At 36.2% G+C, this 72,089-nt stretch overlaps 1 protein-coding gene and 1 pseudogene across 6 annotated transcripts; one reads left to right on the top strand and one right to left on the bottom strand.

Annotated features, from left to right (window-relative positions):
- Positions 1-15,412: 15,412 nt before the first annotated feature.
- On the top strand, positions 15,413-52,093 carry LOC105053521 (dual specificity protein kinase YAK1 homolog). Of its 6 annotated transcripts, none has more exons than XR_012135256.1 (19): positions 15,413-16,015; positions 19,950-20,149; positions 34,711-34,864; positions 34,956-35,065; positions 35,188-35,257; positions 35,355-35,437; positions 35,533-35,611; positions 35,745-35,785; positions 36,134-36,256; positions 39,858-40,008; positions 40,101-40,212; positions 40,327-40,409; positions 40,513-40,587; positions 40,935-41,009; positions 41,187-42,010; positions 42,762-42,926; positions 48,424-48,695; positions 51,187-51,657; positions 51,813-52,093. XR_012135256.1 is itself a non-coding variant. In XM_010934723.4 (18 exons), the coding sequence occupies exons 1-18, from the start codon at positions 15,821-15,823 to the stop codon at positions 51,279-51,281; spliced, it is 2,889 nt and encodes a 962-aa protein (XP_010933025.2). In that variant the 5' UTR covers positions 15,413-15,820; the 3' UTR covers positions 51,282-52,093. The 6 variants fall into 6 exon arrangements, 1 of the variants encoding a protein (XP_010933025.2); XR_833467.4 differs by having other exon boundaries at positions 51,205-51,657; XR_012135257.1 differs by having other exon boundaries at positions 48,424-48,647.
- Positions 27,621-30,192, bottom strand: LOC140852353 (uncharacterized; annotated as a pseudogene).
- Positions 52,094-72,089: the final 19,996 nt, after the last annotated feature.

Raw genomic sequence — 72,089 nt, forward strand, 5'->3', positions numbered from 1 at the left:
AAAAAAAATTTTCAATTCAAAATATTCAAAGTGATCATGGAACCAAATTTAAAAATTAAGATTTTAAAAAATTTTGTGATGAAAAAGGTATTGATCATAACTTTTCAGTACCTAGGACATCCCAACAAAATGGGATAGTAGAAAGAAAAAATAGAACCCTTGAAAAAATGACCCATACCATGCTATGTGAAAGCAACTTTCCAAGATACTTTTAGGTGAAAGCAATTAACACGGTATGTTACATTTTAAACCGTGCTTTAATTAGATCAATTCTAAAGAAAACACCCTATGAGCTTTGAAAAGGAAGAAAACCAAACATTGCATTCTTTTATATTTTTGGTTGCCGATATTTTATTTTGAACAATGGTAAAAAGAGATTAAAAAAATTTGATACAAAATTCGATGAAGCTATTTTTTTTGGTTACTCCTCTTCTAGCAAAGCTTTTAGAATTTTCAACAAAAAAACTTTAGGAGTAAAGGAGTCAATATATATTATTTTTGATGAGACTAATGATCTTCCTTCAAGAAAGAGTGAAGGTATTGATGATGCAGATCCTCTTATAGAAGGGATGAAGAAGCTCACTCTAAAAGGCTCAACAATTCAAAATGAAGAAGAATATGAAAACAAACAAGAGGATGAAGATGAAGAACAATAAGAACAACCTCAAGATACAAATGATTTACCCAAAGAATGGAGGTATGATCACAATCACCTCAAAGAATTAATCATTGGTGATCCTACACATAGAGTAAGAACTCGTTCTTCACTTAGAGATGCATACAATCATTTTGCATTTATTTTTCATTTTGAACCTAAAATCATAGATGAAGCTGAAAAAAATTATAATTGGATAAATACAATGCAAGAGGAACTTAATTAATTCAAAAGAAATAATACATGGTCTTTAGTATCAAGACCTAAAAATTATCCAGTAATTGGCACAAAATGGATATATAGGAATAAATTGCATGAACATGGAAATGTAATTAGGAATAAAGTAAGATTGGTTGCAAAGGGTTATAATCAAGAAGAGAGAATTGATTTTGATGAGACCTTTGCATCTGTTGCTAGATTAGAAGTAATTAGACTTTTACTTGCATATGCATATTTTATAAATTTTAAGTTATTCCAAATGGATGTCAAAAGTATTTTTCTAAATAGTTATATTGCTGAAGAAGTATATGTAGAACAACCTTTCAATTTTGAAAATCATACTTTTTTTAATCATATTTTCAAATTAAACAAAGTATTATATGATTTAAAACAAGCACCTAGGGCTTGGTATGAAAGGTTAAGTAAATTCTTGCTTAATAATAATTTTTCAAGAGAAAATATAGATACAATCCTTTTTACTAAAAGAAATCATGATGATATCTTAATTATACAAATATACGTTGATGACATTATATTTGGGTCTACTAATGAAACTCTTTGTCAAAATTTTGCTAAGCTCATATAGGGAGAGTTCGAGATGAGCATGATGGGAGAACATACATTCTTCCTCGGATTTCATATTAAATAAACAAAGGAAGGGATCTCCATCACCCAAAGCAAGTACACAAGAGAACTACTCAAAAAATTTAGAATGGAGGGCTCCAAAGTAATTGGTATCCCCATGAGCCCATCATGTAAGTTTGACAAGAATGAAGGAGGTAAAAATATAGACTCAAAATTTTATAGAGGCATAATTGGTTCTTTATTATATTTAACTGCTAGTAGATCAAATATTATGTTTAGTATTTATCTATGTGCTCGCTTTCAATCAAATCCAAAAGAATCATATTTAAATACAGTTAAAAAAAATTTTAAATATTTAAAAAGCACACAAACTCTAAGATTATGTTATTCTAAGAACTTATCAATTGACTTAATAAGATATTCATATACCAATTTTGCTGGATGTAGATTGGATAGAAAAAGTACTAGTAAAACTTATCAATTTTTAGGAGTTGACTTAATCTCTTGGTTTAGCAAGAAGCAAAATTCGATAACACTGTTTACGATCGAGATCGAATATATTGCAGTCGGAAGTTGCTGTGCTCAAATCTTGTGGATTAAGCAATAACTTGAGGACTTTGGCATCAAACTTAATGAAACTCCCATAAGATGTGATAATACTAGTGCTATTAATCTAATTAAAAATTCAATTCAGTACTCTAGATCAAAGTATATTGAAATTAGACATCATTTCATAAGAGAACATATCCAAAATAATGATATAATTCTTGATTATGTATGTACTGAAAAATAATTGACTGACATCTTTATCAAGACCTTAAGTGAAGATAGATTTTATGAAATTAAAAGAGAACTAAAAATTCTTGATCCATCAGCTTAAGTATCTTTCTGATTCCAAGTTCTTTTTGCCAAAATTTTATTGAACCAAATTTTGAGCTTAATTCTCATCTCCCCTTTCTTAAAAGCTCAAAACTATCTTTTATATGATCAATCTCTTAAATAGACACCCTTTCCTTAAGTTTTATTTTTTTTGAAATTTTTTTATCATTTTTTTGAATTTTTTTAGCCATGAGTCGACCCCAAAGGTTGACCCTAGGATAAACTTATAATTTTCATTAAAATCTATCGGATGCTCTGTTTTATTGAAAAATCTCTATTTGTAAATGAGCCAACCCTTTGCCTTTCGTCTTTCTCATCCACCGAACAAAAATCTCCTCCCTCTCCACTCTCTCAACTGCAAAAATCTCTTAAAATTTCTCTTCCCACCGGATTTCCCCCTTCAAATCGCCCTTTTAGGAACTAAATCCCATTTCTTTTTCTTCTTCATTTGGGCAGATCAAGCTTACCTTAGCTTCAAACCCTCTTCTCCAAACCGACGGTCTATCTCCCCAAAAATCTTTATTTTTCTTCTAAAATCCTTTCCACTCTCCTCTCATTAGGTCTTCTAAGCTGTTTGTAAGTTTCTCTTGTCCGAAATGGCTCCCAAATTGAAGCTATCGCAGAGAAGAAAGTCTGTTCGTGGGTTAGAGGAAGATGTGCGCAGAAAAAGAATGACAGCCGAGCCCTCTCCTACTCCAATACCAATTCCAAGTCCTGCTCCAGCTTCTTCACAGTCCCCACTTAGTCCAAACAATGTACCTCTCTCCAATCAAAAAGTAGAACTCGGAAAGAACATAGATTTTAAATTTTTTAAAAAAGAGGGGTTCTCAATTGATTCAAAGATTAAAAGTCAAAGATGGAAGTTTTACTGTCTATTGAAGGAAAATATTTATGTTGATTTGGTTGGAGAATTTTATTTGAACTTAAGTTACTGCAATGGAACAGTAAAGTCTTTAGTAAAAGGTGTTAACATTGTTCTTGATCCATTGCATTTGGGACAAATCCTGCACTTACCTTGTGAAGATTATACTCATATGGAGCTCCCAATCAAAGAAGAGGGACTAAGTGTTATTTTAGGGAGAGCATTTACTAAAAATTTAAATAAATTAGAAGCAAGGATACTTTCAGTAAAGATGAGACTTTTGCATCACATGGTGACCAAATTTTTTGTCCCTAGAAGTGGCAGGCATGACCTCTTATCTTGTAGGGATATATGCAAGATGTACCATGTGATTACCAAAACCTCCTTGAACCTTCCTGCTCTGATATTTGAGGCCATGAGAGATATCCTAAATAGGTCTAAGGCTCACCTGCCTTATGGTATGGCACTCATCCTGATCTTTAGGAGGTTCAGAGTCTATTTTGAAGGGAAGGCAGTCACCAGATTATCACATTCTGATACCATCAACCGCCACACACTGCACCGCATGGATTTTTCAAAGACTGATGGCGGTTGGTCGAAGGGTGTTGAGGAGAGAATAGAGGAGAGAGCAAAGGAGGAGGGACCATCTTCACCTCCTCATGATCACAGAGTATCTCTTGATATTCAGTTCGTGTCTGATCACGAGGCTGGTCCTTCAGAGTCAGTGAGGAGGGATGCTTCTGTACCACAATCAGGGAGCAGAGTAGATCCTTCAGAGATCAGACTTGCAGACAATCAGATTGAGTTGATGTCCCAGCATGTTGTTTCCATTTTATCGCAGCAGTTTGCCACCTCAGATTTTGCTCAGAGGATGACATCTCAGGCTGTTTCAGACCAGACTATGATCTCTCATATGTTTGCTATCTTTCAGATGCTTACAGCTCAGTCCGCACGAATTGAGAAGCTTGAGGGATGTATTCTAAGACTGATGAGCAGAGTTTTTGATTTGCAAAGGTAGGTATTAGCCTTAGCCCATCCCCAACCAGAAGAGGACATCACGGAGGTCTCCAACCTGTCTGCAGAGGCGGCTAGGCTTCGAGGCATTTTGCAGAGTGGATTTGATTTTTTGAGGAGAGAGATTAGGGGCTCCAATGAGGCTGTCTTTACTCAGATTGGTATCCTGATATAGTCCATGTCAAGAGCTTTGGAATAATTGGACACCATTAGACTTGTTCTCTTAGTAGAGTCTATATCTCCCCAGGCTCCGGGACTTTCTCGCCCTTCTGCTCATGCCGGTACTTCTATCCATGGTCGAGGCAGATGTGGTCGAGGACGTGTTCGTGGCTTTGATCCTGAGACTCCTCATCATATCTCTGACTCTTCTGATTCTGACACCTCTAATCATGATATTTATTAGATCTAGCATAGTTAGTCTTTTATATCTAGGATCTAACTTATGTTCTTTATATTTGTTAGCTGATTGACTCATGGAGAGTTGTATTTTGACTTAACTCTTATGTATTATGGCACTTATATATCTGATAACTCTTCAGTCATATTTTGGATATATATATATATATATATGCTTTTAACTTCTATGAATGTCATTTGGATTGATTTTTATGAATGGCATCAATTGAAATGTCTTAATTATGTGATATGAAAAATACCTCATATATGTGCTATGAAATATTATGAATGGCAATATCTTCTATATGAGCAAATTGAAATGTCCTTTATGATTGTTATAGTGAGGGGGAGTCTTTTTTATTTTTTTTTAAAAAGGGAGAGTAGAAATCTTAATTGATGTTGTCAAAAAGGGAGAGTAGAGAAATAAAATCGGACAATAAGCAAATTTGTCAAAGAAAATAATCTTATAAGCAATTTTCAAACTAATCTTCAAACTACTCATGATGCATTTTATTCAAATAATTGGCTATAATATTTAAGTGATGCATCTTCATAAATTTAAAAATTTTTAATCAATACTTTATATATGTTATATTTTGTTTTTGCTCAAGTATTTTGTCATCATCAAAAAAAGAGAGATTGTTGCTCTATGAATTGATTTTGATGATTACAAAATATTTGAAGGGGTTACTAATGATTTGGGCTTGAAAAAAGATTTATTGTATTTCAGAGATAAAATCATAATTTTATTAAGTTCTGATTTGAAAGTCTCAAAAGTAAGAATAGAAGATTTATGATCTATTGGAGGTAATTTCATATTTTTTAAATATATATTTTGAGAGAAAATTAAGTTTAAAGAAAATGGTCGACTCCTAGGGTCGATCCCTTTCAAAAGGGATTGAACGGCATGTTATTTTTGGCTGGCACACCCAAAGGAGATGACCCTAGGGGTCGACCTCTGTTGTCTATGCAAGCCAAAGATACAGAATAGTGACTTTCTGTTCTGCGCCACAGAGGTCGACTCATAGGGTCGACCCCTGTGCGGGGGACGACCCTATGAGTCGACCCCTGCGATAAAAAATCTCCGTAATAGTTAGTTTTTCAACTCATTTTGGTCACATTTAATGCTCTCCAACGGCTCCAAACTTGTCCAGATTTCTGTACACCATCTATTGAAGATATAAAGGCACTTAAGGGAGGAAAAAAAGAAGAGATTGAAGCATTCATTTCAACCCTAAGCAAAAAGCCCTCTTCAAGCAAAGAAGCTTTCATTTCAAGTTCACCAACCCCTCAAGAGCTCATTCAAGTCTTCAACAACATTGAAAAAAATTAGAAAAGCTTTCTTTTTGTTGTGTAAAGTGTACTTAAAGTTTTATTTGCTCATTAAAGAAGCTAAACTTGTATTTCTTTGTCATTAACTCTTATATTCTATTTTTGTCTTGATTTTTAGTTTTAGAAGGATTCCAAAACTTGGAAAACTTGATCCAAACCTTGAATCAGATTGTAATGGATTGGTTTGTACCTGAAAAATAAGTGTTCTAGTTTGGGATAGCTAGAATTGGAGGTACCGACGTTGTATTCTTGTTGAATACATTTTAGTGGATTTAAATTCTCAAGTAGGAGCTTATGGAGTGGATGTAGGTGTAAGATTGACACCGAACCACTATAAACCTTGATTGTTTGTGGTGTGCTTACTTGTTCTCTATCTAAATTTTTTTATTTTCTTACATTCTTGCATCTCATTTCTACACTTTGCTTAAATCACTTACTACATAAAACTTGTCTATTATTACTTAATTCTTGTGGTTCTAAATTAACTTTAAAATTTCAAAAATTCAATTCACCCCCCTCCCTCTTGGGTTGCATAGCTGGGCAACAAATTAAATAAAGCTAACTAAGAGTTAAACAAATTTGGCAAGCAAAGCAACAACTAAAAGTATGTAAGATATGTAAAGCAATACAGAAGGAGGCACAACTCAAACACACAAAGATTTTATAGTGATTCAGTGCAACCTAGCATCTACATTCACTCTCCAAGTTTTCTTTGAAAATTTCACTATAATCTCTCTGATTATAGTACGTTTATTTTTTCAGACTCACAAACAAATCTAGTTGATTTTTCAAGATCACTGACTAAAATCTTACATCAATAGTTTTTCGGACTCACTATCAATCCAATTGGTTTTACGGGCTCACTAATTAAAATCTTACACTAATAGTTTTTATAAAAAATTTCATCCTTATGTACCAAAAAGAAAATCCATATAAAACGAAAGAAATCATCAATAATTACAAAGCCATATCATTTTCCACCTAAACTAGTAGTTCTAGTGGGTCCAAATAAATTCATATGTAATAATTCTAATGGCCTAGAAGTTGAACAATATTTTTAGATTCGAATGAGTCTTTTATTTGTTTACCTAGTTGGTATGCATCACAAATTCTATCTTTTTCAAAATTCAATTTAGGTATACCAGTAACCAATTCTTTTTTAATAAGTTTTGAAAGTGAATACATGCTAATATGTGCAAGCCTACGGTGCCAAAGCCAACTAGTGTCATTAATTTTGGCATTCAAGACTATCAGGCGTTGCATGTTTATCTTGGAAAGATCATTCAAATCTACCATATAAATATTACCATGTCTATGCCCAACAAATTTAATGCCTTCATCATTGGGACAGTTACTATGCATAATGAAGATTCAAAAATAACTTTGTACCCTTTGTCATAAAATTGACTAATACTTAATAGATTATGTTTCAAACCATCTACTAATAAAATATTTTTAATATACTTGGAGGAAGTGATACCAATGTTACCTATACTGATGATCTTTCCTTTGCTATTGTCTCCAAAGGTGACCATCTCTCCATCTTTTGCATCAAGTGTGATGAATTGAGATTCATCATTAGTTATGTGTCTTGAGCACCTACTATCAAGATATCATTTTCGATTTGTTCCTTGGGATGCAAGACACACCTATATACAAAAATCAAGTTTTGACTTTAGGTACCCAAATTTTCTTAGATTCTTTTTGGTTAGTCACAGTGATTCTTTTTGGAACCTATATTTTTTTTACATTAGAATTTTCAAATTTGCTAGAGAAATATGTATAGAATTTGTGTCTTATTTTACCATATTTAATGCAAGTAATATTTGAAAATTTATTGCTTGATGAGTTCACAAAGATGTTTTTCAAAAATTTTTGTTTCTTTGAAGGGTTGTATTCAAGATTGGTTTTATCATAAACGACTTTTTGATTATCAAGTATCATTTGAAGTATTTGAACTTAGAGTAAACTTTTCTATCATAGGTTTTAACTTAGTAATTTTATTTTTCAAGTTCAGATTTTCTGGTGTCAAGATCAATTTTTCATTTGAAATAATCTCATTTTCTTTTAGTAAAGATTGATTCTTTGATTTCAATTCTTTGTTCTTTACCCCTAACTTCTTTAGATCATCAACTAGATCATAAAATGCTTCTTGAAATTTTTTAAAAATAAAGTCATTAGGAGTTTCAGTATTTACCTCATTTTTATGTGCCATAAGATACAAGTTGGCTTGTTCATGTGAATCTTCTTCTTCGGAGTTTGACTCATCACTATTACTCCATGTAGCTACCATAACCTTTCTCTTGTACTTCTTGGGACCCTTCTTAAGTTGTGGACATTCGGACCAAAAGTATGTCGGCTTCTTACATTCATAACAAATAAGAGGCTGCTCCTTATCCTTCTCCTTGCTATGCTCTCCTTTTATAGGTGGCCTCTTCCTCATCTCTTATTTTTTTTTTCTTCAAAAATCTTTTAAACTTTCTAGTGATGAGGGCTATTTCTTCATTTTGCTCTTCATTTTCTATTTCATCGGATTCCTCATCGAGTTAAGCAGTAGATTTGAGAGCGATTGTTCTCTTCTTCTTGACATTTTCTTCTTGATGTTGTTTCATGCCTAGCTCATGTGTCATTAGCGATTCTAGAAGTTTCTCCAAGGATAAAACATTCAGATTTTTGGCTTCTTGGATTGCAGTCACTTTGACCTCCCAAGTCTTTGGTAAAGACTTAAGAATCTTTCTCACAAGATCACTGTTAGAATAAGACTTACCAAGACTTTTTAGACCATTAATAATATCCGTAAAATGAGTAAATATTTCAGTTCTTGATTCATCATGCTCCATTTTAAAGAGTTCATATTTGTGCACAAGCATATTAATTTTTGATTCCTTAACTTGATTAGTGCCTTCATGTGTTACTTCTAATCTATCCTATATTTTCAGCCGACATGCATGTTGAAATGTGATTAAATTCATTAGCATCTAAAGCACAATATAAAATATTCATGGCTTTAGTATTGAGTTAAGCCATTTTCTTGTCAATCTCATCCCATTCTCTTTCGAGTTTGGTTGATTATACACCATCAATTATCTTAGTGGACGTGTGTGGTCCATTAACTATGATACTCCACATATCATAGTCAAGTGCTTGAATAAAAATTTTCATTCGAGCTTTTCAATAGTGTAGTTTGATCCATTGAAAAGTGAAGGTCGGTTTGTGGACTGCCCCTCAGCTAGTGAAGCACCAACTTGAGTTGCCATAGATCTTTAGCTCTTTGATGGTTAAATCAAAGTAAGACTAGAGCATCGAGTTCTGATACCACTTGTTGTCCAACTATGCAACCTAAGAGGAGGGGTGAATTGGATTTTTAAAATTTTAAAGTTAATTTAGAACCACAAGGATTAAGTAATAATATGCAAGTTTTATATAGTAAGTGATTTAAGCAAAGTATAGAAATGAGATGCAAGAATGCAAGAAAATAAAAAAATTTAGATAGAGAGCAAGTAAGCACACCACAAACAATCAAAGTTTATAGTAGTTCGATGCCAACCTTGCATCTATATCTACTCCTCAAGCTTCTACTTGAGAATTTAAATCCACTAAAATGTATTCAACAAGAATACAACGTCGGTACCTCCGACTCTAGCTATTCCAAGCTAGAATACTTATTTTTCGGATACAAGCTAATCCAATACAATTCGATTCAAGATTCGGATCAACCTTTTCAATTTTTGAAATCCTTCCAAAACTAAAAATCAAGACAAAAACAGAGTATAAGAGTTAATGACAAAGAAATACAAGTTTAGCTCCTTTAATGAGCAAATAAAACTTTAAGTATACTTTACACAATAAGAAGGAAGCTTTTCTGATTTTTCTCAAGGTTGTTGAAGACTTGAATGAGCTCTTAAAGGGTTGGTGAACTTGAAATGAAAGTTTCTTTGCTTGAAGAGGGCTTTTTGCTTAGGGCTGAAATGAATGCTTCAATCTTTTCTTTTTTTCCCTCTCTTAAGTGCCTTTGTATCTTCAATAGATGGTGGAGAGAAATCTGGGCAAGTTTGGAGCCATTGGAGAGCATTAAATAAGCATTAAATGTGACCAAAATGAATTGAAAAAATAGCTGTTATGGAGAAAGTCACTATTCTATATCTTTGGCTTGCACAGACAAGACAACAGAGATCGACCTCTAGGATCGTCCCCTTTGGGTATGCCAGCCAAAAATAACGTGCCGTTCAGTCCCTTTTGATAGGGATCGACCTTAGGGGTCCATCCTTTTCTTTAAACTTGATTTTATTTCAAAATATATATCCAAAAAATATGAAATTACTTTCAATATATTACAAATCTTCTGTTTTTACTCTTGAGGCTTTCGAATCAGAACTTGATAAAATTATGATTTTACTCCTGAAATACAATAAATCTTTTTTCAAGCCAAAATCATTAATAACCCTCTCAAATATTTTGTAATCATCAAAATCAATTCATGGAGCAACATAATTCTTATTTAGCTTCATACATATTTGATTCTATTACATACACCATACGATCATATTAAGTTGAATTAAGTTAAGTAAAGCACATACATGTTTAGAGTGTAATTTGATTAAATTTTTTTAAGAACTCAATTTATTCTCCCCCCCTCCCCTCCCCCCTCTCCTTCTCTTCTTGGGTTGCTACCTCTGGGCAATAATTTTTGCAACGTAATATATTCAGTAAGAAGGAACAATCCAGTTGCTGCTCATTAGAAAATAGCAAGCATGTCAAGAAAAATTTTGATATTGTGCTATCAAAGAAACCCATGAAGAGTACTAATCATTTAACTAATTACGACTAGACTTAGCATCCAATGACTGACATGGTGCCAGAGTGATAAAGAATTGGCTTCCATTCCTGTTAGGACCAGTATTTGCCATTGACATGATACCTGCCCCTATGTGCTTCTAACTCGGGTTTTATCTCATCCTCAAACTTTGAGCTGCATAAATTTAACATAAGACCCTAATAAAAAAAAGGAAATGAAGCACATTCAATCTTCAACATAACACAATTAAGCTTCTTTCTATCTAATCAAACAAACTCCATAAAAAATAGAAATTTTAAACCCTAATTCCATTATTGTTTCATCAGGAAACAAACTAAATCACATCTTTTTATTCAGAAAAATCACAACGGATCAACATAGGCATTTATCACTTTGACCGACACACGCACGGAAACCCCCTTTTCGAGATCAAATATCGATACCTCTTCCATACATGTCTACCATTTCTTTTCGAGTTCCTATATAATAACCTTAATAACAATAGCACATAAACACTAAATTTTTTATTAAACTAACATCAATTAATAAGAAGGAATGTTACTGACCCGTTGATGGATTCACTGCCCCTTCCAGTGCCTGTTGGATCCCCACCCTGCACGGCGAAGCGAAAAAAGAAAAAAAAAAGAGGGAGATATTTTTTTTGGAGATCCACCAAAAAGAAAGCAACTGAGGGAGATTAGAGGGGTCTCTCCGGTTTCGGATGGGGTCCATTCCCATTAGGGCGCTCCAAGCCTCCTACCTAACTAAGACATCGGAAAAAAAAAGAAGAGAAAATATAGGAAAAAAATATCAGCGGAAACAAAAGAAAGGTAAAAAAAAAAATAGAAGGTTCGAGAAGGAGAGAAAGCAAAAATAGTAAAAAGAAAGAAAGATCTGTGGAAAGAAAAATACCGAAGAGATATTAGAGGGGGAAGCTCGATGCTGATGAGGATCGGAAGGAAAGTAATGATAAAGACCAACGACAAGTAGTAGCGAGCAAATCAGGGAACAAGTTGGCTTCTAGAAGGCCGATGCCTGAGATGATGGAGAGATAAGCAATGACGGAGACCGACGGAAGGTGGCGGCGAGGAGAGTGGGGAGGAGGCTGGGATTCATGAGGGTCCGGGATTGCTTGGGAGGGTTCTAGAGGGCTCGGGACGGGATCGAAGAAAAAAAGCCCACCGTGGAGTTGGGAGAGCACTGCAAAGCTTGGGAAGGTTTGAAGAAGGAAAAAAAAATTGCGAGAAAAAAAAAATCCTCCATGAAAAGTTGAGAAGCCCTGATGTCAACTTTAATATATTATATAGATGTACTTAGATGCTCTACTGTTAGTATAGATGAGTATACGTGCATTTATATTAACTAAGAAGATTATCGGTGTCCTAAGACCCTTATTATTCTCCTTTTATGAATATATTCTTATATTTAGATTTTTTATGATCTACCTATTAGTTTTAATAAAATTTTATAATTATGATTATAGGTTCTTACTTTTAAAAAATATTTATTGACATTACAATTTTTCATTAAATTTAATTTTTATGGATGTATCATTATTGTTAGTTTTCATTATTGAATTCTCCTCAAAATCCGGTTTATTTCTGGAATAGTATCCAATTCATGTCCTTTTTTGGATAGAAAATATAAATATTCTTCGCATTCGGTTCACATCCATACTTGTTTAGAACACATAAAGATATGCAAAATATTTGAATACACATCCTTATTAATTTAGAGCAAATATGATCTAATTTCTGCATCAAAGAAATATTTGAAGCTGATCTATATTTATAAAAAAAATAAATATAAATATGAATATACTTTCCATAATCCTTGTTTATGATTTAGTTTGCTTTAATAGTCTATGTACGCTCACACGCGAAGAGACCATCTAATCTGAGAAAAATTATTGCATGGATTAGGTTCAGTGGACCAATCCAGATACGGAGGCAATTTTATAGAAGGAGGGGTGACAATTAGATCAGATCGAGTTGGATATAGATCAGATCAATACAGATCATGTTAGAAAATTATTAATTCAAACCTAATCTATTTATTAAACGGATCAAAAATTCAGTCTTGAATTCAATCTATTTATTAAACAGGTAACTCGATCTAACTCATTTCTCGTTTATTAAATAAGTCAAATTAGATTAAACAGGTTAAATAGATTAAACAGATTAAACAGATTGGATTAAATAGATCAAAAATAGATTAATTAGATTTTAAACATGCCAAATAGATCTTCGATGAATTAAACAGATTAAATGGGTTAAACAAATTATTTGATTTAACCCCATCTAAATATTAAATTGATTAAATAAATTAGATATATAAAATTTAAATTTGATCCAATGTTAAATGGACCTATCTGATCCAAACCTATTTAGTCTAAATTTAAATCTGGATAACAGGCATCCCTTGTTTGTTTGCAGGAGGAAACTATTGCCCATACCACACCCAGGTCGACCGGCATCGATCTCAAAGCACGTGTACGGTGGATAACGTGCAAGCGGGAGTTCGTGAAATACAAGGGTTAACGTGGCGTGTTGTCCATCGTGGGCTTTGGCTAGCCCACTCGGGCGTGGTGCAGGCAATATTTTTTTTCATTTACTGTTGAGTTATATAAATATAGGAGGTAATACAATTGGATTTGTCCGTTGAATCTGGTCCGTCTCATAATTAGACAGAACTGCGAGGCATCACTACCATGTGCCAGCCCGTTACACTCTTGCGACCACTCGTGCGGAGCCCATATTAATCAGACGGTCCTCATCGTATCCAATTCTGCATTGGAGTACACCACGGCTCGGTGGTCTCTCGTGTTTTCGACAGCTATGCCGTGCTTAAATAAATTCGATCTCGATGCGATGATCCTGATTCTTCGGATTAGCCATCGACGCATTAATTTTCTTTTTTTCCTTATAGGGAAGAGAGTAATAATAATGATGATATTTCTGAGCACGAGTGAATCCGGAACAAATCCACCGTGGGACGCGTGGTGGAATGACTCCACCGTATGGTCAAGCTAACCCGTGCACCTCCATTGGCACTCACAACTCCACCTAATCTTTTGACCATTTTGAGTCCTGTCACGGTAGGGAGGAGGTGGGGTCAAAACTAAACGACGCTAATATCCACCATTGCATGTTGGCTTATTTTCTATTGTTGTAAAAATAATTATTATATTTATTTATTTCTTTTACTATGATTAGATATTATATGACATTAAATTATTAGTACTATAATAATTACTATTTTAATGAAGTATAAAAATAGTTAAAAACTTTAGTGTTATTTAATTAAAATAGTAAAAAAAAGAAAATGACTTGTTGCATGAGGTTTTTGAATTTATGGTATTTGAAAAAAAATAAGATGTATACAATCTTATCTTAAAGTATAGGTAAATTATCTTCATATTTCAAATAAAAAAAAAATTATTGATTAGAACTTATCTACCACCTGGACCATTTAATAAAAAAAGTAGCCATATCATCCATTTTGATTAAAAAAATCCAATAAAAATTGCCAGTAGAGTTTTGAATGAAAAAAAGTTTACCTTTATCCAAGCTTGGTTAAAAATATAAATGAAAAAAATTCATTATTAACCATGGTATGGATGATGTAGTTGCTTTTATTGGATTTAATCAATAATTTTTTTTAATCTAAATTACAATGAAAAATTTTTTCCATTGTGCCAGGACTCTTAAGATAGCAAATAATATAATTATATTGAAATAGAATAATAATAATCAACATTGAATGAAATTTCTCTAAAGATTAATTTTAATATAACAATAGTTTAATTTAAATTTTGTTGGACAATCCTGTCTGATGCATCAATTTTAAATTTTTATATATGTATCAATTTTGATATAATTTTTTCATGAATTTATATGCACTAATTTGACATTTTATATTATTGAAACATGCATACCTATTGCTTAAATAAAACATAAATAAACTATATTTAAAAGTTTATAATATTAAATTTATAAAAATAAAAATAAAAATAAAAATAAAAATTATGTTCAAATCAGTCTTGGTATTATTATTTCTATCTTGATAACCATGTAAAATCTCGGATTTAAAAGTTTATTGTTGATTTTTATGTATGCAAAGAGAAAAAAAAAATTTGTTATGGATTTATCTATACAAAAAAAAAAAAATTATGGTGGCATAATTGAGACCCAACAAGATGCCATTAATAAAATATATATATATATATAATAATATTTTATGAAAAAATATTAGAATATTACCAACTCAATTTTTCAAATGAATTTTGTATGCCATATGAAAACAATACCTCTTCACATTAAATTATGTTATTAATATATAATATTATTATATTTTTATAATTAAAATTTATTTATATAGATAGTTGAAAATATAAAGTGGTCTTGAGAATTTAAATAAATATTATTTTATTATTTATATATATATATTTTAAATTTAATTATATTTAAAAAAATTATTTTCATACGTCAGATTCGGTGCAAAGCGTGGGTCTCCAACCAGTTTACTCATTAATTATAACGGCAGTTTTGTAAAATCCTGGCGAGCTGAGAGCCTCCGAGCGGGGCCGGCGATACGGGTTCCAATGCTTGGTTTCTTTCTCGGTGGCAAGGCGTGGCTAAGTGACCCAGAAATATTTAATAAGCGGCCCCTTTGGCAAGAGAGAGGAGGACAAACGGAGGCGGACAAGGAACCCCAAGCCCAAGTCTCTTCCCGGCCTCCGATTCCCGGCCTCGTTCATCCCCCACCCCGCAAGAGGGCGAATCCATCCCCTCTCGTCCTTAAACCCTAGCCTTAATCCATCCCCTCCCCATCTCGAGTGTCTTTATCCTTCCATCTTCGAGCTCCGGATCTCCTCCATTGCCGCCGGATTTGCCGCTGCGATTGATCCGATGGTGCGGCAGGAACAGCACTGAGATGGGACTTGAATCTTCTGGCGGGATTCGGCGCCTGGATCAGACGGGGGGCATCGGTGCGGTGGCGATTGGCGGTCGGTTGCTTTGATAGGACCTCGTGGCGCGGTGATCGGATGGTGGTTGGTGGCTGATCGGGCGGCGACAGGGCGATGGAGGAGGGTGAGAGTAGCAAGGAGGATGGATCTCGTACGGGAGAGTCGGACGGGGCCGCGTCGGCCGATTCCGGCTGCTCGTCATCGTGGATGCCGAGTGGAGAGGCTTTCCGTCCTTATGTGTCATCGCCGCAGTCTTCTACCGGGGTATCGGTGAAACCTGGCACAGTACGGATCATCGTGAGGAGGCCTGTACGTTTTCAATTCCCGTCACTTCAGCTTTCTGAGCTTTGAAATTTATGGAAAAAAGAAAGAAGCTTTTCTGCATTCTGCTTCGTAATATGGTAATGTATTTCTGCGGATTTTCGGAATTGAGCTTCACGAGCTTCGAAAATTGATTTTGTCCAGCAAAAGGCCTATTATTTTCTTGAATTGACTAAAAAGAGAAGCTGAAGAAAAGACTTGTGCATGCATTGGCTGCAAGGAGGTCTTTTCATCTGTTTTTAGGTATAGGAATGAACGACCCTATCATTTGACTTATATCATTGCCACAAGACTTTGCTAGCGATGCGTTCTTGGTTTCTGGTCTGCTAGAGTGAGCTATAGTGGAGGAGGTAAGTGGCACCTTTGGATTTTTCAAGGTCTGTTTGTTACCCTGAAGGTCTAACAGACTAGAATGATAAATTTTCCTATTACTAGAGGTTTCTAAAGGCTATGGAACAGATCTGTAGAGTTACTTCTAGAATACTAAGGAGAACCAATACGAACATACTTGACACTAGTTAATCACCCCTCCAACCAAAATGAAAACACCAAAAGTTTACCCTTCCTATAAACCGCTGTAGATATAATCCTGTTCTATATTCTGCATTACCAATATGCATTGCAAGCATGATACTCAAAAGCTACAATTAATTGGTTCGTTGTAGGAACATTCTTCTCCATTCATTTGTGTGGGAAGGCAGCTCATCTATTAAAAGTAAGAACTCCATAAATTCTTTTGTATCATTACAAATCAAGCGATCTTAAGCCAACAACTTGGACGCTTTATTGCATCTATGTTGGCCATTATTGAACTTTTTGAATTATGTGTTATCCACTGTTAATGTGAATTCCAAAAAGTTTCCTGGATTCCTTTTTATTAACCTCTTACTTTCCATTCCAACCTCAAATCTGCCTCTGTGACCTCATCTGTACCACATTCCTCCTTTATATATGCATTTAAACTGTTGCTTGACAAGCTAAAGTGTTCAATATACATACCTTGATTGTTGTCTTATATTATTTTGCTATCACTATCATGTATCTTTCTATGACAACTATTCATCTGGCATGTATTCTGGAGTTTGTCCATATAGAACTAACTCATAAGAATGTCTTAAAGGTAGGCATGTTGAGATTTTGGCCTCCAACAACCATGGTTAGCACTCCATTCCAGTTAACTTTACTTCAGCTATGCATATATTATAATCTATTTTAGTTTTTTATTTCCATAAGTTTACTCTCACAAATATCAGAAATTAATGGCCATAACACATCTATTATATTTAGCACCCATTGACACAAAAAGACTCATAAATTAGAGAAATATTCTAGATACTCTTAAGAGTGAGAGGTCATCTGGTGCAAAGCCTCCTTGATCAACCTCCTTAGAGAACACTCTTAAGGCATGTTAAGTAACCTATTGTGGTTATTGCTTTTAATTGGTCTATAGTGATAGGTAGGTATTGTTACATTCCTTACTTTTACGAAGCATTGAAGCAACTTATTTGATAAATGAAATTTGAACTTGATAGCTACATATGTAAATATGTACATATATACCTGCACTACACACATATATATGCTGTTGCTAAGTGGAGTCTATATATATTATTGACTAGTTCCAAGTTTCTTTTCTTGCTTGTAAAGTTCTAAATAGAAGTGTAGAAAATATGCATCAACGAATAAGTAAGAAAATATATAGAATCTCCTATGCTCAATCCTAGTAATTACCATCCATATATGCAAATTTAATCAGGCTAGAACCTGCACAATCCAGGAAACTGATTTGATTGTATTTTTAACTTAAAGTTTCTTATATCTGAAAATAAACTTATATAAAAGGAGATCAAACCACAGCTAATGTCCATGAAAAATATGGAGTGAATCTCACCCTTCCCCTTTCATCTCTTCAAGTCCTGATGGACCATGTATACCATGGAACCCTGGATGGCCTATAGGCAATATGGTTAACAACAAGTCGATTTGGGTGTCTTGAGCATTAAGATTATTCATTACATCATTGTTATGCATGATTTATGATTATGTAAGACATAAACAATTATTTCTAATCCAATGATGGATGCTATCTCTTTGTATACAAAGGAGGTGCAATTGAGGAGGTTAAGGGTATGCTTTCCCTCTTAGCAATTGGAAATGAGATGCATGAGGAGACCTCCAGCCCATGGCACCATCATTCCTGGTTGAGATTGGGACTCAGTCATAAATTGTAGAGGTGGTTAAATTGGACAGGATTGTAAATTGGATAATAGATTGCAAGCTTTCTTCCTTTTTCCTTAAAAATTTTTCAAATATAGAGGAATACAAAAATTGAAAAGAGAGTCAACTATAGAGTAGATAAAAAGCCACCCCTTATAAGAAATATAGTTCCCACCATCTTAAGCTCATATATACATAGGCGGAACTAGAATTTAACCCTAGGGGTGCCAAGAGAAGCTTTACATCAATAATGGCTGTGCTACACTATACAAATCATGGATTCAAGTGCTCTAGTGCACATAAGAATAGTCTTTATTGCTCGTACAAACCTTACAATGGTAACTAGGAAACCATTGAAGTGGTCCAAGACAAAAATAGAAGAACAGAGTTGCAATTACACATGCTTCAATGAATAGGAATATCAATGAAGAGTGAGGTTTTTGGCATCGATAGAACTGTGAAGGCATGGCACAACCCAGGGCTTAGTGTTGTTAACAATCGAGGGCTCAGCATTCTTGACATTATTGTGCATACAATTTCAAGCATTTTAAAGATGGATCACCTATATAGGTAGAAAACCAAAGCTGATTTTTGGTGTCTATCATGAGATGATTGATATACCCATCTATGGAATGAAAAGAGAAAAGACTTGTTTGAGATATGGAAGCATAAATGAAGAAAGATTACAAGAAAATAAACTTGTGATACTTATTAAGTTGGTTGATGATACAAAATGGCTCTGACACACCTAGACTAGTTCGTCCATAGGTCAGGGAGAACCATTGACCATATGAAATTAAGAGAAAAAAAGGATGAATGTGCACAGATGTTGATGAGTTAGAGAGGATGGGATCTATTGCTAGGGGCCCATTCTTCCATAGCAAATTGAATTATTCAATTTTTTGATGCATGAAGAGCAATTTCTAGTTTATGGGGCCCACTTTGTATGTGTACTCTAGTTTTAGGGGGGCTGTGTCGAGGGAGAAAGAATTACAATGGGTTCCAAGATGGTTAAGTTAGCAGGGTTAAGAGGGAAATTTAAGCTTATAGGGGTGTCATTGGCTCTCCAAGCCTTTACTTGGCCCTGCCCTTGCATATATATCCATATAACATGCCTCCATAACTGGTTGTTCAAGAGTTTTATGCATTACCTATTAACTCAATTATTCTAGATTGTTGTAGAATAAAAACAAGGATACAATTTTAAATATGGTCATAAAGTGTATGCTATGACCTTTACTTCAATAAACTTTTCACATAAAAAAAATCCTGAATTATCATCTTCTCAGCTGTATACCCTTTTGTATAGCCTCAAAGGACCACCATTTCTAGCCCTACTTGGACTCCCTAATATAGAAATAAAACTCAGACAACAGCCAACTGAAACTAATTAATTAAGGAACCAAAATAACCCTCATATCCCTTGGATCCTGTCTGTGCAATTACACTCATGATACTGTAGCATGGATAGTATCTGTGAACAATACATCAGTTTTTCTTGACCCCAAAAGAAATTAACTAAAAAAAAATACTGAAAACAATGAATAATGAATGGAGATAAAATAGATGTTGATGCATCATTATAGAACAGTTTTTTTTGCATATTATTTCATTCCTACAGTTGTACAACATAACTAATGTTTGTTGGATGGAAATTTTGAAAGAATATGGATTTATGAAGTGACTGGCAATTTTACTTGTGCAGCTGGTGGCAAGGGTAACCAAAGACATACTTGAAACTTTCCAAATATGTAGCCCAAATTTTAAGTATTCGGAGGCGCTGAACCCAAAGCGATTCCTTACCAATCCATCAGTTGGAGTAAAGAATGATGGCCATGATAATGCAGATTCAAACCTCATCTTATATGTGAATTTTGTGTTGGTCAATATGGTGTCAAAACAAAGGTTTGGTTCCAAAACTGAATTAATATTTTGTTACATGCTTTTGCTCCTTATCATTAAAGTTCACATGTGGAGTGCTTGCTGCTTATGCTTACATCTCATCTTCATTTTCATCAAAATCTGCTTTCTGGCATGTACTGGAGGAAATGTCAATGATGTCTGTAAGCAAGATGATGGCAAAATGCAACTTATTGGATGTGGGCATAGAAAGGTCTAGCGCTTTAAATGGTCTAATAAACTTAAATAATGGAGTATCTTGCATAATAAACTAAATTAAAAGGAAGACAACAAGCTGTTAAAAGAACATTTAGGTACCATACATGATGGCTTTGGAAGAGGGAATAGGAGACACCTTAAGAGTTAGGGACAATGATGGTATTGTCACTTGTATTAAAGATGAGATATTGGAGAATCTCTATGAGAAATGCGGGGACTAAAACCTAGAGAACTACTATCAGAATCTTGTTGAAGCATGACTTTGATTGATTTAGGAAAAGTCTGTCCTTCCTCATGGGGAACTGTGTTTCATGTGGAGTTAGGAGTTTTCTAGTGATACAGAGATGCTAGATTCAAATGCAAAAGTTTTTTAGTGCATATCACCCAATTATTTGACAAATTTAATCCTTAATGATGAGTTTCAGAAAGTGGTTAACAATATTGAAGGCTTATTTTATTATTACACATTTTTCTGAGGAGAATGGCTGGAGGTCATAGATGAAGCATGCAAGATGGTAAATTGTTCCAAGTACTGTTCTTTGATAACTGCATAATTGCATATTTTGTTGAAATTGTAACAGGTTCCTTACAGATTTCGGTATGTGGAGTCTACCATAGTCATGGATTTGTTGATATCTGTGCTAGTAATTTGGATCAAATTTCAACTTTGCTTCTGATTTTAATGAGTATCAATTTAAAACCAGAAATGACTTTCTTAGTCATACTAATATCAACTACCAGGTGTTTGTATTTTGGATACATGACTGAACACTACAAACTCTGGCTGACAACTGAAAACCTTCAAAGGATGCTCCTATTCCATGCGTGTTTCTTAGCTCTTGAATCTTTTTGCTAAGCCTTCTAAAGAGAGTCACTTTTTTTTTGTGTGTGTTTGTGTGCGTTGGTTTTTTTCTTGAGGGTTCATCTAATTCATATGAGCAATTCAGAAAGGCAGACTTTTAACATTACTGTCACAAAGATCAGACCATTAAGGAATGCAGAACCCAAATCAAAGCTCATGACTATCAAGACGTTAGTGACCTTCTGATTGGTTCTTTTTTATGCTGATATTGATATAGCTATCAGGGTTGAGGTTGGTGACTAAATTTAGGCCCACTGTTTCAGTGGATTAGAGGTTATTGAATTCATTTCTAAGAAAGATTATTCTTGCTCAAGATTCGCCATCTTGGTACCGGACCCTGTATTGCTGCCATGATAGTATAATATCCATATCTCAATATAAGAGTCAGTTTGGCATATTGTGATTTGGTACACCCTCCATACCAAGTCTCAGTTGGGGACAAGTATAGTACAATATGTCCATTATGGGCATATGCACCAGTACAATGAACCTTGCCCATGCTGATTGGAGTCCGCTTTTTTCTTTTATTTAAAGTGATACCAAAGAAGGTGCATTTTAAGGAAAATTGGGTATGTTAGTTCTGACATTAGATGAAGTTTAGAAAGGCATGGTCATAGAATTTTGAAAATTTATAGAGGAAGTCAGTAGCAAGAAATGTTAAATTCTTGAATTTGATCCCTACTTTCATTTGGTTATTTTTGCATAGAGGGTATAAACTCTTTTTTCTTTTAATATATATTTCTGACCGAAAAAACTCAGACTGCGTGCATCATATCCTTTTTTAATTTGTGTTTCCTTGCTTGGATTTCTCTTCATCTTCTCTTCTTTTACTTGTGCACTGCCTGGCACCTTCAAGTACTTACCGATTTATTTTTGGTGCCAATATGTCGATCTTGGTACTTGCAAATTATTCATTAGCATTCTCTTCTTATCAACATAGAATTTCACCTATATTTGGTGTTATTGTCTACCTTGTTTTTTTTCTTTTCGGGATATAGTGAGAAGTTATTGTTATTTCGGTGGTTTTTAAAATGGTAACTTGACTTCGATTTTATTAGAAACTCAATAACCTATATTGATGACACGGAACTCACATGTCACATGGCACAATCGATGTTAACTCACAATGTCGCTTTGTACATATAGAACTGTTGTGTGCTTTTGAACAGGTGATTGACAAATCGAAGTTGAAAATATGCCCTATGACGTAAGTGGTATGCCAAAAGGTGAATATTTAATTTTAGAGTAGCTTGAACTGCATGCTCAAGGATTAAAGTTAAAATAGTGTGTTATGCCTAGGTCAAGGCTTGTGGCAGAACCATACCATGATGCATAATGTTTAAACTTGAAATGCACAAATGAAGGAAGATTTACTACATTATTCACAAAAGTACTAATTGGCAACCACCAGGGAAAGATATATTAGGAAGATATTTTGCTTCTAGATTACCATCAAGTATCAACTACTTTCTTGTGGCAAGCGGACATGTTTTGGTGATTCAAACATAAATTTTTAACTTCTCTAAAACAATGTAGCCATCATAATATATATTAAAGATGCAGATATGAATCAAGGTATCCTAAAAGATGTGCATCACACAATTTTGAGAATTCTTACTCACAAACTTCCATGAATTTGCATGATAGCAGAAACTAAAGGACAATAAAAAGAAGAGCTGAAATTCTAAATTAAGAACTATAAGAAACCATATAATCAATTAGAGTTTTACATATTTTGTTTTTGAAAGAGTAATATACATGCATTGATGATATATGGGCTTTAAGTTAAAAGCATGTGCGTTGTTATGTATCAATCTGCACCACAATGCATGGCCCCAAATATTGAACTATGGCCTAATATTATGTGATACAAGGCTGTAATTACACACCCCTCAGATCTTTCTGAATTTGCACCAATGTGGTGAGTGATGCATGCTATCATATGAATCATGCTTATTTCTTTGCTGTTTCTGTTTGTTGGTGCAAAAATCCGCTTGCGCCGGAGAAGCTGGAGTCGAGGAAGTCGCGGTCGCCGCCGGGACCTGCAAAGGAAGTCTAAACCGGAGGTGGGGTTGCTCCGGCAAGACCCTCCGACGCTCAAGTCAGTTCTCTGCCTCAACAAGAATGGAGTGCTCGAACGGAGAATTTAGCAGAGTTTTTAGATGAAAGATGAGAGCTTATAGAATAACGTATCTGGGGTTTCCCTTTTATAGATGGAGAGGGCAACAGATTGATAGCGACGCCTGTAACCGTCTGGTCGTGGGCCGCCCAGAGTCAGGAGGAATTTATTGCGGAGAGTAGTGGAGTGGGGTCGTGGCTATTGCCGTTGCTTGCCACGCGGGATCAGTTACGGGGAGTGGAGCGGCATCCGCTGTCGTGACTCATCTGGGGGTGGTGGAATCGCACAGGATCCGCCGCAGGGAGTGGAGCAGAATCATGGCCGTTAATACAGCCTGTCAGGGAGTAATGGGGTCGCGTAGGGTCCGCTGCAGGGAGTGGAGCAGTGTTATCCGTTATTGTGGCCCGCCAGGGGGTCCAGACTTGTCGGTCGGAGCTTGGTTGGAGTCGGTAGCGAGGTCCAGCACCCGTAGAAGTCCGGACGAAGTCTACTTGCAGTTGGGGTCGTGGGCAGAGTCCGGCTCCCGCAGGAGTCCGGACGAAGTCTGTCTGCAGCCGTTGGTGTCGGGGACGGAACTCGGCTCCCGTAGGAGACCGGGCGGAGTCCTCTCAGAGTTGATGTGGCGGACGGAGTCCGTCTCCCGTAGAAGTTCGGGCGGAGTCCTTCTGCAGTTGAAGTTGGCGATGGAGCTCGGTTCCCGTAGGAGTCTGGGCGGAGTCCTCCTGCAATTGAAGTTAGGTGCGGAGTCCGGCTCCCGCAGGAGTCCGGACGGATCTTACCGGCGGTTGACGTTGGCGACGAAGCCCGGCTCCCGTAGGAGTCCGGGCGGAGTCCTCCTGGGGTTGATGTTGCGGTCGGAGCCCGGTTCCCGTAGGAGTCCGGGTGGAGTCCTCCTGCAATTAAAGTCAGTTGCGGAGTCCGGCTCCCGTAGGAGTCCGGGCGGATCTTACCGGCAGTTGAAGTTGGCGATGGAGCTCGGCTCCCGTAGGAGTCCGAACGGAGTCCCTTTTGAGGTTGGTGTTGCGATCAGAGCCCGGTTCCCGTAGGAGTCCGGGCGGAGTCCTCCTGCAATTAAAGTCAGGTGCGGAGTCCGGGCGGATCTTACCGGCGGTTGACGTTGGCGACGAAGCCCGGCTCCCGTAGGAGTCCGGGCGGAGTCCCCCTTGAGGTTGGAGTCGTGGGCGGAGCCCGGCTCCCGTAGGAGTCCGGGCGGAGTCCTCCTGGAGTTGATGTTGCGATCGGAGCCCGGTTCCCGTAGGAGTCCGGGCGGAGTCTTCCTGCAATTAAAGTCAGGTGCGGAGTCCGGCTCCCGTAGGAGTCCGGACGGATCTTACCGGCAGTTGAAGTTGGCGATGGAGCTCGGCTCCCGTAGGAGTCCGGGCGGAGTCCCCCTTGAGGTTGGAGTCGTGGGCGGAGCCCGGCTCCCGTAGGAGTCCGGGCGGAGTCCTCCTGGAGTTGATGTTGCGATCGGAGCCCGGTTCCCGTAGGAGTCCGGGCGGAGTCTTTCTGCAATTAAAGTCAGGTGCGGAGTCCGGCTCCCGTAGGAGTCCGGGCGGATCTTACCGGCAGTTGAAGTTGGCGATGGAGCTCGGCTCCCGTAGGAGTCCGGGCGGAGTCCCCCTTGAGGTTGGAGTCGTGGGCGGAGTCCGGCTTCCGTAGGAGTCCGGGCGGAGTCCTCTTGGAGTTGATGTTGCGATCGGAGCCCGGTTCCCGTAGGAGTCCGGGCGGAGTCTTCCTTCAATTAAAGTCAGGTGCGGAGTCCGGCTCCCGTAGGAGTCCGGACGGATCTTACCGGCGGTTGACGTTGGCGACGTAGCCCGGCTCCTGTAGGGGTCTGGGCTGAGCTCGCAAGGGCTAATCCCGCTGAGAACTTCGGCCGTGGGTATTTTATACCCAACACTGTTCATCCTTCATTCAATGATTAGCTTATATTTCTGCCCATTCTCTAATGAAATCCTTTTTCTTTCTACTTATGAATAAGCATCATTCTTCTTCTAAACCTGTTTCTTTGACTATATTGATAAATACCATTTCTTAAGGAATCTTTCATCACTTGCTAAAACAAGAAAACAGATTCCATTGATGGCATATACCCAGACCCAGTTTATAATTTTATATTATTTTTTCTCAAATACTACTTTATCCTTAGTAAGCGGAATCTTCTACCCAGATACCACACCCACTTCTGAATCTTCCTAGAATCTTGAACTTGCACCTGCTTCCTAAGGGCTTCTTTGCTATAAGTATTTCTAAACTTTCAGCTTTCAGGCGCCTGTGCCAGTTTCGATTATGGCAACTAGAGGTTTTATCAACCTTCTTTCTTTCTTTATAAAGTGGCAGTCCATGGTAATTGGCATAAATTTTGTATATCACCTTTACTCTTATAGATTAGTTATTGTAATGATTCCCCAACCATTTGGCAGCCTCCGGTTTCGTTGATCTTATTAGATAAGCTAATTAACTACATACACCCAATTCCTCTCATATTTTCTTGACCTTAGCTTTGGTTCATCCTACTCTCATTTGTTACCTTGATGTATCATTTTAAAGGCTATCTTTGCCTTATTTTCTTGAAAAACACTTCCCAGCTCATCTTTTCTGACCACATTCCTTTTATATAGTTTGTACTTAACTCATATAAACAATGCATTCATATTTTATGAATCTTATTCTCGTGCATGTTTCAGTTTTATTTATTTTCTTCTTTCTGCCGGTGTCTACATACAAAAGTACTAGCTTATGTTGATGGTCAGGAAGTTTCCTTGGTATGAGCTACAAACTCAAGTATCATATCCTTTTTTTTCCAATCAACAAACCTGTGTTTATCATGCATTCTCTCATGTAATATACTCCACCATATATGATTGTTTAAATCAAGGTTCGCTGTACCGGTACCGGACGGTGTGCCGGTGCCAGACCGGTACGGTATGGTATCAGTACTGTACTGTACCGACATACGGTACGTCCAGGCATATCGGTCCGGTACCAGTACACAAATTTTTTTTTTATTTTTTTTTGAATTTTTAAAATTAATAATTGATAAAAACAATCTCAATATGGCATTATATTGCATATTATTGACATATTTGGGTTCAATTTAGAGTTAGATTGCGGTACAAAGACTCTTGATCCAAAATTTTAAACATATATTTATTTACATTATATTTTAACTATGTCATCTTAAAACTAAAGAAAAAATATATAAAATACGCATTAAAATGTATCTAAATATTTAAGTACAAAGTGCAATAACTGATATACGAACCTTAAGATGTACTCTGCATTTAATTTCTTGTCGAGTGTCTGTGACGCTCGTAGATGTTTGGATCATTAACATAGTCTGAAGGGACATCAGTCCAACCCTCTAGCCAAGCTGCACCGTACTCTCGAATATTCATCATCCCATAAGGCATTCTCTCTGGATTGTAAGACATTTCAGACCTCTCACTAAAATTTTGATTCTGAGAAGTATCCTCGAGATGATGGTACGGTTATGGAGGAGTCCATCTAAATATGCCAGTAGCAAAATCTGATCCGTAAGATACTTCAGGCTGCATAGGGTAATAACCACTAGAAGATGATGCCTCGGATGCACCATATGTATGGATCATAAGGTGGCTGTGGATAATAGGATCCATAATGCGAGGATGATCCAGATACATCCATGGATCCTACTCCACGTGCAAGATCGTCCGCAGCTGCATCATATGCTGGACGACCTCTAGGAGCCCATCGTCTATATGAAATCGGCTCCCCACGATCTCTACCGACTCGTCCATCATGATCCCTATCCTGTGTGACATGCGTAAATTGAGACTCACCGGTGAATCGAATATCATCCTGTGGCTGTGTCTCATAAACGGTGGTCTCTTGTCCTCCAGTTCCTCCCTGATCATCAGATCTATGGCTACTACTACCAGTATCATCATCACTCTCCATGGTGTCCGTATCTGAATCAGATAGCTTCTGTACTCTCGAGAGTGGTGCACGTACAACTATCTTTTCCTTTCTCTCCCTTGTGCCCCTCTGTGACTGAGTTTTCTGTGATTGGGAGGATGGATGTCTTCTTGCTGGCTGTCGGGAGGATCGCTTATACATCTTTCATTCGAATCTCTGGGAAGATGTATCGGATAGCGAGTCATGTGATGAATGAGTCCCTTGTGTCTCCTCAGATTGTGGCTGATCAGCTGGAACCCTATGTGGAATATTTTTTTCTGCTCATTGCCCTGGATCCACCCTGATCTCCCTCGCCACCACATTGGCTGGTCGTGGTGGAGGGGATCCTGGCTCATCAAGCTCTGGCTCCTGCTGCTGATCTGCAAGCCATCCGATGATCGGATCGTCATCCTCGTCGGCATAATCATCCAGCGTCGGATCAGTGTACTTCAACTGAACTTCCTCCTGAATATATTTTAGCCTCAACCTCAGATTGTAGTGAATATATACAAGATCGTCGAGGCATTTTTGTGTCAGACGATTTCTCTGTTTGCTGTGGATAAGGGCGAAAGTGGATCAATTACGCTCACAGCCACTAGCAGAGACCGTCTGAGAAAGAATATGGACAGGCATATGTCTTAAATTTTCTGTTGACGTTCCAAAATGAATCCACCATTCAGCTTCAAAAGCAAAATTACATATCAAATTTGATGATATTATTAAGCAAAATTACATATCAATCTACATTGCTCATTATTGATATGTAATTTACCTGGATTCATCTGCTTTTTGCTTACGACAGCTGATGGAACTCCAAAACTGTCTGATCCCTCTCTAAACTGTTTCGTCTGAAATAAAATATATTTATTATTTATAAATATATCGGATCGAATTCAGTTGAATAATTACATCTGTTTTAAACTAGCATACCTCTTGCAGACACAACGATGTGATTTTTGGATCAGGCATCATCTTATATATAATATTGCGAAGAGCAGCAAGAAGCTCGCTATCCATATCTATTCCCGGAATAGTATACTGAAATCTCGGATTCAAGTAATAAGCTGCAGATAAATTTCAAGACTGATTAAGCATAATTTTATTTTCATGCTTCGAAAAAATATTTTAAAACATTCTCGAATCCAAACTTACCAGCTAGATGCAAATCTCTGCCCATCTGATAGTCCCAACGGCGCTCAATAATGTTAATGAATTCTTGAGCATGCTTGGGATCATTCTCACTAATCTGTTTCTTTGTTCTTTCCATCATGTAATATAGGAAGCCTATCTGGGGGTATCTCTCGCTGTCCACGGTGCGAAGTACCTCATATAAAGGCTTGATAGCCTTCACTATCTTCTCAGCCCGCTGCCAAAATGACTGATTCGTCATCAAGTTCTCCACGTGACTTCCATCAGTGCCGGCCCTCGCATATCTGTTCTCCTGCCACTCGGCACTGACAAACATCTAACGTAGGGCTGTTTTCTTCTGAAGAAGACTATCAAGTGCTATGTAGTTGGTAGCAAACCGTATGATATTCGATCGTAAGATCTCCCCCCCAGTATACGTCCGCATCAATGAAAGAACCCATGTGTGGTTGTAGATGAATCTAGTAATAGTCTGGGCAATCTTCACTACCTGCTGCACCCTGCGAATCTTTTCGATATCCATCAAATAAGATCAATGCAATGTGCAGCACATGGGGTCCAATATATCTGCGGTCGCTGCTCCATCAGCAACTCTCCGGCAGCCTTATATTGTGGTCCGTTATCTGTGATGACCTACACGACATGCTGCTCACCCACTGAATCAATCACCTCCTCCATCAGACCAAGGATACATGTGGCATCGTGCATCTTATCTGAAGCATCGATTGATTTGTGAAAAAATATTTTTCCATCACAGTATGTCAAAAAATTAATGATGCTTCGTCTAGTAGGACCTATCCAACCATCATACATCACTGTTAGACCGTATGTAGGCCATTTATTTTTGTAAGAAGTAATCCATCTCTGTAGATCCTCCTTATTGCTGTCAAGAAGCTGACCATAGATGTCCTTAGGTCCTGGAGGATCTACACCCTGGCCGACAGTTTCTATGGCTGAAATAGCAGATCGGTAGTGAGGATTGGCTGCTGCATTTGCTGGAATATGACTGAAATGAAACCATGATTTAATAGCTCGCCACATATCCTTCTTCTTATCTTTTTTCAGCATACTGTCAATTCTCTGCTGCTTTGAATCCTTGCTGGGCAAAGCATGTGGATCTAAATTCTGAATGCTGGCTCCTGCTGGAATATCTTTGGAGGACCTCCTACTGCCAAAAGCTCCCAACAAAGAAGACATGCTGCGGCTGCTCCCTCTACCACCAAGCTCTCTGACTGAGGTAGTCCTCAACTCGAATTCTCCCCTACTAGTCGCTGATCCAGATTCTGATTCGTAGTATGATGGTCCGATTCGCTCTCTGTATCGGGCCATCTCCTCTTGCTGGTACTGATCTGCCAAGCTCGCCTGAATGGCAGTCTCAATCTGTGCCTTCTCATCATCTGGAGCAGAAGCCTCTAACTCTCTAGAGTGATAAGAAGGTGGCTCTGCAGCTCGACGGTCTACTTCGATTTTTTTCTGCTTTGCCCTTTCCTTCGCTGCTTTCGAATCAGTAAAGTGCTTTTTCATCAATTATCGGACCTCTTGCGGACATTTTCGATACATGGACACATCAGGATAACCACCAGCCAGATGCTGCTTCAACCTAATCACCCCTCCTTCTTTGAACTCTGTGTTGCACCATTTGCATCTCCAATGATGCCGAGCCGAGAGCATCTCGCCATGATCCCAACCGATGTCACGTTCTGGATCTTTCTTCTTACTCATTTTTGCAGGTATAACAAAATACTAATTATTTCGAATTACCTATAATATAACACTAATTACATATATTTTTTATTTGATAATATTTTTTACTATTTAAATATTTACAAAAAAAAAATCAAAAAAATCTCAAGTTAAATTCAAATATTTCAATTGTTTTGAATCATTCTAAACATTATTCTCAATTTCAAAACTAACACTGATTTTTTTTTTTAAATTTTTTAATAATTTTTATATAAATAAATATATACTATAAAATAGCTGATTAATTAAAGTGAACGAACGTCATGCTCTAAATTTTTTTCTTATAAATATATGCAAGTACAACAAAACACGATAGTTTAACGATAATTAAAATAATTATATATAATTTTTAAATAATTTTAATAATTATTTTAAAATTTATAAATTCAAAATAAATATGTTATATGCTTCAAATAATATTTTTAAATTAACTAAAATATAACACTATTTTTATATATTTTTTATTTTATAATTAAAATTTTTAATTTAAATAATTAAAAAAATAATTTTTTTTTATTTCAAATATTTGAAAAAAAATTGAAATTAGATTTAAGTAGCTTGAATCATTCTAAACATGATTCTCAAACTCTGATTTTTTTTCTAAATTTTTTTTTTAATTTTTAAATAAATAAATATTTAAAAATATTTAAAAAAATATATAATTAATAAAAATTAATAATTTTGATGTCATCGTGTAGATCTTCCAAAGATCTATCACATATAATTAAATCATACCAAAATCACAAGATTTTAGCATGATTTTTTTTTATTTTTATTCTTTCTCATTCTTATCCTATTTTTAACAACAAAAATAAAAAAAAATATTAACTACGAAAATAACATATTATCTTATCTCCGATCAAATATCAGCCTCTCCTCGAACCACTCCTACAATTTGACGGAATTGTTTTCTTTTTTTCTAATTTTTCGGAGGTCTCAACGGTTTCGTTGAGACCTTCATAAGCTTCGGGTCCTCGGAAGTTCTCTGAGACTTCTCAGAGAACTCTTAACAGTCTCAATGATTTAAAAAGTCTCTGACCCCATCCCCCTCCCCACTTTATTCATGTGGGCATGTCGGTATGGTTCGATTCACGTCGAACCGGACCGAACCGATCCATACTGTCCGGTTTTGGACGGTATGGATACGAACCGGACCGAACCGAGCAGTTCGGGGCGGTTCGAGGAATATTTCGAAAAAAGGTCCGAACCGGACCGGTAAACTACCGGTCCGGCTCGGTACGCCTCGTATCGGGCGGTTCGGCCCGGTACGGCGAACCTTGGTTTAAATCACCTGTTTTGGATATCCTTCATCCCTCTTGAATTCTTTATGTTAGCCATACATCTTGAAAGAAGAGTGCCCTGCAAGCCAATCGCATGAGTGATGCGATGGGATTTTTTTTGTAAACTTCCAACTCATGTAATGATATTATTCATTTATTAATGAAATACAGCATGATTCATCATTTTAGCTGCATCTTATTATTTTTAAAATTATGATGAACCCCATAGATTAGGACAATGGTTTTAGGGCCATGAAGAGTTCATGCCTGTGAAACTTAAAATCTTAAAATCCTAATCTAAAATATTTCTGATTGAAAGAACATTGAGTCTTGGATCAATGTTTCGGATAGACCAGCACATTCTATGTATGCTCAATGGAGAGGGTGGTTGATTTCACAAGCCACTTGTGTGAGACACTGATACAAGAATGTGGATACTCATTAGGGAATGAGTTCACTGAATTGACTCACTGATAGAGAATATTTTATAGAGCTTTATTTGCATGTCAAAAGATAGTTCTCTAAGTAGAAGTTGTGCAAGTGATTCTTAGACCTAAGACCATCATAGAATCTTGTGCACATAACCCCATAGATTAGGACAATGGTTTTAGGGCCATGAAGAGTTCATCCCTGTGAAACCTAAAATCTTAAAATCCTAATCTAAAATATTTCTGATTGAAGGAACATTGAGTCTTGGATCAATGTTTCGGATAGACCAGCACATTCTATGTATGCTCAATGGAGAGGGTGGTTGATTTCACAAGCCACTTGTGTGAGACACTGATACAAGAATGTGGATACTCATTAGGGAATGAGTTCACTGAATTGACTCACTGATAGAGAATATTTTATAGAGCCTTATTTGCATGTTAAAAGATGGTTCTCTAAGTAGAAGTTGTGCAAGTGATTCTTAGACCTAAGACCACTATAGAATCTTGTGCACATAAATCCATATTTTGGTTCATATCCATGCATGGCATAAAGACATGTATCGGATGTTCTGGATATGGTGGAATGTGTATGGAAGTTGTGAGTCGGTCAATAAAAAATCGATTACTTCTATGTATTCTCATCTCTTGCTGACTTAGGAAGTCTTTGGCCAAAGCAGGATGAAGATTAGAAAGAATTTTTAATGCTTCATCATCAGAGTCATGATTGATCGATGGAGTATCAATATGAATATGTTTGAGTTAGACATGATTCTATATTCATGAACATATTTGGAATGCAGGATGATCGAAGGATTGAATTGCATGGTAATTTGCCACTAAAGGGTATATTTGGTATTTCTATCAAAATTTACATCTTCTGGGTAGTCATGATACGTTGCTAGACGTCAATCTTGACTTGTAGATTTGATCGAATTAAAGAATTTACTTCGATTGTCAATTAGAAAAGATTCTAATTACTGAATTTAGATTGGCAGGATTTGGACCTTAATCGATTAGGAGTCTAATCAAATTATGTCAACTTACATCCGGACCTACTGCTAGCCAATGGGTCACACACATTAGGGAATTGATCAAGGATCCATTTGATATGGTTGATTGGAATTATGGATCCAATCGGATAGTCGGTAAGCATGCTAGCATGTGTGGCTAATCCTAGCTCCGTAGGAGATCAGATTTGATCTCAATCCTTGCTATTTTGCTAACCCAATTTGGTAAGCATTTCAGTTAGGTCAAGCCACCTAGAGGCAACCAAAAATGGGGCACCTAAAGCCCTTATACACATTTTGGAATCAAGAGTACAAGTGGTTATGGACTCTTGACACTAATTGTGAAGGAGCGCACGCACTCTCTCCCTTTGGCGTGCAGAAGGACCAAGAGTCCTTCTGCTTTGGGTCTTTGACTCGTAAGGCATGAAGATCAGCTCCTAAACTTTCTTGGCACACTTTTTAAAGTGTGAGAATACCTTCTGGATGGGTGTGAGACGCTCGATTTTGCTTGGCGCATGCGTAGTGATCTGCAGATCATGCTAAAGGATGTGAGAGGAGTCCTTCTGCTTTGGGCAGAAGGTGCTGCCTCTTCTCTTCTTATCTGGTTATCTAGATTCCTATTTGAATGCACTTGCCACATGACAACTTTCGGATGAATCTGATTCAGAAGGGATGCTAAAAGCATCCCTTTGTGATGTGTGCGTGTGGGAGAAGGTAGGAATCGATGTATCACCTCTGATGATTCCTTCTGCTTGAAGACTCTCAGATAAGTGATATATGAATGTGATAAGCCTTTTTGGGAGGGGCGTGGCTTCTCATTTGGCACCCCCTTTGATTCTATAAATAGGAGATGGCAGATGGGATCAATCACTCAATTCCTGCAAGCCCTATCCACTCCTCTCCCTCTCTTACAACCTTAGGTTTTAGGATAAGGTTTGTTCTTTTAAGACAAGCCTATTCCTAATAGTTCTAAGGGTTTAAGAGATCCTAAAGAAGGAGGTCAAAGCCAGAAGGAGGTTCTGAGAGGTCTAGACTCAGGTCTGGAGGAGGGTTTGATCATCGTTGGAGGGCGAATACTTGGACGTCTTGTGGAAATAATTCTTCACCAAATCAGAATTTAAAAAGTCTGCTTCCTAATACTTCTTGTAGATTCATGCTTTGATTGCTATTATCAATGGTTCCTGGGCATTAAGGTTTCGGTGCACTGGGGTGTTTTGAATGAAAATTTTAAACATTAGTTCTTCCGCTGCACCACTAGAACCCAACACTTCTTGGCCTGTAATTGTTTATCTATTCTTTCTTCAAATTTTTCTGGTGGTATGCAAAGCATAACTTAATATTTTCGTTCTCTAACCCACTTAATAGCTATCAGTCTTTTGAATAAGTGATAGACTGAAATCTATCAAATGTAGTGAAAGAGATATCGATTTCTAAAGTATCTGATTACATATGATTGATTTATTGTTGCAGATCTTGTTGGCTTGTTGCATATTCAGAATTTCAGATTGCATTAGACTTATAAGAGGTGCTTCCATTCATTGTTAAACAAATCAGGTTTAATAAATGATAGCTGATTTTACCTCTTCCACTCTTTTGACTAAATTCTCAGGGCTTAGATTTTGGAAATTACAAAAGTAGGAGCAGCCTAGTAAAACATTTCCCCTGACTGACCAGGGATATGTCAGTGAAGCATGTTAAAGCTGTCATAATAGTTTCTATAATGCAAATTTAACAGAATTTTAGTACATCTATAACTAATTTCACTGTAAAAAATTAATGATTTAGCAAAGTTTGAATCTTTTTATTATTTTTTCTAATTTGTAGGTATATTGTCAAAGATCTCCTTGGCCAAGGCACTTTTGGACAAGTAGCAAAGTGCTGGGTTTCTGAAAACAACAGTTATGTTGCTGTTAAAATTATCAAAAATGACCCTGCATATTATCGGCAAGCATCGGTTGAGATCTCTCTTCTGCACGTGGTAATTGACATTTCGTGCTCAGATATGCTCGTGCTGAATATGCCCACAAAATTAGTTTTATGATGCTTATTATGTTTTGGTTACCTTGCAGCTGAATCGGAAATTCGACCCTGATGATGAACATCATATTGTCCGCATCCTTGATTATTTTGTCTGTCAGCGCCATTTATGCATCACATTTGAAATTCTTGGCCCAAACCTGTAAGCTAGTTGTCAAATGTTTTGCTTATACTGAATGACTTTCTTGTTCATTCAATAATGAATTAAGTTTATTTTAAATAAACTCTGATTTTTGTGCCGGTGGCAAAACTCTTGCTTTGTAGGTTTGAGTTAATTAAAATGAATAACTACAAAGGGTTGTCATTGAACATTGTCCAAATGTTCTCAAGACAGGTAAGACATGTATCTGGATAGTGCACCGGCCTTTTCCATTGTGATGCCCTGTAGGCTTGTTTTACCTGATCATACATATTATCTATGATGTTCCTAGATCTTGAATGCATTAATGGTCATGAAAGATGCTGGAATTATACATTGTGATTTGAAACCAGAAAATATACTCATATCTACTAGGTGAGATGTTCATTATTAGCACCTTGACTATATTTTCTGCAATTCTTTTCTTTTTGCCTGTTCATTAAACTTTGCCATGGCATCTTGAATTTCAGTGTGAAGCCACCAGAAATAAAAATTATTGATTTTGGATCAGCATGTATGGAGGGTCAGACAATTTACTCATACATTCAGGTCTTCATATCCTTTCTCACATTGGTGTTTGACTTACATTTGATTAATGTGTTTTACAATATTGTACAGTGCACGCTGTAAGTTCACATTTGTTGGTCCTTATCATGGAAGTTTTGGTCCCCTTTTATTGCAGAGCCGTTACTACCGATCTCCAGAAGTTCTTCTTGGCTACCCGTATCCTTTTTGACATCATAGAATCTCCCCTCACAGTTCTAAACTTTTTAAGGAAGTTACTATCATACTTCTTCCATTCTGTGTTTATTCTTCATTACAATATCTGAGCCTCATTTGCTTGTTAACATGCTGATGTTAGATCAGGGGCTTGAGCTTGACCTTATCTGCCACATTAATTTTTGGTTTGAGTTTTTTGTTTGGGCAGTATGAATTGGCTAATTTTATACTGATTTCAGAAACTCCCCTTCAATTTTAACTTTGTTCATTATTGAATATCATATAAGTACAGACTTTTGGCAGCCGTATCATATGATTATCTTGTGTTTTGATTCTTAACCTTTCCATCAGATATACCACTGCTATTGATATGTGGTCTTTTGGGTGTATTGTTGCGGAGTTGTTCTTAGGGTTGCCTTTATTTCCTGCAGACTCGGAATTTGATCTTCTTAAAAGAATGATCGAGACACTTGGGTATATCTTCTTCTCTGCACTTGAACCTGAGTTTCCATGTATGCAAAGCAATAGCATTTAACAGTGTCACTTGCATGGTTGATTTCTGAACAATGATGAATTTGGACATGATGTTGAAAAGCATTGTTCTTTATTGTACAGAGTAAGTATACAATTTTTATGATGAAGGAGACTCAACCCAACTCACTGAAATGGACATATTTTGTCATTTTATTTGTGGCTTGTGTTTGGACAAAACATTGATGGCCAGTCCGACTTAAACAGGCTGGGTAACAGTTACAACTGGACAACCTCATGGATCATTTTAGGGATTTCTGCCAAGATTGTAACTAAAACATATTAGTACCGTGAGGACAAATTTGCATTATTTTCAAAATCTGCTAAAGATTCTGGTTGTTGCAAGAATTAGACTCTAATAGTTGTGCATTTATCTTTAATCCTGAGTCAAATTAGTCAGATCTAAATTCATGTGTGAGACTCAATAGTGATATTTTAGTTATGTATGAGCACTTATTTGGCATGCAAATTCAACAGGTTAAGTGTGTGCCACCAAAATCTAATAAACTAGGAGGTGTGAGGAAATTTTAGGATGCCTTTTTCCTTTTTTTTGGGTATGAAATATGAATCTATTTAGTTACATTTTAGATGGAGGCATTTAGCTTATTTTTCTTTTTCTATTTTTTCCACATCAGAGATAAAAATTTGGGAGGTTCTTACATTGTGGTTAAAATGTGTTTTTGATTAATAATTCAAATCTTTGTTAAGAAATGATTTTAGTAGGAAAGATCAATCTCTATTTTGATTGGGAGTTATATTTTTGGTAGATTTCATGGTGACTAAAAAACTGAAATGGCTTGATTGTGCAAAGTCAACTTTTCGGTTGTTGCACTCATTCTCCTCTCGTTTTCACCAATTTTCATGCAACTAGATTTCATACCATTCTCTCTCACTGGCTTTTCTAGGATATTGTCTGAGATTTTTTCCTTCTTTTTGGCAGAAAGCTTTTTTGGCAGAAAGCTCATGCTCATTACACGAGATTTTGAAAACCTCCTCTATTGGTTCTTGTTCTATATATTTCCTACTCTTGCGCTTTGTTTTTCATTGGATTCAAGAAACTTGGATTTAAGTAGCACCTGAACATGAATTTGTAGGTTGATTGTACAATAGCCCATATTTATCAGGAGGGCTGCTAGACCTGCCTTTGCCCACAAATATCCCACCTTCACATTCTGTAGAGCAGGAACAAACCCCTTTTAATGTTGGGCCAATATTTGATTCATGTGAGGCTTATGGCTTAAATAGGGGAATATTGTGGATCATTTGACATGTAGACAATCTCCACGCATGCACACATGTAGTTTTTTTCTATTGTCGATCTCCTTGCTTTGGTTTGTGGGTCTAAGATAAGCAATATTTTCATAGGGTTTCTGTCAGCAATAAATGTGAATTGACCTTAGGTGCAATCCTTTGTTGTTTTTCTTTTAAATCATTATTCTATCTACATGGTTCTTGATATGATCCAAAAAAACATTTCAACTAGAACGTTTTGGCTATTTCATTTTTCCTAAAGCAAGCTTAAACATAGTTAAATACTTCTTTTGGCCTCATATCTGCTTGTTTGAAGCAAAACCAATCATCTAACTTACATGGTTATTTTGATAAAATCAAGGTACATAATTTCGAATCCATACCATATGACATATTGATTATAATTTGACAGGTTTTATAGTGGACATCATAATTCCAATTCTTTTAACTATTGGATTCTTAGTATGCTACATATGTTCTAAATTTATGTTAGCAATCAAGATATCAATTTTGCAGTTTCATATAAATTCCATGGTCAATATCTACAGTGCTGAATTGTCATGATGTTAAGATTTTAGGTGTTGGCGTGTGTCAATTTGTGCCAGCTGGTACATTTTGGCTTTGGTGATAGGCTAGCATTGCAACTGGCAAATCTTTAGTTGTAATTTTTGATTTGAAGCACATTATTTATTTATTTTAATTTTTTTGTTTATCATGGCATTGCACATGCCATGCTTGCCACTGGCTATCATGTCCTATGTGAGTGGCGCTTGAATCCTTGCACAATATATGCCACTATATTCTTAAATGGAAAGGTTATTTGCATATGTCTAGCATTTATACATGATATTACCTCCATCTTTTTCTTGACCTTTTTGCCTTGTTTTAGCTCCAGTGAGATGAAAATGAAACAAAATGGTTAAAATGTTTGACCTGAGACAAAATGTTCACAGAAATCAATATGTTATTGCCTTGTTTCAAGTGTTATCTTGATGGAAGGTCGGTTGTACGTAGATTCAAAGCTTGGAAGTTTGCTTACAGGAAACTAACTAGAAGTCCATCGAAGACTGATAAAGTAGTTAAGAAAGGATGGAGAGTGATGATTGGCGAATTAGTAAATATCATGAGCATATGGAATGTGGCAGATGTTGTGGCATTGTGTGCATCTAGGCTCTCATATTGGATGTAATGGCAACCAGTAACAATAACTAATAGGATTTAGAAGGGTACCGAATTCTAGGTGTCCTTGAGATTCTTAAGCATGGTAAGCCATTATGTTCCATTTTTATGGTTCCTCATGCACATTATGCAAAACTATTAAAGCCCATCTTAGTTTGCTTTGCCTACTTAAGTAACCATGAAAGCATTTAGCCATTAATAGTTTTGAATTAAATGGCCCGTCTGTGGTTTTGGAATTGATGTCTTTTATGACAAATTAATAATTTAAAACCAATGTTGGACCACCCAACTGAAGATTGACACAGTTAATTTTCGCATAGTCCAAAAACCAAATATCATCTGTTTTGGTGGTCTTGACCCTAGGCATCAATTGGGTGAAAGAATGGACTGTTTTAAAACAGCATACCATGTTTTGCTATGATCTAATTGTCAAAACTTATTGACTTCTTTTCTAACAATGTTTTATGATGTCTAGATCATGATTAATGAAGTAGATTTTCTGTTTATGCGCTCTATCATGTGTTTATACACACTAGTGCAATTGATATTGTTCATATATCCCCCACTTAATTCTAGGTTAGAGATGTCCACAACTATGATTTTTGTGTTTTATTCATTTTTCATGGCATAGATCCAAACCAATGGTGTGGAGATCTTCATTTTGGATCATCCATAATTGATTTTAAAAATTTCGTTAAATCTTTGATAAAAGATTTAACATTTAGCGTGTAGGGTAACCTACACTCATATATGCATATCTATATTTTATTGACCTGCTATTGATGTAAATAATTTGAAAGGAATTTTATAATATGTGACTGAAGGAAGGCCACATTGATGATTTGAGGCTTATCCCCTAAACAATGAAACTCAACAGATAGGTAGATCGACTATGCAGCATGGAAATTTGAGTGGTTTACTATTTGAGCATGGGAGAATCATGTAGTCTTCTCTCTCTGCCCCCCCCCCTCTCTTTCTCTCGGGTGCACACACACAAACACAAACTTTTGGTGGTAATCCTTGGATACAAAAACTACTTTATTATGTTCTGAGTTATGTGTCAGTCCTGTCATGATGATTATTGCTAGTGTTTCTCATACTTTCGAAACTGCAGTGGACAACCTCCTGATGATCAACTTAGGGACGCAAAAAACACAAGCAAGTTCTTTAAGCATGTTGGGAGTATTTATAGGTTGGAGGATGATAAAGCTTGCAAAGGAGTTACCAGTGCTTACCGTGTTTTAACTGTAGAGGAATTTGAAGCAGTGAGTTTTGGGATTGTTCTGTTAAGTATATGTTTGCGGTGCATCCCTTTATTTGTCTAATTTTAACATTTTGGTTGCTGAATGTTATTCAGAGGGAATTAAAAAGACCAGAAATGGGGAAACACTATTTTAATTGTGCAAAGCTTGAAGAGATCATTGCGAATTATCCATACAGAAAGAACTCACATGAAGAAATCAAGAAAGGTTAGTCAGATACATTTGTTTGATTATTTTTATAAGCATATCATGACATAAGGTACTCTTCATGCTGATTAGTATTTGCGCCACTGTCTACTTAATATCATGAAATTGTTACAGAAAATTTGACCCGCTTAGCATTGGTTGATTTCTTGAGAGGCCTTGTTGAGTTTGATCCAGGGAAACGGTGGTCACCTTTGCAGGTTGCAACACTTAAATAGTTATTTTCAGTAGCATAAAGAGTTAGATTTACTTGTCTACTCTAATTTATTGAGCATCAGCATAGTTTGAAATGTTCTTTCTCAGGCTTCACATCATCCATTTCTCACTGGTGAACCCTTTACATGTCCTTATGAGCCTCAACCAGAGACCCCACGAATTGTAAGTGCATCCTAACAATATTTTTGGTTTTGTTTTCTGCTCTTTTTCTTACACATTTGATGGGTCAGCAAGTTATAGATTGAATATATACACTTGAGATTGTTTTACTTTAAGCTATGGCATCCTGATTGCTGAGAAAGGCTATATATAGAATACTTGATTCTGTGCATGATAATGCTATTATATGTGCCTTCCATCATCTCCACATCAGTTCCCATTATCTAGTGATGCATGCAAGAAGTGCAGGTTCTTTAGTGATTAAATGATGAGCCTTTGCTGCTTATATTATCTCTAGAATACTTCATTGGATAAATCGGATGCCATAGCTAAATTTATTGTATTTTCAGCCTGTCATTCATACTGTTTCCGTGGATCACAACCCAGGAGGCGGTCATTGGCTAGCTGCTGGTCTCTCTCCTCAGGTTGGTGTGCAACCTTTCTGTGATTTGTCCAGTTTTATGGAGCACCATAACCTTTAGAATATCTTTGTGCTAGAGTTCATGGTCAGAATACAGGCATGCTTTTGTATCTGTCTGTTTTTTTTTTCTTTGTTTAGCTGACTATTCATTGTGGGGTTTAAAATTATTTGGCCTTTGTAGGTTGCAAATTCAAACATATGTCTTCCGCAGAATAGCCCTCATTTTCAGAGTGTCCCTATCTCATATTGCAGTAGTTATGGCAGCGTGGGAAGCCATGGTAGCTATAATGATAATGCTGCTCTTGGAAGCAGCTATGGAAGCTATGCTGATGTGAATAATATGCATGCATATTATTCACCAGTTGGTCCGTGTGGTGTCAACATACATGCACAAATCGGGGGATCATTTCTTGGAGCTAGTCCAGATGCTAGGCGTAGACCTCAATTGTCTCATGGAAATGGATTTGGTCTAAGTCCTGTATGTTTGGAACCAATGTCTCTGGGAGCCAGTCCCACACAATTCACTCCTCCAGGCTCCCAAATGCAGATTTCAACTGCTTCTCCTGGAAAGTATGGTCCCACTTCTCCTGCAAGAAGTGTACATATTCCTTCACGGGGCAAAGCAGCAGCTGTTGGCCATTACAACAGAAGAAGAAATTGGGGATGTTCAACCATGTGTGTGCAACCCTATGAAAGTGCATCTCAACATGGACTAGGACATCATGGCGATCGCATCAGTTGTAGTCACCCTGATGCCTACTCTCGAGGGCATGGTGGATCTTCTCGAAGTGCACTTTCAGCTTCCAATCATTCTAATTGGAGGCAACAGAGGGGTGTTGGGACTGGCCTAGCTTCAGGCTTTTCTTCTACCAATCACCAGCCTTCTGCAGCATCCCATGCACATAATTCCAACACAGTCTCCTTACATTCCTCAGAGGTTTTTTTTGATAAGCCTGAATGCAATTCATCAGTACCTGATCCTGCAGATTGGGACCCCAATTATAGGTAAATGGGTGCCCTTTAATCTGTCTGATTCTGGCAAGTTGGACTGAAGCTTGCAATGCTACTGTCGTCTGATTTTTGTGCTAAACCTCATGAATAGAAATTGACAAGTTATGCTTTTTGTATCATTTGGACAAATTTCAGATTATGTTCTTTCCTTTAGTAAATATTAGTGTGCAGTGCCATCAATTTTTTTTTCCTATTTGATCTTGAAATGTTGATATACCTGGATCCTGCATGGTGAATAGTTCATTATTGCTTGTCATGCATTCTTCATTGGCTTTGTCATTATGGAACAATCATATTTCTGTGGTTCTAAAATACTGCTGGCTCACTATGTCTTGATAAGATCAAATGGCTACTCATTTTTTTTTTCAATTATTTTTTTTGTTAATTACTTCTGAAAGATTTTTTTATTGACATGCTGAATTTGAATGACCAGAACTATAAATAGCAGAGCTTTTAATAGTTTTAAATGAACTTGTCAGTTATCATATGCCTTAATAGTACAAATTTAATAATATCTTTTTGCCTAATTAAGTTTAATTACCTTCAAAAAGTGCATTCTTTATATTACTCTAGAGAGCTGGAAACTTTTTTTGTTTTGTTATTATTATTTTTTAATTTCCATGCCGATTAACAAAATGTTTTCTTGTTGAGATGCCCATCTATATTTACCTGGTTTTTTGCAGATTCATTTGCGCAGTATCATATTTGTTTTGTTGTTTATGTCCTTGATCATTTCTTTTTTCAGTGATGAATCTCTTTTGCAAGAGGATAATTCAGACTCCCTAGCTTTTGAATTTAATGGTATTCGCCTTGGTAATACAATGGACACCATGAATGCAACTAGTGGAGTTGGCAGATTTGATCACAGCCGAAAGCTGGGTCATATGAATTTTATATCAACAAATTATAGGTATGTAGCATCTTAAGGATCAGCATTGAGGAAGATATGATTTTCAAATTTTATCATGCTTAATTGCTCACATCTTAGTGGCTGGTAAAAAGAAAATTCCTGGTTGGCTGATACTTGTCCATCATTTTTTCCAATTCACGTTGGAATTTTCAAGTGCTTTCATGCATCTTTTCTATACATATTTTTTGCTACAGTATGTTGAAAGTTAGATTTACTTCTGGACTGGATGGAGATATTTTGCATTAGGTCATTTGATATTCAACTATAAGTACATCCTAATAAAGTAGTGCAAACTGCAAACTATGATTTTGGCCTGTTATTTTTAATTGTCATAAGGGCAGTGCTTGCTTGTACATCACTTAAGTATCTAATATGAACTGGTTTTTATGTTGTTTTAGATAATTGTTGACATTGTGAACCTATTGTCTCTCTGCATGTGGAAGCTGGTAGACTGTATAGGACATTAGTTAGAAGATGCTGTCCTAGGGCCTAACCAAATGTGAAAAAATGAAAGGGGGCTAGCTAAAGACTTGTATGATGCATGGAGCATGCAATATTAAATGATTAATGATATCAAAAGAATAATTAGGAACTAAAATAAAAACTAGCCTGAATGATAATCATTATGATAATTGCATGCTCAATGTATATGACCACGGACTTATATTCATAAGTGTCTTTATATATTTTATGCAAATCTACTATATGATATAAAATCCCCTGAGAAATGATATGTTTTGACATGCCCAAGATCTGAACTTTTTTGAATCTCGAGTTGTGATCATCATAGCTGATAAAAATATTACTAATACCTAGGATCCTTGAAAGAAATCATAAGATCAAAAATAGCAATTCTACAACTGTATTTTTATTTCAAGTTTTTAAATAAAAATCTAGTTAAAAACTTGGCCACATAAATCCTCTATGCTTCATAGATGAAGCCATATGAAATCCTTGAGATCTATATATATACTAGGCCAAGGGTCCACATAAGTCTTCATTGATAATTCAAATGAGGCCACATATGCCACCTAGCTAGAGGCTGAAGAAATCCTCATCAGTAATTCGAATGAGGCTGATATACTACCTTGCTAGGGATCTATCCTTCAGGTTTGCTATATTTGCAGTTTATACACTTCATAAATACCTTACATAACACTTATAATAGTTATGATGGTAATAAGTCAATGTTTGGTCCAAAATCACTAAAAAATGAGCTAATATTTCATTTCATGACACTTATTTTCACATTTCAAAATACCAATTGGACATCTTATATACATTTGGAACAAAACATAGTGTCCAACTAAAATCATACAAAATTTACAAAGAAGGAATAAGTCACAAGTCTTTCCATAGCTTTTAGATTTTGAAATTCTGAAAAAGCTTCAAAGTTGAAGCCAATTGAAGAATCCAAAATATCAAAAGAAACAGTTAATATTGAAGTTTAAAACAATGAAACAACTTATAAGCTTCAAATGGTACAAAACATAGAAAACAAAAAGTAAACCCTAAGCTTTGAAAACTGAGTAGGTTTTTTGGTTTTACAAATTGTAAAATTATTTAGTTTGAAATCAATTTATTCAATAAGATAACCTAGGATTTGAAACCATGAAGCAAAGCTTGGATTCAAAAGACAAAAAGGTTACTTACAAGTCATAGATTTTGGAAAAGATCATGTAGCTTAGAATTTTGAAAACCATTTATGGGATCAGAAAATAAATCAAATCTATGTTCAAAAGCATGGACTTAACTTATACTGCAAAACAAAGATGATCCTATATCTTGTTGTTGTTGCTGCCTTCCTACCCTTTCTTTCCTTTCCATTTGGTTAGCTGATCCTACTTGCCTTTGTAGGCAAGGTGGGTTAGCCACAAGTGGGTCCTCTAGGTTAGTTCACCGATGTAGGTTGGTAGCAAGTAGGTGGATCAAGTCTTGTGTGTAAGGAGGCCTAATATAGGTGTCTCAGTAATCAGATTGATGGATAGACAGAGACTTATTTAGATGTAATATCATTAAAGTAAATGTGCCATTTACTTAAGATATTACATGTAAATAAGTAACACTAGTAGGATTCATTAAGAATACTTAAAAAATCTAATTCTTTAAATAAAAGTTGATTTCCAACTTTAGTTCAAGATCTCAATTTTTGCTGAGTCAAAATTTCTACTTTCAAACGCTGAGGTATGTCTCAAATTTGTTTGTTTAATAAATCCTATTTTACCTAAACATTATGAAGATTGAAATTTCTGGATAGAAAAGTCTTATAGATTATTTTCCAAAGCATGTGATCAAAGATGATTCTTGACAGCACTTAGCACATTCCAAAGACTAGTTCACTTTCAAGGGTTGCATGCTCTTATAGATGTGAATGTCTAATTCTAGTTGTTGCTTTAGTTACATATTTAATTAATGGGACTAAACCACTATCTTCTTTGCATAATACTAATCAACATGTGGTGCAAATAATGGATATATGACTAACAGCCTATTTAAAACTTATGGATTTATATTTTAAAGAATCATTTGTAGTATACCTTTTAGTTTAGCGGTGATTTTGCTTCTTGTACGAAATATGCAAGTTAACACAAATCTCGTTATCATTGGAACTTGTGTATCATCATCTTCTTTTACTAGCATTTAAAGTGCATGTTAATTTAGGCCAAACGGTAGATTTGAAACTTTAAATTATACACGTATATTTCTAGAATTGTCTGTCCATTGGGTTCTCTTTCATTATCATTTTTGTTACATGTAGAAGAATATATAACTATGAAGAGTAAATTAACTATCTCTGACTCTCTTTATATACAATATATAGGTTTAAAGAATTTCAAAACATGCAGACTCAAAGCATGTAAATTGTTTTTAATAATAATTCAGTAATTACTCCACATTCATATTTATTTTGAGAGTTAACCTTTCATACATGGGGATCCTTTGTCATTGTTTTCTTGTATCTTATTATAGGTTTTTCCTTTTCTTTTCTTTCTTCTTCTTCTTCTTCTTCACTATTTTGTAGAATTTTGTATTAAATTTTCTAGAAAATTGTTGTTTGCATCTCATATAGTTATTTAAGCAAGGAGAATAGAAGGAACATTTATCAAAACAAGCTAATGCATTATCTGCAATAACTTATTCTTATATGTTGATTGGAGCACATGAAAGAATTACATAACTTAGAAGTTACATAATTTTTGAGAAACTGTGTGAGAATGCCCCCACTTGAAGCTGAGCCTGCTTGCATGTGGAGGGAATGCCAACCATCTGAGCAAAGTCCAACTGACCAAAAGCTACAGATATATGGCAAGCCAGCAAGCGCATGACTGCTCAGGTGGAACATCTGGATTATGGGTTCCCCCATCTGAAGCAGTCCATAGATCGGAACTACCTTAGACCCATTACTAAAAGCCAATGACCTCAAAGGATACCTTTTTGTTGACATTAGGTCATCTGTCTTTCCATTGGTCCCATTCCCACTACCATAATGCGATAGATCCACATAAATTATGTTGGGAAATCAAATGTAAGATTGAATTCCATTTCCTCTTGCATTGTTCTGAGAGAAACTATAATAGTTGCCCTTGCAAATACAAAGAATATTGAAATATAAAGTCAAAAATAGGACATGCATAAATATAATGTACGTACCTTGATTCGGTAGTCTAGTTTCTTGGTGTCCTGAGCTGCTTTTGTCTTTATTAATGCTTCCAAAGAATCATGCTTTGATGCTGGTTATGTGGTAAATGCTTATATCATGTTTCTTAGCATGAGTTCTGACCAGTTTCAAGAGGATGGGTATAAGAGGCAAAAGGCTTTGGATGGTATTGTCCTGGAAGGAAATTTTGGGGGGCAGTTGTTCGTCTTCCGACCTCAGCCGAAATAAGCAGCAATAGAAACATTTAAGGAAAAGAGGGTCAACTTACCATAGAAGAGAAGACAACATAGAAGAGAAGACAAACCTGTGTCAACTATGCTTGCATCAAGATAAATAGGAGTGAGCCTATATTGGAGATGACCTGACATTTATGGAAAAAATGAAAAACAAGAATGATAAAGAAGAAAGAAAGAAACCCTTATGAGAGGTTAAAAGAAGTATATTTGGCTTGTGGACAGTGAAGAACAAAGAGAGGGGTTGGGGTTCTGGAGATCTATATCGTTTCTCAATTCTCATGCGGTGAGAGTGAGGAATCAAGAGAACTTTTTTTTTTTAAAATAATTTTGGTGGGGATGATTAAGAAAGTTACTAAAGGAGGAGAAAATCTCACATGCACTGAGTTTTAATGTGGTAGTGGAGAGAGGTGAAGGAACAAAAAGGGCTGAAATTTGGAATCCTTTTTTTTCCCTTTCAACAGTGGAAATGGAGCTGTTAAGATAGGTAAAGTGTCACATGGGCTGAGCCCTAGAGTCATTACTAATGGGTTCCAGAGAATGGACCATCTTTGGTGTTGGATAGAAAGTGTTAAAGCTCCTCATCATTGGAAAATGATCTTTTTTTGACGGGGATCAAATGCTTGCAAAGCTAGGGAGAGAACCTGGATAGGATAGAGAGAGCAGTGAGGGGCCCTTTTGCAAGTGTGTCCAACTCCTTATACATGGTGCAAAACTGCAAATGGTCATTTGTCACGAGGGTTGAATGGCTGCAAGGAAATGGAGAGAATCTAAACAGGATAAGATAGGTGGATGCATGTGTAGTGTCAAGTTAGAGTGATTTGTTCATGCATGGGGAAATGGGTGGATTGTAGAGGTAGAAGAGATGAATTGGGGCTGAATATAGAAAGAGAATGTGAAGAGAATGGGAGGGACACTTGGGTGTTGAACGAGAGTCCTTACCCCTTGTATGTCAGAAAACAGGTGCTCGGAGAGATGAACTAGTATCCTGGATGCCAGAAAAAGTGAAATTCGAGAAGTTAAACTGTTACTAGAGATACTGGAATATCTTATTTCTTTAAATGTCTTCCCCACCAAGGTAACCTTTGTATATTTGATGATGAATCCTTTCTACTGAATCTGCTGACAACCATTGTAGATAGTAAAATGTTTGTCCTAAAGGTGAAATTCAACAATGTAGACTTAACCTTCACACCGGAGATGCAAGAAAGTCTCTTTTCTTTTCAGATGTCACCTTGTACCAAGATGACCTTGGTGTATTTCACAACAAAAACCTTGTTACTGTTCTGGCAGTTATACAGGACTGTAAAATATTCATCTTTATTCACCCTACCATATAAGTGTATAATTTTTTACATATATGAATTATTATTCCATGTGGATTAGGCAAAAGCCAATAATGATTGGTTATACCCATGGTTGTGGTCATGAATAATTCACCATCTGTGCTCAAGTATGGTAATTGAATTGTGATTTATGAATTCTTGTAATGTTAAACTGGATTGTCTAGTGTAGATGCTGTAGGCTACATTAAATTCTAGTCTTTTTTGACTCCCAAGAAAATCTAATTCATTTTCTTTTTCCCTTTTTGCCTGTTTGATTACAGAACAGATGGACTGTTTCAGGCATATTCAGTTGGTGAAAGTAGTCACATATCGACTCGTGATATGAATCTTGGCTATGGCCGTTTGCCCCATTTTTCACAAAACATTCCCAGCCGCTTTGGACAGCAATCAGCTCATCAGTTCAGTCATGTGAACTCTTCTTTTATGCATGGTGAAAGAAATCATCAAAATGGTCAGCCAACTCGTTCCAACTACAGTGTGGCAGGTTCTTATTCTTCTATGAATGCTTTGTTCACCAATGGCATGCCCTGGGGTAACTTACGTAGCCAAATCATTTTGCTTAATTCTCAAGACATTCTTTTAACTTAAATTGCTTATTGTTGTATTAGTTCTTAAACCAAATATTTTTAGCTTTTATTATGGTGCAATTACGTGAAATTCAGTGTTACTTGTTCAGGAGTACTGGTGTGTTTGAGCTAATTACTCAAGTGCATGTATAATATCAGGTCATCGACTGGACATTCAAATGGATGTTAGACCTGAACAAAACCCAGACTCCGTGCACCACTATGTCGTATGGACTTAGCCAGGAGTGTCTGGCTTGAGAATGGGCCAAAGTGTCAAATCCTTTGTCTTTTAGAAGTTTTTTTTTTTTCGTGGAGTCATACCCATGTTGGTACACTAAGTGATGGGAGGGTCAAGGTGACAGGTTGCTAAACATGTAGCTGCCAACTGGTTGACCCTAGTGATCTGATTCAACTTGACCGAGCTCAGATCTACATGACCTTGATGCCTGCTAATTTAGCCCTTTGATTAATACAAACCAAAAAATCTATCACAAAATAAATAGATAAAACCCTAGCTTCTAACTTTTCCGTATAACTCTGAGGTGGAGACAGGGAGGTCAACTTAATCCTAACTTTTTGTCCCTTTTTTTTGTGACTGTAAGAAGAAAAGGGCATTGTGGCTTCTATCCATCTTCTTCAGAAACTCTTCTAGGGCATAGTGGCTTCTAATTTTCTTATGTGGAAACTCTCCTAGGGCATAGTGATTTCTAACCATCTTATTTGGAAACTCTCCTATAAATGATATAATTGGAGCTGTGTTGTGTCAATTTTTTCCCATCTTATCGGTACACAACAAAACAACTATCACATGGTAGAACATGTTGGTGCATTCAACCCAATCTGACACCAAGATGCAAGAAGTCAGCTTTTATCCAAGCGTGACCGGTTTAATGTTCAGGTAAGAATTATCAACCATATTAAAACTTTAAACCATACCTAGCCTGGATTGTGATATGTTGGTACTAGGTCAGGTAAAACAATTCTGCCCATACTGTTGTCATTTGGGAATCATGCAAGCAGGAAAGACCAACTTTTTAGAGCAATGCTATGTGACTGCTATGTCACAGCATCTATAAGTCTTGCCCAAATACTCCTTCAAAGTATCGATTCATGGTTTAGAATAGCCTAGATATAAGGTGAGGAAATCAGACTCTTAGGCAAGGTGTAGGGTGCAAACTCATTGACTTTGATTATATAATCAAATTTTCTAGGAAAGAAGATAAAAGTATATGAAAATTAAGGTAAATAAAAGTGTTGTTATCAGACATTGCTTTTTTCTCCAAAAGTTGGTAAGCATGTGATGGCACGCACTGCTAATGTGCACAAATCATGAAGCAGAGATATAAAAAGGACTGACCTCTTATCAACTCACTGTTCTTCATGGATGTTGCCTAAACATGAGAACATATATTGTGCATATGCATTAATACATGTTCAACTTTTTTTAATATATAACTATCATGATCAAATGAGCCAATATTTGTATCAAATTCTGCATGTAATCTGTTGTTCAGGTATGTACAATTCTTGATGGATTTGGCTTCCTATAATCTTTCAATTCTGGTTTCTTAGATAATATGGAGACCTGTCACCCTATCCAGTATTAATAAGAACATGAACTGAATTCTTGTATATATTTGTATACCATTATCTATGAGAGCAACTGCCTAGTTGTGCGGCTGCAAGCCTGCAACACTTCAAATCCTCAACATAATTCTTCAGCATCGAAATTTGTATTGCAACAAGATGTGTGTTGATTGTTAAAATTAAGGAATATATTGGAGCTGAACTGTCCAAGGCCTAGTTGAACTACATGACATAATCTGTGTACCATGCATGCTTCAGTGTTTAGCATTACTAGCAGCAAAATTTGCTCAGATACTTAAGTATGCTAAATCATGCTGTTGAATTTGTTGTGAAAGTAGTCATGCTTGGTATTTCAATTGTTGGATATGGACAAACTTTTTATACTTTCATGATGCAATATATGATGTATTTTTTTTTTTTTTTTTTTGTTTCCGATAATGCAAGGTTTTTTATTGTAAGTACAAGTGGCATGATATCCTTGTTTGTCAAGGGTTGTTCACATATTTCATCATACCCATATGATCTGGCATGTTGCAACTGCTTCTTGACTAAATGCTATGTTACCACAGAACATGCTATCCTCTTGATCCTGTTTGACTACACATGGGAAACATTAGGAAAAACAGTGGGAAATGGAATTATCAGGAAAAATTAAGTATCCCTGTGGTCATGTGTTACCCTTTTGTTTTCCAAGTCTGCCTATTTCCTAGATTACATGCATGTTCACAGCTAATCTCCTTCCCCTGCATTTCATTTACTGCTCCTATGATCGTTTCACAATCTAGCATGTTCATTGAAATGCCCCACTAGATAGTAGAAATTATCTTGCCTTTATGGTCACAAAGTATGATCTCCTTAACATTGGGACAGGCTGAATTTTTGTTGCAGGACGAAGGGCTGGGCATTCCACTGCAACCACTGTACCATCGTCCCATGCAAGAAAGGACTATGGAAGGATCTCGTGATGTGGAAGGCTGACCAAGAGGATGCCATTTGTTGTAGGCACTGAAATTTGCGCTCAAAAATTCCAGTTGCCTTGCTTGTGCTGTTTCCGACGGTCTTCATTTGGGTCTTGATAAAAGTTGTGCTACGCAGATATGATCCTATAGCTATGGCAATTTCCCATTCTTTATGTTATGTGATCTTTGATCTTTCAACTCCTAAGCCCAATAGGGGCTTCTATGCTTTCATTACCGATGGTATACTTCAGTCCACAAATATGTAGCTAGATATCTCTATGGATGTTTCAACCTCTTCTCTGAGGTGTATCTTGCAGTTGGAAAGGAAAAGGAGAGAGATGGTTTTCACATGGATCACAGAGTCTGCTGGAATTATTTAAAGGTAATTACCGGCCTTCTATTCTTATAATATACTGACAGATGATTGAAGAAAACATGCATGACTTTAGCAACCATTCGATTTTTCAAGATTCAAACTTCATCGCTTCAACAGTTTCAAAGTGTTAATTATACATGGAATTCTGATGTCATTTTCAGACTGTGGGACAGAACCGATGCAACTTTGTTATCCTGATGGTTTCCTTTCCCCATGTTTGGCCACAATCGTGGTCATGATAAACTGTGAGGTGCATCTGAGGAAACAAATGAGTGCAGGTTGCTTTTTATTAGAAATGGAGAATCTGAACTTTTAAGGTTTACCAGCTGCTTTGAAAGTTATATCGGTGTGTATGCATGGGTTCGCCGAACTCTGTATGGACATTTAATACTATATGGCAGATACATGCAATTTATTGCTCCATTTTCAGAATTTTCGTCAATCTGCTCCTTACCTTGAGACTATTTCCAGGGTTACCAATGTTGTGCATATTTCAGACCACCTTATCAGATTGTTAGTGGGATCATTTTTCCCCGCATGATGCGCGGGATGCAGTTCTGGGACTGTTAAAGAAAAGTTTCCATGATATAGTATTTATCTAAGAGACTTAAGAAGAAAGACAAAAAAAATAAAAAATAAAACCGTATATATGCAAGACTTATGATAGTATTATGACCTGCCTGTCAAATTCAAATTTAAGGTTGCATCCCAAATGCTTGGATGGTCACATCTGAATGGTTAAAACTGACAAGAAATAAGATGATAAGCCTTAAACATCAAGCAAGTCAAAAACATTGAAATTGCCCCATGACAGACGTTGAACTGGAAACATAAAATATAGTTATACGATAAAACAGAAAAAGCAGGGACTGTTAAGCATCTGTACATTCTGTGTACCCAACAAAAGGAGAAGAGTATGCTTGACATTGTCCTGGCCACAGCTTTTAAGCATTGTTGGCAGTTTTTACATTGCAACAAAGACTGCGGCTTCAGTCTTCACACAGTCTAAACCACTAGCTTGATTCAACTTAACATTGTCTCGGATAACAAAAAACTATATATATGAGTTTATTTTGTGACCAGAAAAATCATCGCTCTGAATGCAGGGGCACAATTTTAGCCTTGTTGACTGGAGGTAGGTTGTTCAGCTCCTATGTCTGTGTCATCTTGGATCTCTTTCTTGTGATCAGAAATATCAGATGGTGAAGGGGGCGCTGCATAATTTCCCAATAATTCTGAGAGTACTGCTTCCATTGTAACCCGGTAATTTATCTGCTGGACATTTGCTTTGCTAACAGTGATTTGAAAAATTTGTCACTCAGCAGTACGTTCAGGGAGCATGTCAAATAATTGCTGCAATTTGTAAAGTAGAAAACGTCAGGCAAATGTTGAAGTATAATAATCCAGTAATTGTTTATCTATGTAACTTTCAATAATATAAAGTTCTAAAATTGATATAATTTAAACATAGGGAAATTATCAGTTCCTTTTAACAGCAACTTAAAGGTAATTGCCATGTAGATACATCTGTTGCTATCAGGGCAACTGCAAAAATGTTGAGCAAATAATTCGGGATAACTGCAAAAATGTGGCCTGATGACTGTAATTTAGAGAAGTTCGATGTTGTTTACCTGCTTCGCTTTCTGGTGATGTGCTTCTATGGCAGAGGAATTTTTTTAAACCCCAGAATATTGGGGGCTAGTAAGAATGGTTCTATAGCATATCTAAAATTCCCCCCACAGGGGACAATAATGTACTTGAACTGGTCGATCCTCTCAGCACAATGCAAACCTGAGAGATGATTATTTAGGTCATGGTAGAATGTTGAGTGTATTGTCTGACCTCTTATATGATATCTTTCCTTCTACCTAGTCCTCTCAATATCTCTGGATCTCTTTAGAAAATAAATATGGGAAAAATAACCCTGGGATGGAAAATATAGGCAAATACTTAGACTATAAAATGGTAGATGAATCAAATAAAATTATTATTATGAAAGGTCAAAACTTCTATGGAAATGGATATGTTTATGATGGCCTGTTCAAACTGATCAATGTAGTTTGTGATGATGTTGATAAGATTATTTATTCTCTTGTTGCCCTTTATATTGATTGTTATGACTTATGGCATGAACATTTGGGGGACATGAACAAAAATACCTTGACAAAGGATGATAAATATGAAACTCATATGCAAATCAAATGTGAAAGTAAGCAAGAAATGTTAACATGTGTAAAGTCAAAACACCTCGCTAACCTTTCAAAAATGTTGAAAAATGATTCTGAGTGTTAAAGCTGATACACACTGATATATGTGATATGAACAAATACCCTGACTAAAGAAGGGAAAAAGTAGTCCATATCTCTTATCGATGATGCCTTCAAATACCGTCATGTCTATTTGACAAGCAACAAAGATGAGGCCTTAAAACAATTTAAAATTTATAAAGCAGAGGCAGTGAACCATTTGGACAAAAAGAATCAAAGTCTTGATATCTGATAGGGGAGGGGAACAGCTCGAATGCAAAAAAATGTTATCATTTGGTGAAGAGATGGGTATAATCCTTTTTTTTTGGGGGGGGGGGGGGGGGGGGGGGGGGGTGGGGGGGTGGGGGGGGGTATAACCCATTAACCAATAGCTCCTTATGCACCCTACTCCAGTGGGCTAGCATAAAGGAAAAATAGGATATTTCTAGACATGGTTAATAGTATGTTAGCTACCTCGGCTTTTGCCATTTTTGAGTTTCACTCCAAATTTTTGTGGGAAGATTCAAGGTTTATCATGCAGCTTTTTCTTTGAGGGAAGGTTGTGTCTCTTGTTTTCTCTCATAAGTGTAATCCCACATTGCAAAGAGGCTTCTCCTAAAATGTCTTTTATGTAGAGGTGGGAACTCAAGCCTACTAAAGGCTTGGAAGAGTGAGAGAGAATCTTTTGATACACGCACGCAGAGTTGAGTCACGTTAGGATTTTCCTTATTAATTTTACGATCGTTCTCGACTGTTGGGCTAGCCTAAATGGGTTTTGGACTCTCCGGTGCCATTCTCTTATGATAATAGGCTGTTGCGGCTTGTTTCTAATTGACATTGGAAGATAAGAAATAAGACACTAGACAACCTGTAAAAAAGTTCGGACGGAGGATTGTGCTTCAGTGAGACCCGAAGCTCAAGTCAGAACGTGCAAACAGAAAAAAGAGTTTTAGTCTCTGAGATGGATTACTTATCTGGATCCTCAGGTTTGAGCATTTATAGAGAAAACAGCTGTGTAACCGTTCTTAGAAGATAGGCTAGCCGAATCTGGTACGGTTATTTAATTATGATTCTAGGATCAGATGGTTATACTTGAAAAATTTTCAGGATCAGACGGTTACACTCAGATAGTATTGACAGTTATGGCCAGCTGGTGCCTGCATTTTGAATTTGAGCCTGATCAATCTGCTTTCGAGAAGAGATCAGAGATGTAATGTACCGACTAGGAGTTAGAACTGATAATTTTTCGATCAAACTCAGTTAGATGAATTGATTCGAAAGACTAACCGACTTGCAGTTATTATGCTGACAGAGATTGTTTGATTTGCAAGCCATGTAGGGATCGGATGTGACTGGAGATCGACCAACAAACTCTCTGACCAAAGATCGGACCAAACTTTTTCTATCCCAAAATCGGGTAAAGAGCTATCTGACTAGGGGTCAAATCAAAGATTGACCGACCAGAGATCGATCAGGCATACACCGACTAAGGATCGAATGAGTCATAATCAATCATGCGACTGCACTGCTTAAGATGTGCAATCGACTAGCTCTTTTAGATTAAAAGTTGGATCAAGAACATGCCGACGAGAGGTTGGACAAAATAGCCTCCGATCAAAGATCGGGACAGACATTTGCTGACCAGAGTCGAGCAATCCACAATAATTAGGCTGCTCGAGAGGCACTGATATGGACCCGATGGGTCATAATGGGCTTGAATCTTCACACATCATCGGTCCATTCCAAATTGCTCCTAACAGATACCCCTACTCCCTAGTCCGAGCTCTGGTCAGGCTATGGGAGTATTTATCTTGGCATCATGAATGATCGGAGATGTGAAGCGCTCTCTTTTTAGACCAAATTCTGTGCACAATTTTTTATGAAAAAGTTATCGAACTAATGATAAAATTTTTGAAATCTGCACAGATGCCACTTTTCTCGGTTAAGATGCATTAAATGTGGAGACTATCGGCCAGCTTTGAGCTAATGAAAGCTTGATGCGTGGTACATTTTAGAAATTCATATCGACTTGATGTCTTCGAGAGACGTGCATCCTTCTACTTAAAGGAGTAGCTTTCTTTGTTTTATTTCTCCTTATCCAACTGATTCCTATGAAAACCTTTTTCCTTTTGCCATTTTTCTTGCCTCAAGCTTCCACAACCGGTTTTTTCCTTTCTCCACCATGTGAAGAGCTCTCGGAAAGTAGTTGTTTTCTCTTGATTCTTTACTTGAAGGTAAGTCCCCCTTACCTTCTTTTAGATTTTTCTTCCTTTCATTTCACCTTAGGTTCCTGTCTCCATGGTGGATTTCGAAAGCTCTGTGAGTGAGACCCATACGAGAGAAAGTGAAGGATCCAAAAAACCCTGTCCAAAACCAACCCTTTGGTCAGACCTGGTGAGATCCAATCCGAGTTAATCTTAAGTGACCTGGAGTTGCTCCAAGCCCAATACTCTATTTCAGATGAATTTCATTTGAATTTTCTGATTTCGTTGCTCGAGTTCACAGTCCACCTCCAGGCCGATTAGTAGTGTATGAGGAAAATCCTTGGATAGATCTTAGATTTCTATTTTTTTTCTTCATCTTTAAGCTTTTTAGGTTCCATGGGATTGCTTTCTGTGTTGTATCCCCAAACTCCTTTAGATATATCTTAGGATTTCTTTTCTTTGCTCTCGGATGGGAGTCTGACCTTCAATTCTTTTTTTAGAGCTCTCTTCACACTAAAGAAACATCCATATGCTGACTGGCTATATGTTTCCTCCCAAATGGGTGTTTCTTCTCTGGTCTTGGTGCTCCTTCATTCATTCATGGATGGAAGAGCTATTTTTTTTTTGTTTCTTGTACTTTGATAGATGACTATGGGCTTCCAGACTGGGGTCGGATCGAAGCTTCATCTTTGGAGCCCGTAGAGTTGAGTGCCGAGAAAAGAAAAGATTTGGGATTCCTAGATCGCAATGCTCCTCATCTAGATGAGTTTTTGTCGATGAATCCCTTTTCTCGCAGGACTTTCCTCAGCAAATCTAGGAGTGAGTGAGGTCATTTATGCTTTCTTTCTCTCTTTATACACACACACACACACACACATATATAGCTCTTTAACCTGACATTTGTTGAACAATTATAGAAATGGAACCCTTGGCAAAGGATATTACGAAATTGAAGGCCTCTCTTCCATAAAAAGGAAGACTTAGGCGTTGGGATCGAGAGAAAGAAAAAGTTAAAATCTATCGAGTCCATCTAAGAGCTTGCCACTGCCGACCAAGCACTCTCTTCGAGGTCGGAGTAGTCTTGGTGACACCTGCTATTGGAAAATATGTCCTAAACCAATCATCTAAGTGGTAGATGATTGAAATTAGTATATGAATTATCTAATAATAATAGTTATTTGGCAAGTTCATCATAAAAGTTCTATCTTCTTTAAATGAACTCCTAAATTATGATGAAGTCCTTAGAACCACAATCAATCGATAAAGAAGATTTATCAGATGGTTCTTAAATTGTTCACGATCAAATGATAAGTTATTAACAAGGATGATAACTTATCAAGTGTAGGTCGCTGTATGCCATATGCGTTGGTTGTCCTCGTAACCAAGTGGTGTAGAGACACTGGTATGGCATCCAGGTGAGATGTAGGAGTACATCTGTGATCAATGTAACACTCTACTGTCAAGAGTAGTTAGCTAAGGCCAATGGGTATAAGTGTCCCTCCGACTTGAGATCATCACAGTGACTTGCAAGCAACTCACTGTGCTTTGGTGCGGACTGCCTGTATTTTCAATATAGGTTCGAAAATTTCTGAGTACAGTCAAGTACTTGTGAATCGGTGTGTGAGTCAGATGAGATTGACCACTTGATTAACTTCAGGAAGAAAATATCTCACTGTGTTTCAATTTAGCAAAATCTAGGCTCGGGTAATCCTCATGAGGAGTCACGGGATTTGCAAAAATTTGAGACACAATAGAGATGACTTATATGAGTGATTGACAGCATACTCGAAGTCGTCTTGAGCATTATTGGTCAAAAGATGAATTATACGGTAATCATGGGTCAAGGTTCTTAGAATGTTGCTTTGCATACATTCGATCTATTTGACGTCGGGAACCATTGCTAGATGGTTACTTCGACTGGTACAGAAATTGATTTCTGTACTATCGATTTAGGTTCGAACCTATAGGATCATACACATAAGAGGTTGTAACCTAATCAGATGGTTAATCGATGATTGAGAATCGTTCTAAGGTTAAACATCAATGTGATTGATGTTTGATTTAATGCAAGTGTTGCAGGAGGATCAATTAGTAATTGGATTGCTAATAAGCTCAATCTGATTGAGCAATTAGGCTTAGATCAAGTCTAATTAATTTGATTCAATTAAAATTAGTTTGAATTTAATTTGATTAAGTCTAATTAGTTTATTGGATAAGCCAATTGCAAGGGAGAACAAGTCTCCGTTGACTAGGACTTGTATGTACCTAATTCCTAATTAAGTTAGGATTTAAATCAGAATTAAATATGATTTAATCTGATTTAATTAGACTCTAGTTAGACTAGGATCACTATTAATTAAGTTATAATTAATTTGGATTGGGTTCAAAGTATTTGACCTAATCTACATAAGAATCCTAGTTAGACTAGGACTCCATCTCTTCTCTTGCCCACCTAAGAAATCTCAAGCCCACGCCCACTAATTAATTTTTAGATATTTTTCTATAATATCCACATCTAAGAATGTTATCTCAACCATTTATTCTAGAGATTTGAATCAAATTTGATTTGATTCAATATGAAAGAGATTTGGCTAATTATGGAAAGTGGTTTAGGTTTATCTTTTTTTTTTTGAAAGAGTCCCTCTTCACAAGGACTCTTCTCTCCTCTCTTGCGCCAACTTTTCCAAGCTTATCCTTCTTTTTGTAGCCCCTTTTATGAGTTATTTCATACTCTCCACGAAATTTATGAGGGAGGGGGCGTCCAAGAGTTGGACGCCCCATGGACTCCTTGTTAGACTAGGTTTTATGACCTAGTCTACCATATAAAAAGTTGCTGCCCCATATGCTATGAAATAGAAGTCAAAAATTCATGGCTTTTAGATAAAATAGCAGAGGAGAAAGAGGAAGGCATGGGTGGTTTGAGGTGCCAAAATCTTAGAGGAGAGTCTTCAATCAAGAGATCAAAGGTTGATATCTTGTAGAGAGAAAGGTAAGAGAAAAGATTATCTTCTCTCATTGTTTTTCTTTCATATTATTCTCTCTTTATTTTTTTATATTTTTTATATGATAAAATCTGAGAGAGAAAGAGGATGGAATGGGTGGTTTGAGGCATCAAATTTCTTGGAGAAGAGTCTTCTATCAAGAGATCAAAAGTTGATGTCTTGTAGAAACAAAAGGTAAGAGAGAAGATATTTTTCTCTTATTATTTTTTTTTAGTTTATTTTTTTTATTTTATATTTTTATGTGATAAAAATTTGAGAGAGAAAGAGGATGGTGTGGTGGATTCATGCTCCAATGAGTTGGGGCATGGTGATCTAATTTTGGACATGATCTGATCATATTCTGATGAGAGAAGAAGAAGAAAAGAAGGTCTTCTCTTAAGATTTCCTTTAGAACCCTTCTTCTCCATAAATCATGAGATTTTTCTATGAAAAAAATTAGATATCATGAGATCTGAAAGTTTGAAAAATATCTAGAGAAGATGGTCTCCCATGTCCTAGCATAGAGATGTTCTCAGGACATCAATCGTTGATGTACTGAAAGAGAAGAACTGTCTTCTCTTAGGATTTTTTCTTTTATATTATTATTTTTGATTTTAGAGAGGTCAAAAGGTTTGACTTCTCCCTTATTCCTCCTCATATTCTTCATTTCTTGAAATGTCCAAGAGATCCGAAGAATATTTTTTAGATTAACCATTCGGAGGGATCTGCAAGAAGCTAGCACTTCAAGCAGATCTTCATTCGATGAACCTCCGATTTTGCTGCAGTCTCGTGTGGATCACCTGTAGAGGCCGAATATGTGTGCGGCTCCAAAGGCAATAAAAAAAATCAACCATGGAGTTCTCAACCCACATGAAGGTAAAAGATCTGATCTCTTCGCTTATCTAGATGTGATCTATATTTTAGATCTAAATCTGTTTTAGATCTAGGGTATTGATTTGATCAATACCAAAGCTTTTATTTTTGATTTATAAATGCAATATGACATGTTATAGGTCCTAATTGTAGGGTTTAGTAATTTGATTACATACATTTATAGATTAAATTGTTTAATTTATATGTTCTGCTGCGTTATATTTTAAAATTATTTTGAAATTCATGCATGAAATCCTGCACCTTTTCCAACACCTGCACCTACTCCGACCCTGACCGTCGACTCCGAGAAGGAATCATCGACCGACCTCTGCCTTCCAAGACCTTTGCTTAGGCAGGGTCTTCTAAGAAGGCCGATGATGATAAGACCCTTCCGAAGGGTCTATTTATTCAAGACTGGGAGGTAGTCCGAAAAACTATCGAAAACTCCATAATTCTAGCAGAGTTAGAGCAGATAGATAGGATGAGTACTTTCAGTCTGAGGAAGCTATCTTTGACCATGGGTCACTAGGTATAGTATTTATCCTGTCATCCTTTTTTTTTTATCATCATACTTTCTTTGACTTAGTCGATTTGAAATGCAGCTGCTCCATATTCTTGTCAGCCTATCGGATCGCTCGATTAGGGAGGCACAGATGTGAGAGGTCGACAAGAAAGTGAAGATGGATGCCCAGATAGCTTGGATGAAAATTAAAGAACTAGAGGCTGAGGCCAAGAATCTCCAGGGGGCCCTCAGGCAGATGGAGTCCATCTCGCCCTCACCCTGAAGAAGGAGAAAGAGATGGAGAGAAGGACTGAGGAGTGCATTCAAGATGCCAAGCGCTCTTTCATCAAGGAATTAAAAGCATCATCTGCCTTCACTAAGGAGATGGCTCGAGCGATTGAGGTATTCAAGGCATAAGAATATTGCGACAGTCATGTGGCCTTCATGAGAAGATTTTTCATCAGGCTCACAAAGAGGCTAGGTCGATTGTCGAAAGTCGATAGAGGAGGAGCAACCGAAGCTTGATCTCGTCTTCTTGGACTATGAAGATAAAGATGAAGATGGTGAGGAAGTTCACACTGCTTCCAAGCTCCCCATTTTTTAGAAGGAGAACGTTGCTGAGCTGCCCTCCTCTTCAACTGCTAATGCAAGTCCCTTCGAGCCTCCTTCGGATACAACTCTCCAAGAGAAGGTCAGAGATTGAATATTTATACTTTTTATCTCTTTTTTTTTAATCTCTATAAGAAACTTTCATTTAATAAAATGAAATTATAAATTTTTTGAATTCATCATTTTCAATTGTTTGCATAGTTGGCAAATGATGTTTATGACGTCGGCTTGGTAGCTGCTGCTCCTTTACTGGCTACTCCTCTTCCTTCGGTGATGGCGGTCAAAATTAAAGCTCACATTAAGAGTCTAGATAAGAAACTTAAGTTTTTCGAAGGAAAGGCTGTCAATTGGGAAAAGAGACTTCAAAAGGCTCAAAAGAAACTTGATGAGGCCGAGAAAGAGGTCAGTAGACTTCAACAGAAGGCTCGATGAGGAGTTGTAGCATGCAGCATCGAGAAGGCACGATTGGTCGAAGAGATGCAGAGGATATCCGATGCAGCGAAAAGCAGTCCTCAGGCACGGCGACGGAGTTGACCGTATATCGTCGTCAGCTTGACTCTATCCATGGAGAAATCCATGTCTTGGAGTCTCTGATTAAGTGTAAAGAATTTGGATGGATGAGGTTCAACGGGTATTGCAACTTCAAGATGAACTCCGCAGTGCCAGAGAGAAAATTTTAAAGTGGCAAAAGGCATTGAATAGCAAGAAGATCATCATCGCTCTCAAGGACGTACAATAATGAGGTATCCAAGTGATTGCTCCCATCATCGATGTCGGCTTAAAAGAGTCTCTTCCAGTCTCCTATGATGAAAGATCTGATCGGGAGAGCGAGAACCAAAAGGTCAATCTCCGATAAGAGGTGAAAGAGCTTCTTCTTCCCAATCTTATAAGCAGCTAATAGACAGCTCTCAGTCGACGCTCCACACGACCTTTGCTGTCGGGTTTCATTTCAATTACAGCTTTTGTCAAAATATAATTCAAATTTTGTATCCACAACTTGATCTGTCCGAGCTACCCAATCCTGAGATGGACATGGAAGATGCTTTGATTCAGCTATGCGAGAAGCGAGGGAATACTTACATATTTTTTGAATTCGTAATTTTTCGCAGAGCGTGGCACATCGAAGATCTTGATGAAAGAGAATTTTTGGGATTGACGAAGTGCAACCAACCAACGATGCCCCACCAGCCGAGTAGTCAACTTTTTTTGTAATGCCAGACAAAGAGCTGACTAGACTCTTATAAACACTTTATGTGGAATAAAGTAATAACTTTTTCTAACCATGCATTCATATATATATATATATATGTTGTTATTTTTTGAATCATGCTGACTCCATATGATCATCGTAAAATGTAAAAGCTTTATCTTAATAAAATTTCAATCTTCATAATTCTACCCCCTTACTTCTGAGTTTGAGAATTAGGCTAAGGGAGTAGCTATATGACACAGTCCTCAGATTATGTACCGGTACCTTCTTTTTGCCTTCGATGCTAGAATAGAGACAGTTATAGCTGATCTCAGATTTTTAAAATTTTTAGACCGATCAAAGATCGAGTTTAAATATAAGTCGATTAAATATTTTTAATATCTCGAGGTTGATCAAAGATCGAGTTTAAATATAAGCCGATCAAAGATTTTTAACATCTCGAGGTCGATCAAAAGTCGAGTTTAAATATAAGTCGATCAAAGATTTTTAACATCTCGAGATCGATCAAAGATCGAATTTAAATATAAATCAATAAAAAAATTTTAAGAACTCGAGGCTGATCAAAGGCCGAGTTTGAATATAAGCTGATCAAAGACTTTTAACATCTCGAGACCAATCAAAATCGAGTTTAAATATAAGCCAATCAAAAGCTTTTAATATCTCGAGGTCAATCAAAAGTGAGTTTAAATATAAGCCCCTCATTGGTATTACTCTCACTTATATGTGGAAGACAGACGACAAATTGGAGCGTTCATTCATGCATATACTTCAGTAAAATTATAATATCACTAATAATACATGCGAGGTTAGCTGAGTTCGATCGTCTTTGGAGTGAAGTTCCATCAAGCTGTCTCAGTTTATAAGTTCTGGAGCATACCATCTCATCCACCTGATAAGGACCTTCGCAATTAGGTGATAGCTTTCTCCACTCCGTCGCTGTGAAACTTCGACGCACCGCAGCATCAGATCACCAACTCAAAATTTTTAGACTTGACTCAAAAATTGTAGTATTTGACCACCTTTATCAGTAGGAGGCCATTCACACGGTAGCTTGTTCCCTACTCTTCTCAATCAGATCAAAGTTAGTTTGTAATCATTCGAATTGGTATCCTCGTTGTACTCCTCGACCTGAGGGAAGGAAGTCCGATCTTAATTGGTATAACTGCTTCGGTTCCAAATACAAGGTTAATGAAGTTTCTCTGGTCAGAATCCTCTGAGTTGTTCCATATGCCATAGCACATGATACAGCTCATCCACTAAGACCCCCCAATCCGATTAAGTCCAGCCTTGAGGCCTTATAAGAGAGTCCTATTTATTACTTTAGCCTCTCTATTTGCTTGTAGGTATCCAACTGAAGTGAAGCATTTTTCAATTCTAAGGTCTTCACAGAATTCTCAAGTCAGAAGTCACTGAACTGCCTGCTATTGTCAGTTACCAATGCTCTGAGAGACCATAGCGGCAAATAATAGATTTTTAGATGAAGTCTTTAACCTTAGTCTCTGTTATACGAGCTAGGGGCTCGATCTCCACTCACTTTGTGAAGTAATCAATGGCTATCAGGAGAAATTTGGGCTGACTTGAGGCTTGAGAAAGGGACCTAAAATGTCATGACCCACAGAGCGAAAGGCCATGGAGCAGCGATAGGAGTAAGGGGCACTGCTAGTTAATGCTAAATATTAAAATTCTTTGACAGCGATCACACCTTTTGACAAAATCGGAGGCATTCTTTTGCATTGAAAGCCAATAATAGCCTTACCGGAGGATTTTGTAAGAAAGAGTTTTGTGCACAAATGACTTCCACAAATCCCCTCTGGACCTCCTTTTAGTGCATAGTCTACTTCGGATGGTCTTGATACCTCAAAAGTGGGAAAGAGAAGGATTGCTTATATAGCTTGTGTCATGAATCACATAGCGGGCACCTGCTTGTAGATTTTTCGAGCTTCTGACTGTTAGGTAGTAATTCATCCGACTTGAGATACTTCAGCAAGGGGTCAATCCAGCAAGGCTCTTCTTCAATCCATTTAAACAGCAAGAGGTTCTTCTAAGCTTGAGTTTTTCAATATCTCGATGTAAGTTTCTTTTTGAAATTTGGATGATAGAGAGGCTGCTAGCTTTGACAGTGCATCCGTCGTATATTTTGTGTCCGATGTACCTGTTGGATATTAAAGCTTAGAAAAGATGTGGTCAGTTATCTTACCTTTTCAAGGTACCTCTTCATGTTTTTTTTCGAGCTTTATATTTGTCCTTGACTTATCCTGTTACTGTTGAGAGTTACTGAAGGCCTTTAAGTATTTGGCTCTTACATCCTTTGCAAGTCTGAGCTCGATAATTAAAGCCTCATACTTTGCTTCATTATTGGTGGCTAAAAATTCAAACTGCAGAGCATACTCCTATTGAAAAATATATCTAAAGCCAATCATGAGGTTATAGATGATTGTGCTCCATATAAGTATATGAATTATAAAATGATAAATATTATCTGACAGATTCATCATAAGGAATATATCTTCTAAAATAGAACTCATATGTTATGATGAAGTCCTTAGAACTACTTTCAAAATGATAAAGGAGGATTTATCATGTGGTTTTAAATCTGCTCGCGATCAAATGATATAATTGTCACAAAAAATAATTGTATCAGTACAGGTCGTTGTATGCCATATTAGTTGGTTGTCCTCTTAATCAAGATGTGTGGTGACACGTGTATGGCATATGGATGATATGTAGGAGTATATTTATTGAGCGTGATCACTTTCGGAGTACTCTACTGTCAAGGGCTGCTCTAATGGGATATGGGTATATGTGTCCCTTGGATCTGAGCTGCCTCAGTGACTTGCAAGTAACTCACTGTGCTTTGATGCCAGACTATCCAAATTTTTAATTCGATGATGGAAGGGGTACAGTCAAGTACTTATGAAGTCTGAGTGCAGTCAAGATGTGACTAACCTCCAAGTAAAATTGAAGATGATGCATCATTATGTTTCAATTCAGCAAAACTTTGACCAAAGTAGTCCTAGTGAGGAGTTACAGAATTTTTGAGGTTGAGACACAATGTGGATCACTTTTATTGGGTTGATAGTTTAACCTAGAGTCATTTTTGAGCATCAATTCAAAGGATGAATTATACGATAATTATATCCACATGATTTTAGAGTTTGCTAGGCATACATTTGGCCTATCCGGATGTCGGATCCATTGCTAGATGGTTACATCAATTAGTACAAAAATTATTCTTGTGCTACGCTTAGGTTCGAACCTATGGGTCACACACATAGAGGTACCTATCTAATCAAATGGCTGATCACCGATTATGAATCGTTAAAGGATTTAATTATCAATTTGATTGATAATTAATCCTATGTAAAGATTACAATAAATATTTACTAATGATTAATAAATTAAAAAAATAATTAATTAATAATAATTATTAATTGACTCAATTTGATTGAGCAATGGGATTGGATTAGATCTAATTGAATTGATTCAATTAGATTGGCTTTGGATTAATTGGATGCAGTCCTATTGAATAACAGGGTTTATTCCAATTGATCTCAAAGATGCATAAATATAAATTATTTTATATATATTTTAAATGGATCAAATCTTATTGGATAATAGGCTTGATTGGATCAAACCCTATTATCAAATAGCTTTCTTGATATCCATTATGATTATATCCCTAGATCAATGAGATTTTTAATCTAACTAATTCCAAATTGGATTGGGGCTTAATTAGATTATAATTGGGCTAGGATCTAATTAGTTAGTTTATTATAACTAATTTCTAAATTGTTAGGATTGATCCAAGAATTAGTTAAAGTTGAAAAAGATCTTGAGTTCTATTTGGAATAGACTTAACCAACTTGACAACCCATGTGATATAAAATCTCCACGCCTCCACACCTCTATTCAGTGGAAAATCCCTCATGCCCTTTTTTGTGCACCTTCTTCTCTCTTCCATGAAGAACAAGGTGTGTCCCTCCCTCTTTCTTGTCACCCAAAAGGAAAAGAAAAGAAAGGGGGCATCCAAGAGTTGGACGCCCCATATCTCAATCATCTGGTCTCTCTTCTTCTCCTCCCTTCTTGAAAGATTTTTGAAATCTTTTCTTATTAATTTTTAGCATCAAAAAGAGGATTCTCTGCTGGTTATACAGTAGAAAATTAGAAAAAAAATTCTTCCCAAAGAGAGAAAGATCAAGGAAGAAGATGGATCTTCTTTCTTGTACACAGCTTGAAGAAGAAAGAGTTCTTCTTTCAATTTTTTTTATTTTTTTTTAAAATAAAAATTAGATTAGATCTTATTTTTAATATGAGATTTAGAGAAAAAATATCAAAAAAAATCTGTTGGATGTTTGGGCTTCTTGAAGTTCTAGATTAAGGAAGAAGATGGATCTTCTTTCTTGTACGTAGCCTTGAAGAAGGAATTCTTCTTTAATTTTTTTTATTTTTTAAAAAATAAAAATTAGATTAAATTTAATTTTTAATATAAAAATTTAGAGAAAAAATATCAAAAAAATTTGGTTGGGCATTTGGGATCTTTAGAGTTCTAGATCAAGAAGAAAAAGGAGAAGAAGAGAGAAAACGATTCTTCTCTTGGATCTCTCTTTTGAATTTTTTTAGATCTTAAGATTTCACATGATTTCTAGCATAAAAAATAGATTAGATCTGATTTTCATCATAAAAATTAAATAAAAATTTTTTCTCAAAGGCATGAAAGGAAGAAAGAAAGTTCTCTCTTATGCATGAAAAATTAGAAGAAAGGTTCTTTTCTTGATCTCTATTGTAGAATCAGATACACGGATCAAAAAAAAAGAGAGGATTCTTATTCTTCATCTTCATTACGTTCCTCTTAAATCAGTCAAAAGATGATGTCTTCATGAGCTAGCACTCCCGAGGAGATTGATCAGCATAAGGCTTCGTGTGGATACCTGTAGAGATCGGACGCATGTGCGGCTGTCAAGCATCATCAAAAACCATCTTCATGGATTTCGGATGCAGTGAACTACTACCCGACTTAGGTATGAGATTTTGATCTCAATTAATTTTTAGATATAATTTAAATATGAATTAGATATGATTTAATTATACTTAGATATTTCTATACTTGCTGAATTTTAGATTTAGATGTGTATACATACATATTAGTTTATGTCATAAATCCTTATGGTGATTAGATTTGATCTATGTATTATTATAGATTAAATTATTTAATCTATATATATTTACTACAAATTTTTTTTAAAAATACATGCACATCACCCACCATGCTTTCCTTCAAATGGTATCAGAGCAAGGTTCATTGTGACATAAACATATATGCATGTAGAGTTGAAATCTAGATTTAGCAATACATGAGATGTGTTTTGATCTGATTTTAGGTAGATCTAATATAAAATTAGATCTAATACAATTTAGATTTGATCTAAATTTTTTCATATATGATATGTAAATTAGATTAGATATTCTGAGTAGCAAAGTACTCGAATTGGTAATCACCAGGCCGTCCGTCATAGGAGCAAATAGGTTACATGATCTCTCTTCTCATTCAATGGGATGCTCTTCATGGCGTGTAGGGGTGCCAGTGTGAGGTCCCATGAAGAAGAAAGTGAAAAAAGAAAACTTACTTTCTTGCAAAATTTTAGATCTTGAAACCCTAGGTGTTGTTGTATGTGATACAAGTTGTGAAGAAACTAGTTACATCTAATCTTGATTCATCAAAATTGTTTGATTGAAAATCATAAAAATTAGATTTGATCTAAAAGATTTTATGATTTAATATAAAAATTTACATAAGAAATTATTTCATAACCTTAACCTATGTTGATGCTATACTTAATTAAAAATTAAAAATATATTTTAGATCTAGAATTATGATTGAAAATCTAATGATATTGCATAAAATATGGGGCATGAGATAGCTAAAATAGATCCTTTTAATTGATTAGACCTAAGGTTAGAATCAAAGACTTAATGACTAAAAAGAGTAGTTGATCCAATTTAATCAATAGTTGATTTAGATTAGATCAAGGATACTCTAGATAAAAAATAATAATTATAGTTGATTGAGTCCATATCTTTGATCAAATCAAATGGACCTTGATTCAGGCTCAAAGGTTGAGCCTGAGTCATTAGGCTGATTGGATCGTTAGATGACTCGAGTTGATCCATTTGTTAAGGTTAATCAGTATGACTAATTTAGGTGTCCTAGATCGACTTGTCTCTAATCCTTCTCATGATTTGGTAAAGTCAGTGGGAGGATCTATACATACCAGTTGGACCTACTAGTCACTAATCCTTCTCATGACTTGATGAAGTCAGTGGGAGGATTATGACTTGTAGGTCGACTGATATCTCTAAGATATATTAATCAAATTTTTAAATTATTAGATCCATAAAATGAGCTAGTTATGGAGATAACTAGATCATAGCCTCCATTAAGGTGCGTATAATGAGTCCAATATTCCAAATAGGTATTGAGATGCCACACGTCTAGTGTCTATTAGTATTGAAATTATCATCCATTATATGATCATTATTTACCTTCAGATCAATGCTCAGGTTGGTCGAGCCACACTCGGCTTGGACATCATTTTTTTGGATGCACTTGATGTTATCATATTAATGGTTGGACCTAATCAGAATTTTCAGTGGAGGTGCCACACACCTGCTGAAGGATGCTTGGGGTAAAATCTGATTGCTAGAAATTATTTGGAGAAACAATTGGTTGTGAATTACTCATGGATGCACTAGGGTTAGCCGAGCCACACTCGGTCTGAATGCAGTCTGTGTAGATTTAGCACTCATTAAGAAATTAAAGTAATTCTCGGATTGAAGATAGAGGCTATCAATTCTTATAAAATAGTGTAGAACCTTTAGACTAAATCCAAGTCTTTTGGCTTAAAATAATTCATATACTAATAGGTCAATTGTTCTCTTTTTAGAAATGACTAGAAAATAGTCACTCTCTTCACTGCTAGATAGTGAAAATATTATCAGACCTAACTTCGATAGCCAGTATCAGAAGTTGAATATAGTTTTTGAGAGAATTAATCAAGAATCTCAGGCTAATCCAAATAGGTTTAAAAGAGAAATCAATAAATTGTTGCTAGTCAAGATAGTTATATGATAATTCTTTAAATTTTCTATTGATAATCCTACTATCGGGATATAGGATACTGACAGTGTAAGTCATATTTATAAATAGTTGCAAAAGACTTTAAGATAGTAGAAAGTTTGAAAATGGCAAGAGACTCCTGAATGCAAGATATAGAAGTCTGTTCAATCTTAACATTAGGAATCATCGAACTTGTTTTCAACCCTGAAGATATCATTTTAAATGATTGTCACTTTTGTCCAATCTTATTGATGGTGTCAATAAGTATGATTATTATAATATCATTGTGAATGATACTACAATAATGATAGATAATTAAAAATAAATAAACTCAGTACCATAACCTGTTAGTGTAGTGTATACATCTAACTAGCACCCTAGATTAGATAATGTCACTAAAATCTGCTTTTGGCATAGTTGACTTAGTCACATTTATTGAAAAGGGTAAATGAGCCAGCAATATTCTGAGTTTAGTACATATTGATACATTTACACTAATGAATATTAGTGCCAAAAGAGGGCTTTACTACTTCATTAAATCTCTGACGACCTATCTTAGTATGGGTGTGTCTTGCTTATAAAGCATAAATCTGAATCAATTGAAATATTCAAATGATTCTGTAATGAGGTAGGAAGATAAACTACAAAGAGTATTAAAATTCATTGGTTTGACTGATGAAGTGAATATCTTTATAGTAAGTTTCGACATATCTTAGAGAAAATTAGATTTTCTCTTAATGGACCTCTCCTGGGACATCACTATTTAAAAAGATGTCTGAAAAAGAGAATTGAATTTTGTTAGATATGATTCGGTCTACTATGGGGTTTGCTGGTCTGTCTAAGGTCATATTTTAGAGACTACTTGATATGTACTCGAGAACATTCTTAGCAAATCGATCACCAAAACTCCATATGAGATATGGACTTGATAATTCGATACTCTCTTACCTTAGATTTGGGTGTTGAATTTGTGTGAAATATTCACAAATCATTAGCTTGGATCTTGATCTGATAAATATTATTTAAGAGTATTTCTTCTACCTTCCTGATGGACATGAGATATTCATGAATCTTAAGATATTCCTTTTGAAAAAAAAAATTTGATGAAGGAACTGATGCTATTAAGAGAAAGCTTGGTGAAGCTTGATAGGTAAAGAACCAACTCTAACACAAACCAAAAGAATCAGAGTTGGTTAGATCAAATTCAAACCCGATGTAAAGGCATCTTTGAATGGATATAGTATAGTACCGTATCAGTCGAACAGATACTTTGATCTCCTATATGGATGCAATACAAGATCTAACTTTGAGAAGTGGCTTGGAGCCATTAAATCTGAAATGAAGTCCACGAAGATCAACGATGTATGGACATTCGTTAATTCACCTGAAGGATAAACCATAAGATGTGAGTGGATTTTAGATGGATAAGAGGCATAGATGGAAAGGTGTAGACCTATTAATTCTGTCTGATTGCCAATGGATTTCATCAAAGTTATAGTGTTGACTATGATAAAATATTTTTCTTGTGGCAATCCTCGAGTCCATTCGGATTGAATCAAGCTTTTCAGAGTTAGAACATATATTTTGGACATGTGACTTCATTGAGAATGAAGCAGAACCCTATATGTACAAATAGGCTAATAGTTCTGTAAAATTATTCTTTGTATTATTTGAGATAAATCTTTTTAATCGAGAATGACATCCTTACATTACAAGGAGTAAAAACTTGGATGTCATCTCTGTTCTCCATAAAAATTTGGAAGGTTATGAGAACCATCCTTAAATATTTATAAAATACTAAGGACCAATGACTCATTTATGAAGAGTTTGACTTAAAATGTATGAAATATTGATTTCAATTTTTAGTCAGATCGAAATGATAAAGTTGTGTCAGATTGTATTTTTATCCTAAAAGGGAAGCGACATGCTAGAAAGGTTTCATGCAATAGTCAGTAACAAATTTTATTTGCGATATGGAGTTCTTTGCGGTATTTGATGCTGGTTAAGAAGTCGTTTGGTTATGGAAGTTCATTAGCGAGCTTGGAGAGGCACCCTCCATTGATGTCCAATTTTGCTGTATTGATAGTAGTACTGGAGCCATAGCTCAAGCTGAAAAATTGATGCTCCATCTGTGAACCAAACACTTTCTGCATTACAATCAACTTTTTTGATAAGATCAAAATAAAGCCGACCTTAGGAAGATCGACTGAAAGGAGAACTTGACCGACCCATTGATTAGAGCAATCGGATCTAATGAGTTCGATGATCTAAAATGGAAGATGGGTATTTGATACAATCTGATTGGCTTTAGTCTAAGTAGAGTTGTTAGAAAATATGTCCTAAAGCCAATCATCGATGTTATAGATGATTGTACTTCATATAAGTATATAATTATAAAATGATAAATATTATTGGTAGATTCATCATAAGGAATATATCTTCTAGAATAGAACTCATATGTTATGATGAGTCTTTAGAACTACTTTCAAAATGATAAAGGAGATTTATCATGGGTTCTTAAATTCTGCTTCCGATCAAATGATACAATTATCAAAAGATGATAATTATATCGAGTATAGGTCATTGTATGCCATATTAGTTGTTGTCCTCTTAACCAAGATGTATGGTGACACGGGTATGGCATACGGATGATATGTAGGAATATTTTACTGAGCATGACCACTTTCGGAGTCTCTACT

This window comes from Elaeis guineensis, chromosome 11 (genome assembly GCF_000442705.2).
Source record: "Elaeis guineensis isolate ETL-2024a chromosome 11, EG11, whole genome shotgun sequence".
Classification (NCBI taxonomy): Eukaryota; Viridiplantae; Streptophyta; class Magnoliopsida; order Arecales; family Arecaceae; genus Elaeis; species Elaeis guineensis.

Coding starts and splice junctions, on each gene's coding strand:
- LOC105053521 (XM_010934723.4), top strand. CDS start 15,821: ATGGAGGAGGGTGAGAGTAGCAAGGAGGATGGATCTCGTACGGGAGAG. Junction 34,865..34,955: donor AGATCTCTCTTCTGCACGTG/GTAATTGACATT, acceptor GTTACCTTGCAG/CTGAATCGGAAATTCGACCC. Junction 42,011..42,761: donor GATTGGGACCCCAATTATAG/GTAAATGGGTGC, acceptor TTCTTTTTTCAG/TGATGAATCTCTTTTGCAAG.